This window comes from Eleutherodactylus coqui, chromosome 2 (genome assembly GCF_035609145.1).
Source record: "Eleutherodactylus coqui strain aEleCoq1 chromosome 2, aEleCoq1.hap1, whole genome shotgun sequence".
Taxonomy (NCBI): Eukaryota; Metazoa; Chordata; class Amphibia; order Anura; family Eleutherodactylidae; genus Eleutherodactylus; species Eleutherodactylus coqui.
Genome location: NC_089838.1, coordinates 241,030,276 through 241,093,276, shown reverse-complemented (window position 1 = coordinate 241,093,276; position 63,001 = coordinate 241,030,276). Strand labels below are relative to the sequence as shown.

The window sequence follows — 63,001 nt, the reverse complement described above, 5'->3', positions numbered from 1 at the left end:
AAAAACTAGGCGCAGAGAATCCTAGGCAAATTAATAGCTGCTGATCTGAATAATTTATCATATCTTTGTACTATATGAACCAAATTCAATATAAGTCAACTACTCAGTACAGTTATCTCTCACTGAGTGCGTGTGGCTCTCTTTGGTTCTAGGTTCATAAGAGGCATTGTTATTGTTTGCACTCCGACAGAAACCTGGCAGTCAATGGAGTACATCATTTAAGCACTCACTGAACCTCTTGAACTCCTTGTCAGGGCTGCTGACAGTGATTAGGTTACCCTATTGCTGCACGATGACCCCGGCCTCTGAGTCCGACTAATTTCTGTGTAGTGTTTGTTCGTCTAGGGAACCTGTATCCACACGGATGTATATTTCCACTCTTCACTAGAGGATTGTCCAGGCTCGCTCTATATCGTCTGTTTACAGGTTTGTGTGTTTCAGCCCTCAATTTTAGTAAAGTCTATACCGTGAAGGGCATAAACTCTGATAAAACTCAGACTGCTCCAGTGAAAAGTTTTTCTAGTGAAGCTGTTTTTTTGCAGGATCGGTTGTATTTTTCAACAGTACCAAATTATGTATTGAAAAACTTAAATTTTCAGAGTAAGGAAAAATGGAACAAAAAGGGAAAAAAAATGTAATGACACCATTTGGGGGAGATGTTTGTTTTTATGGCATCAACATGTCATTTTTACTGCATCGTGATCTTTATCCTGTGGCTCAGTAAGGTTATAGCAATACCAAATTTATACAGTTTGTCGCACTCATTAAATATATAAAAGTGCTTTGTCACCATCTTTTGACCCCTATGACTACTGTATTTTTCTGTCAACAGCCCTATGGGCTTGATTTCTGCAGGGCGACCTCATTTTATCGCTACTATTTTGGAATGCATACAACCTTTTGATCGCTTTGTATTCAGTTTTTCTTGGAGATAAGGTGACCAAAAAAACGCAGTTCTGACTTTTTTTTTTCCTGATGGCGTTCACCATGTGAAATTAATGTGACATTTTAATAAATCGAACCTCTACAGATAAAGCAATACTTTTTTTTATTCAAGAGCTTGGAAAGGGTTTTTTAAAGCTTTTTATTGCAATAAATAAAGTGTCTGAATTTTTTTAAAACTTTTTTTTCTTGTTTAGTTCTTATGGGGACTTTATCTTGGAATTGCTGGATCGCTTCTATAATATAATATTATGGTATTGCATTACATTGTATTTTAGCAGGCATCTTAAGTCATGCCACCGGCAGATCTTAATAGGCAAGCAGTCATGGCAGCGCTGGGAACCTCCAGGTTGCCATGACACGCAGACAGCACTCTTGCAATCTTAGAATGAGGAAAATTTGGTCTGAAATAATGGCAAAGTGTTGTGTTAGATTAAATGAAATCCGTGTCATGCAGTCATAAAATCCAAACGTTATCCAACCTTTTTACTAGATTGCCATGTAAACACAGTTTTCGGTTGCTGTTTACATTATAAAGTTATAAAATTCCAACATTTTAAAAAAACTAAAAAAGTTAAGATAAAATTAAAGGGATATTCCCATCTTTGTTTTCCATAGCAGAGATGGTAACCAGCCACTAAGCCAGAGCCTAAAAATTTTTTAAAAAATAAAAAAAAATCAGCACGCTTCAGCCCAACACCATTTTTATAGCCGTCACTTAAGTGAACAGGCGCTACAAAACCAGCGTTGGACTGCAGCACTCAACCATTTCCAATAGGTACTCTGAAACACAGGACTGGGTTTTCCCATCTCTGCCATGAAAAGCAGATATTGAAGTCACCTTTAATTGTAACCTTTGTATCAATTAGTATTTTAAAAACCACCTTTACAGCGCCTTCACAATGGCAAGCACGTGATTCACGGTCCAATATTACACTTGCCACCATGTGAAAGCCCCGTGGATGCAAGGGGTTTTCATGTGAAAACAGCCTTGCATTCCTTCAGGGATTGAGGGAATCCCCGCTGTGGCTGTCACAGCCTTTGCAGAGGATCGCAGAGTTCCTCCATTGCTTTTAATGGGGCCAGCACTGTTGCCACCAGCCGATTAAAAGCAATGGGAGATCTCACAGCTAAATAGGACAAGCTGCTGTATGTTCCCAGTGCCATGCAGGAAAACATCGCTAATGTGAATGAACAAGTTCAAGAGAATGGGGTTCATATTTGTGCATCTTGCAACGCACAAGTCTCGCGCAAATTTCATGCCAGCGTAAATCAGCGAGATGCCATAGCGGTGGCATTTCCTAGTGCTTGCTTTATGCAGTCTCTCCTCTGAGATGTTGGGTTATCTAAAGATAGCTGTTGAACAGTCTCTACTAGGTGGTGTCAAGTCAGGCTCAGCTTTCCAATGCAGGAACAGGCGCTAAACAATGTTTAGCAAAGACCTTGTGTAACTTTCTGTTCTACAGATTGGTGTGGACAGCCCCACCAATCTGGAATTCTGCAAAACCCTTTGATCTGACAAGGGAGGTAGAAACACACCATAATTTATTATATGACTATACAATAACAGTTATGTTAGAAGAGGCCTTCGGTCAGCCGTCCCATGAGCGTTTCTGAGGTTTCCATCACCACCTTGAACTTCAGATGTTTCTTGATGATTAATCACAAATGGATCCATATTGCGTTCATAATCAAAAACTGCAAGAAGGAAATGTTATTTAATTTACATACTATAGAAGGTATGGTTAGGATTCTACATGTGTAAACTAAATGTTCACAAGCCATATTAACACATTGGTGATGGTTTCAGTCATAACCACTAAATGTTGTACTACAGTAGAGCTTCATACACTTATACGGCCTGTTTGGTTTTACCATGTAAGTGTTGACCGTGACAAGGCCACACACAATGCCTCCTGCCACCATCCTTAATAAAACCACACATTTTAATAAATCTACATGTGTAAAATTTATAATCATGTATATATATCAATGCGTTAATATTGTACATACACCAATTTAAATTCCCATCACACCTTGACTCAACCAGTGTATACAAATCTTCAGACTATTTCAGTGACCCCATTTGCAATGTCTGTCGGTATAATAGACAGAGACAGAGGCCAAAAACCCTTTCATTGGCCAGTATAGGTCAGGGTTGACATTTTGCTGTATGAAGTTGTGCATAGGTTAGGACCTTTGAAACACACAGATCCTCTGTTAGGAATTACATTTCATAATTCATAACATGTAATGAAGAGGAGTCTCACAAAGAGAAGTACAGGCAATATGCCATAAAAGAAAGCATGCCGACATGTTATTTCCAGCTCGGCCAGGCCAGACTGACGGGTCTGTATTGGTGTATAGGGAGAGACCTGTAACAGGAACTACAGCAAGACCTAATAAAGTATCAACTCTTCAAAACAATAGTAGGACTTGGGGGAAATCTTTCTGTTGAACAGTACTATAAAGGCATGATCTTTAGAGTAGGAACGCCTCTTTAATGAGACTCAAAATTCTGGAATCTTCTATTTACGCTACATTAAAACCCAAGTTAACCCTAGAGCTGACTTTGGCTGCCTGTCCATGGGCGATGGGAGCAGGAGCCAGCTGACGGATCTCTGCGGTGAGCCTATCTGACAGATAGGCTCAGTGCGGAGAATCGCAGCAATTCGCAGCATGCTGCGATTTGCCACCCGCGAGCAGAGAATCGCTATGATTCTCCACTCGTGGACAGGGGGGGGGGGGGCTGCGCTTTCCATAGCAAGGCCTGATTAATGCCATGGGTAACCCAATGCAAAAAACCCCCATGGACAGGCAGCCTTCCTCTGAGAGGTGATCAGATGTGTTGCAGTCACCCCTCTGTCTTGTTTTAAAACACACATGTGGATCATTTATTAAAGGGCCACTCCAGTGAATTTTTTTTTTATTCTTCAGCTATCCCCCAAATAAATATAAATAAATATATATATATGCTAGTGTTGCCTTGGTTAGTTATTCCTTTCTATATGAAACTCCCAGCCTCTCTTCTCTCATAAGGTTATAGGATCTCAATTGTGACCAGCTTAGATCTACTTGGTGTTATGCTATCTGAAACTAGTCAGTTTCTTAGTCTGTATTATGCTGTTTACATACCCCCCTCCTGCAGAAACTACCCAGAGCAGCATAGAGACACTCCTGTCACATGTACTGACAGTGAGCACACCGCTCGTCACACAGTTATAGGAGGAGAGCACAGCTCATCCTCCTGACTTATGGTCTGTAGCCATTACCTCCTATATTCACCTAAATAGGATAAATTGTTCCCTCAGCAGGCAGAAATTGTACAACTTGTAGCTAATGCTGATGCATCATGGGATTGATTTGAAAAAGGAAAAAAAAAAATAAAATCACCATCAAGATGTGCATCAGCCAGGGGGCTACACTGCAGGGAACCAATTGCAATACACAGAAAAGACCTCTAGAGTGCAACAGGCTAGGAGGTGAGCGGACAGGGATGGTAAATTCTGTTTCCGCTGGAGTGGCACTTTAAAGAGGGGGAAAAAAAAAAAGAAATTTTTTCATAAAGCTTAGTCTTTTCTTACCTGCCCAATGTGCCTCCAGCTTGTGTATAATATTTATTATAATCTAATCGCAAGAGCAGCTGTGCCAGGTCAGGATTGATCTGATGGTTTCGGACACTTGAAAGGATTTTGAAGAGTAGGGAGGATTGGCAACTAAATCCCTACAACACAAGATGAATATACTTACAGAAGACAGTAATTTTAAAACCAGTTGTGAGACAACCCCTTGTATGTCATGCAGACACCCCAGGCCATGGTTTGTCCTGAAGTGTATGGCTACGCATGTGCACCACCACTCCATTCACTTAATTAGGAGCACTGGAGATACCCGAATGGGCCATCTCCTACAGTCCCACTGAAGTAAATTAAGCGGTAACGCGCATGTGCAGCCAGCCGCAGCCATACACTTCATGACAAACTGCCACCTGGGGTGTCTGCTTGACAGGCAAAACCTGTTGTGAGCAATCACAACTCACATATTTGTGGCATATCCATAGTATATACCATAAATGTGTGATTGGTACGGTTCTGCGCCCATGTGGACCCTTTACCCATCCCAGCCTTTTCCATAACTCCCGAGAAACGCCATACACATTGCTTGGCCTTCTCTCCATTTGTATTTTGCCTAGCCACCTCATCCTGTTCGCCACAAATACAGGCCTCACCTCTGGATACATTATAAAGGTGTGCGTCCATTTAACATTAAATTACATCACTTACTTTAACTAAGATATCCAGCTGCCCAGCGCCACGTTCATCCAGAGGTCCCAGGTTTTGGCTGACTAGAGAGCAGAAGCTATGACACAAATCTAAGATTTCATTTAGACAATGGAAAACCTGCAAGATTGATGAGGTTTTCAATAAATACTGGGAACAATAAGACTTTGTTATTAGCTGTCGAATCAGATGATGTACTTACAGGCTTTAATAAGATGAAGGACTGGGCCAGGAGATTGCTAAGGAAGTGGTCGTGAGCCAGGCGGATACTCTCAAAGTCCCGCGTAGAATTGATCTGTTCTAAGAGCTGTGAGAACTGGGATTCCAACACATCTACCTAAATTATAAAAAGCATGCCTTACAGGGGTTTATAGACGCCTTGTAGGAGGCAGTGACTAGCCAACAAAGAAAACTTTAAAAAGAATTGGTAAAACTAAAAGGGACCAAAAAAAAAAAAGAAATATGGCTAAAACGTTAAGGGTGCGTTCACACGTTGTGGAAATGCTGCCACTGTACCTCCAACCTAAGCATTTCCTCAAAGTGTAAATTCGCCCTTTGGAGTTTTTTTTTTTTTTTTTTTTTTTAAACTTTCCCCACTTTCTCACCTGCAAGTAATACTGAAGATTGTCCACGAGAAACGCCATGTGATTCCGGAACCGCCACTTAATGGCATCCGTTTTATTAGATTCCAAATGTTTCCTTTGCATCTGTAGAGCCCAACAGTGCTGAAGCTCTGACTGCACACGGCGGACACTCAGCAAGTACTTGAAGACGACATTGTACCTAGCAAGGGAAGGTATCAGTAATCCATTTAACGTGCTCTAGAACTAAATTAAGCTATTTAAAGAGGAATTTTTTGTTCCTGTTTTTACAAACTGTGGCAATTAGGTTACAATGTACTATTAAGGCCAGTTTCACACGGGTGACAAAAATCAAGCAATTTTCTCAGATGCAACGGTGCGACAAAATCGCATGTATGTGAAGCCCATGCTTTCCAATGGGTTCCTACTAGGGATGAGCGAGTATACTCGCTAAGGCACTACTCGCTCAAGTAATGTGCCTTAGCCGAGTATCTCCCCGCTCGTCCCGAAAGATTCGGGTGCCGCCGCGGGGTGGGGAGCTGCGGGGGAGAGCTGGGAGGAACGGAGGGGAGATCTCTCTCCCTCTCTCCTGCCCGCTCTGCTCCCCGCCGCAACTCACCTGTCAGCTGCGGCGACCCCCGAATCTTTATGGACGAGCGGGGAGATACTCGGCTAAGGCACATTACTCGAGCGAGTAGTGCCTTAGCAAGTATACTCGCTCATCTCTAGTTCCTACACATTAGCCATGTTTTGTAGGCTGCTACATTGTGAGAAAAAAAAAACAAACGCAGGTAGCTAAATACTGCCGTGATTTGTAGCCCATGTTTCCCTAAGGAGCAGTCTTTTTCTGTTTCATCACATGAAAACAAGGGGTTTTTTTGCAGTATGATGCAACTTTTACAATAGAAAATTCAACTGTTTGTCCCCAAACCAAGACCTATCTACATAAAAAAAAAAAAATTAAAACACAATATGTCACCTAACAGCCGCTGTCAGCTCTGCCTCACTTCTCCTCGCAGGTGGCTGTGATTGGTTGTGGAGTGCCGCAGCTCAGCCAATCAGAGCCAGTGCTTGATGAACCAAATCATAGCCATTGCATTGAATGGCTGTGAATGGTTCATCGAGCGCTGCAGTGATTGGCTGAGCCGTGGCGCTCAAGAACCCATCACAGCCACCGCTTCCTGGAGGTGGGGTTTTTGAACCTCCAATCCAGGAAGTGCTGACAGAAGACTTCAAACAAGTGTCAGGGACCTGCTAGGAGAAGTGCAGCGGAGTGGACTGTGTTTTTTTTAATGCAGATAGGGCTTATTTTTTAAGCCACCCCCCAAAAAATCCAAGCAAAAAAAAGCGCAAAAAAGTTGTGTAACTTTGTAGCGAGACAATCACTATATCACCATGAGAAAACGCAGTGATATCGCACTGAACACAAATGCGATATCACTGCGATTTTCTCCCGGCGGTTTTGCTGTCTCCTATGTGACAGAAGTCTAAGGGACACACAGTATATCTACAAGACCCACTATTAGAAGTCAACCACACTGACAAACGTTGAAGAATTGAAACTTGTTCTCTCCATTACCAAGCAGAGGTGGTATTGTGCATGCTCTCCCCATATTACAGTACATTTACCCTCCACCCTGAGCTTTCTTATTTCTGCCATAGTCAGAATGTTGTAGAGTTTTGTGACAACAGAAGTAAAATTATATATATATTTTGTTATAACTCGGGGGGACTTAAGTCACAGGATCACCATTTCTTAGGAAAGATGGTACTCCAATGCAGGGTTTTAGTAACTGACCTTAGAGTAAGGCCCATGTCACAAGAATGTATTTGTGCAGCATTTTGTCCACACAATAGCCGTAAAAAAGGCCCATTGATTTCAATGGGTTAGTTCACATAAGCATACTTCGCAAAAAAAAAAAAATGCAGCATGCTCCATTTACCTGCACAAAATAGCACTTATTGAATGAATTGCCCATTTCAATGAATGGGAGAATGGTTGCGTGTAAGAATGCACTAGATTTGTGCGCAAAGAGTACAGTAAAACACGCAGATGCGTGCGTAAACAGACAATGCCCATTAAAACGTAAATGTGCTTACACCGTGTGCCACTGGCATTAAAGTGTACTGTATCTATTTTTTTAGACAACTTCTGCTCATCTAATAAACTGTGTGCCTCCATTTTCCAATATACTTTTATTAATTTTATTTTTGGGGGATTTCATCACTAAATCAAAGCTGAAGTGCAGCTCTTCTTCTGCACGTGCACTGCTCTCAGACCTGCAGTCAGTGTGTACAAAATCTTGCCAGTTTGCTGTGGGCAAAGCTGCATAACTATTCAATTGATTTTATTAGCTGCATATTAACATTATGCTGGGAAACTGTCATTTTCAATTGCTAACTCATACTTAAAGCAATATCAAGGTTGAAGTCTACTTCTGGACCGAACCCCAGAACCCTCTACTCACTTTTCTAACACAGCTGGAGTGAAGAGAATGTGCAATGGCCACTGCACCTTATAAGACAATCCAAGAGCTGCCCAGCCGGATGTAGGAGCCTCCCTTGGAGATGTGTCACGTGATGGACCTTCGCGTGGCTGAGATAAGTCTATAAAAAATAAAAATCACAAAAACACAAATAGCAATATTTGGCCCTTTATAGGAATATTTTTGATGACTGTCTGAAATGGACATATTGTGACATAGGACACAACTTCTAATTGGGTTGTACACGTACAGGTACCGTACACTGAGCCAACAGCGTCTGCAGTCCTTGTTTCTAAAATGTGAACAATGCTTTTGCTGCCTCCACCATTTCTGCCAACTTCTTTCATCACCAGCGAATGTACATCAAATAAAGTCTAAGAAGACTAGGGGAGCTGCATACCTTTCTGGTCCTTCCCATGGTAATCAATGGTTAAATTGAGCAGAGGAAGAAGGTTGTCATCATCAAGTAAAACTTTATGTGCTGAGAGTTGGAAGGCCACATTGACATCTAGAGGGGAAAAGAAAAAGTATATTGGGTATAGACACCGCTCTGTGTTCCACAAGGCCGAGGCACAGTATACAGGGATACAACATACATGGTTTTGTATCATGAGATTCATTCGGTTAAAGGTCTCAATGTGATCTGCAACCAAGTGTAAACTGCTGGGCCATAACTATGTGCGTATGGCACCAAAATATAAGGGAAAAGCAGAAGTGAATTAGATGAGTAAATTAAAAATTAGCTTTACATCAAAAGACCTATATAAAAAGGTGCAGAGTGTTAGAGGACCTGCCATGTTGTAAAGGCAGCAGGGCTAGCTGCATAGCTCTGTAACCACGGCCCTGCTGACCATTACCACTTCTCTATTCTTCATACAAACGCTTAGGCCGGCTTCACACGGGCCAGAAAATTGTGGGGAGATTTGTGCGTTGCAAGACACACAAATATGAACCCCATTCTTTTGAATAGAGTCATACACGAGTGATGTTTTCACGGATGGCACTGCGATGCAGGAAACAAATCATGGCATGTTCTACCTTTCTGCGTTCTCTCATATCGCAGCGCCCATTGTTTTCCGTGGGGCAGACAGCAGCATAGCACCACATGCTAGGTCTCCTATTAAAAACAATGGGGGAAACTCCACGATCCTCCGCCGGGGCAGAGGATTGCTTCTTCCCTGAAGTGATGCAGGGCTCTTTTGACATGAAAACTCCTGCATCCACAGGGAATTCACATGATGAAGAGCTCGATATAGGGGCGGGATTTACACCCCCATATCGCGCTTGCCAGTGTGAAGTTAGGCTTAGATCAGATTCCTGATGCTGTGAAGATGTCAGGTAGGTACTCTCCACCACTCACTGTATAGTGACAACAGACTGACAAGTCTGACATCACCCACTGACAATAAGGCGGTGGGGACTGCCCATTTGACAGATTTACAGCATGCAGAGTCAGTCAGCTCTAAGAGAAAAGTCACTATGAGCAAACGAGAGTATTAGGGAAAAAAAAAAAAATCAATCAACTAAAAACAGAGTCTGAGAGATCACAAGTCAAGAGCTTTAGGCCTCATGTCCACTAGTAAAATTGAATTGCGGATTTACGCTGTGGAATCTGCATTCAATTTTGCCCATAGGGAATCATTGGCCATCTGCGGTCAATTAAATTGAAATTTGCACCCGCGGATGGCATTTTAATGGAGTTGCGTTTTCTCACGTGCGGGAGAAAAAAAAAACACTGCATGCTCCATTTTCTGCAGGTCTCCCACGCGGGCGGCTCCCACAGGCTTCCATAGAAGCCTATGGAAGCCGTCCGGTCCCGTGGTACACCCGCAGCTGAATTTCTGCTCTCCGGCGCGGGAGAGCAGGAGTTAAAAAAAAAAAAAAAAAGTGCATGGCGCATGTACGCGGTACGCTGCTGGCATGCCAAGCGCATCTGCCGGGCAGAGGGAAAGAAGACCCTGCCACGACGGACGGGAACCCGCAGCGTCTGGACAGGTGAGTTAAATCTTTTTTCAGGCCTCATGTCCGCGGGAAAGGAGGGTCCTGCTTCGGGATTCTGCATGGAGAATCCGCGCGGGCCCGAATTTCCTAGTGGACATGAGGCCTTAAAGTCAAACCTGCTTACGAGAGAAGAGGAGGGGTGGCGGGAATCGGGTTAGAAATTTAAGTTTATGCTTGGAAATAAAATGATAAAATTCTCAATAAATTATTGACTTTAAAACCCTGCTGACTTTACAACGTGACGGGTCCCCTTTAAAACCACAGTTCAAAAGCGCCTTCTGAAAAGGACATATAGGCAACGCTTTGAGGAGGCCCGTGTCATTTGGTGGTTCTACTCCAATCAGTGTGGCCACAATACTGAAGTGCCATACCCAAACTGTTTCCAGAAGGGCTGTAGAAGTGGTGTGCAGGACCCCGGCACCGGGTATAGTGTGCCATTTAATAGAATATTCTACATGCCGCTTGTGTCTTCTGTCCATTACTCACCGTGTTCTGTGACGGCAGTAGGTGGTGTTTTCAGCATGTGTTGGGCTATGTCTATGAAGGCCTGAAACAATTCACCTCTTCCTAGCAGGTAGAAATCTTTTATAATCTGAAAGGGCAAGTACAAAAAAGTTGAATGAATGAGATTTGGTGACATCACCCAGCGTCTTATTAAATAGCAAACCATTCAATACACTACTCATATTAAAGACTATTATTATGTAAGAATGCCTACCATATATTCAATCTCCAACACACAAGAGTGGCAGCAGAACATAAATGCATGCACTTTATTTCATGAGCCATTATTCAGCATCAGTAGCCTCTAGGTGGCCATACTATCAAGATAGTTAGCCATTTATAATCCATTAACAAAGTCTGCTAAGAACAGGTCATAAAATGGAATTTAGCAATGAATGATATTTAACCCGTTAGTGACGGCCAATACGCCTTTTTAATGACCTCACTAATGGGTTTTTAATTTGCACGTACATCCTTTTAAAGTGGCCCTTGGTTGCCTTCTAACAGCCAGACTCCTGCTCGAGCAGCCAGTAGCAGAAAATCATCAGATCCTGGCAGTTTAACCTCTTATATGCCACGATCAATAACAGCTGCAGCAGCATGTAAGCAGATGACAGGGGGCGGGGCTCTATGAGCCATCTCTACCCCACAGCGTGATCACAAAGGTACCAATGGGTTCCCATGGCAGCCAGAAACCTGACAAAGGCCTCGATGTATGCCATGTAACACAACCCATTAGACCCCACCTATGGCAGAGTCTAGTAGGCTGCTGTCATAGGTTTTGTAGAATGCACTGCGTAAGTAATGCATTGTACTATTGTAGCAATTGAACTATCGCATCTTCAAGTCCCTCGAGGAACTAAATATTAGTGTAAAAAAAAAGTTTAAAGTAAAAAAAAATAAAAATACATATTTTTTCCCCCACGGAAACCCTTTTAAAAGGTATAGAATACCAAAAAAGTTTTAAAAAAAGAAAGAAAGGAACACATAATAGGTATTACTGCGTTCATAATGACCCACACAGGCAATGGAAATACTTTGTTACTTATCGCACATGGTGAACACTGTAAAAAAAAAAATGCTTTTAAAGCTAAACGCCTTCCAAAAAACACAATAGAAAGCAACCCAAACGTCATATGTACCTGAAACCGGTACCAATATAAACTACAACTCTTGCATATAAACAAGACCTTACATGGCTCAGTTGCCGGAAAAGTAAAAATGTTATTGATCTTCAAATGCGGCAATGCAGATTAAAAATTGTTTTTCTTTAAAGAGGTGTTTTTATTTGCAGTAGTAAAGACATTAAACAAAAAGAATATATATATATATATATATATATATATATATATATATATATATATATATATATATATATATATATATATATATATATTCATATAAACTTGGCATCACAGTAACTATGTAGATCCAGGTAAGAGGCATACTGTATATACTCAAGTATAAGCCGACTTTCAGCTGAAAAAGCCCCCTCCCCTACCCCCCAGCTTATAATCGAGTCCTGAAAAAGTAAAAAAAGAAATCTATACTTACCTCTTAAAATCCCCATCTGCTGAAAGGGCTGTGTGATTGGCTGAGGGCTCAGGCAATGACAGGCAGTGCTCAACCATTCATTGAATAACATCTAGGGATCATTTTTAGGGAAGGGCTCATATTTAAAGCCCTTTCCCGAAAAATCACCGAGAGTGCTGGCTTATACTTGAGGTACCTACGTTTTCCCATTTTTTTGTGGTAAACTTAGGTGCCCCGGCTTATATTTGGGTCATAGCATAAAGCATCTCCAAAAGGAAAACAGAGCCGGTAGTTCTCTAAAAAGGATATGCTTTTCTTTATTAAATAAACTCTGCTATTACATATCCCACTTAAAAAGAAAAAGCTAGAGGACGCGTTTCAACTCGTAACGCCGAGTTGAAACGCGTCCTCCAGCATAACTTGCTGTATATATTCGGGTCGGCTTATACTCCAGTATATGCGGTATGCTAGCTTTACCGATTGGTGAACGCCATAAAGACAAAAGCCAGAAACAATGGTAGAATTTGAGAGGTTTTTCCACCTCCTTCCCAAAAAAATTTTAAATAAAAAAAAAAAAAAAAAAAAAAAGGTTATACAGCGAAGTATATGTACCCCAGATTGGTGCCATTAAAAAGTAAACTTTTTTTTTTTGGTACAAAACACAAGAAGCCCTCATACAGCTATGTCAATGAGTTATGGTTCTTGCAATGCCACGGTGGCAATCACTTGGTCCTAAAACAAAAAAATAGGCTGTCACTAAGGGGTTAAAGAAGTTCCACAAAGCACTGGTTCCATTCTAAAACTGCTTGCATAATTCAAATCTGTTTCTATTAAGAGCGGGTCTGGATCTGCACTATAATTTACACAATTTTTGCTGTTGATTATAGCTAGTTTCTCAGTCAGTGGAGACCAGGCCCACCTAAGCCCCATCTGTTTTTCAAGTGGCGAGACAGGTGGAAAATTTTAAATTGCAAATGTTGCATATGCAACAATTTTCCACTTTACACCAGAAAACTATTGGTCAGCGGCTTCATTAAAATGCCCAAGAGAAAGTTTTCAGCCTTACCTTTAATTGCCCTATCAAATCAGACTCCTCCACCATGAGTTTCCACAAATGCTGGAAGGAAGATAATAAGAAAGTGTAAGAAGAATCTTTATACAGAAGAACTTTCGAGCTTCTCTGAAAGTCACCTTTAACCCCTTCCCGCTCCAGGGCGTAAGTTTACGTCCTGGCAGCAGGATACTTCCCGCAACAGGGCGTAAACTTACGTCCTGGGGACAGTGCAAGATCACTTATGATCCTGCGCTATCCCACAGCGGGAGCTGGCTCTCAGTCACAGACGGCCTCCCGCTGCAACAGCGGGGGGCATCAAAGATGCGTCCCCCGCTGTTAACACCTTCCCTGCCGCGATCTATGTAGATCGCAGCATGGGAAGGGTTCAGAGAGAGAGCGCGCTCCCTCTGTGACGTCACCGGGCTCTGGCGATATAATCGCAGAGAGCCCGGCCTGTTGTCATAGCCTATGATCGCTGTATAAGCGATAAGGCATGGCAGGGCAGTAGCCTTATCACAGCGATCATCAGTGCTGTGCTGTATGTCCCTAAGAGGGACTTAAATTGTGTAAAAAAAAAAAATGAATAAAAAAGAAAAATGTAAAAAAAAAAAAAAGTTAAAAAAACCTTTATGCTTTCTCATATTAGCATTAAAAAAAAGGTAAAAAAAATAAATAAATAAATAAATAAAACCCCACATATTTGGTATTGTCGTGTCCGTAACAACGCGTACAATAAGTTGCACATGCTTTTGACTGTGCACAGAAAAAAAGCGTTAAAAAACGCTAACAATTGAGGCAAAATGCTAATTTTTAGCATTTTGCCTCCTTAAAAACGAATAAAAGTGATCAAAAAAGCCGTATGTACCCCAAAATAGTACCAATAAAAACTACAGCTCGTCTCGCAAAAAATAAGCCCTCATAGAGCTCCGTACATCACAAAATAAAAAAGTTACAGGACTTTGAATGCAGCGATTTAGTAAAAAAAATTCCAAAAAAGGGTTTTTATTGCAGAAAAGTGGAAAAACCTAAAAAAAAGTAAGAATTTTGGTATCGTTGTAACCGTACCGGTCCGCAGAAAAAACGGTTTGTGTCATTTATGCTGCATGATTAACACTGTAAAAAAAAAAAATAATAATAATCTATAGCAGAATTGATGCATTTTATTTCCCTGCTATCATAAAAAAATAAAAGTTTTACAATATAGTCTATGTACCCAAAAGTGGCACAGATAAAAACTTCAGTTCGCCACGCAAAAAACAAGCCCTTATACGGCCGCGTCGACGGAAAAATAAAGTTATGACTTTTGAAAAATGGAGAAGAAAACCGCCAAAAATCATTGCGTCCTTAAGCCCAAAATAGGCCATGTCATGAAGGGGTTAATACCAAACCCATTAAGAACATTTTTTTCCTCCATTTTTTACGACAGATGTTTTTGTTCAAGTTCGCCAAAGTCTTGTGGGGTTTATTAATTTCTGTTTTTGCAGCGCTTATTATGTGATATGAAAAAAATGTTAAAATAAAATGGACTTTGGTTTTTTTATTCTATATTTCTCTAGCCTTACACTATGCACCTCTTTCTACACAGGAGCACAACACAGAGCAAGTATTCAAATACAGCCAATCACTGGCGTTCTCTAGGATGGGAAGGAGAAAGAATTAAGGCAAGATCATGTCCTCAATAATGTGGAATGGTGACAACCTTTGGTAAGAAGGAGGGGACTGGAAGCAGAACCACCTTGTCCTAGTGGATAACTGAATGCAGGAGGTCTGCCTCCTACAGACACTAGGCAAAAACTGATTAGCTTGGTGGCTGCAAGAGGGATATAGCTGGTAGGAGGACCTAACGTCTTTCGCTTAGTCTGTTCACCTCCTAGTGGAAGTAGCTATACCCAAGGCCTTTGCTGTGTCCCTCAATTATACGGACAAGAAAAACATCATCACAAACCATCTTTATATTAAGTTAATTGTACCAGCACTGCTAATGGGAATGCGTCACACATTTACACTTGAACCTAGAAATTTTAGGATATCCCTTGATCCCTAATCCTAAAACAAACCGCACTTCTAAAACTTGTATTATTGATTTTCTTATTCTATGGCAAACAATGGAGCCAAACACTTATTTATCTAATTGCTGAAGACTAGGGATGAGCGAGTATACTCGCTAAGGCACTACTCGCTCGAGTAATGTGCCTTAGCCGAGTATCTCCCCGCTCGTCCCGAAAGATTCGGGTGCCGCCGCGGGGCGGGGAGCTGCGGGGGAGAGCGGGCAGGAACGGAGGGGAGATCTCTCTCTCCCTCTCTCCCGCCCGCTCTGCCCCGCTCCCCGCCGCAACTCACCTGTCAGCTGCGGCGGCCCCCGAATCTTTCGGGACGAGCGGGGAGATACTCGGCTAAGGCACATTACTCGAGCGTGTAGTGCCTTAGCGAGTATACTCGCTCATCCCTACTGAAGACATTATACCATTAGAGAGATTCATAAGACTGCTTACCTCTGCTACTGTGCTTCTGATCCTGTCAAGGACGGACTCAAAATCTACCAGGCTAAACAGAGGCTGCTGTTTCAACCTATGCAGCTCGGCAGCAAAAATATCTTCCTGGTTTTTCAATATAGAACCTGCTCAAGAAACAGATAAGACGACAGTAACAATGTAAAATAGAATTCCCTTAGTAAGTAGGACATAGTAGGATTACAATGTAACATTATACCGTGTTTCCCCGAAAATAAGACAGTCTTATAATAATTTTTGCTCCAAAAGAGGGCATAAATCGCCTCCAGCAAGCAAGTGCTTTGATTGGATCACAAGTGCCGATGGCTCAGCCAATCAGAGCCAGTGATGTCATTCACTGAATGGCTGTGAATTATCGAGCACCGGCTCTGATTGGCTGGCGCTTGATCCAAGGGTGAGTATTGCTGTTTTTTTTTCTTCTTTCATGTAGTGTAGCTAGGGCTTTTTTTGGGAGGGGGTGGGATACTTATATTTACTGCTCAGAACAGAAGGGCCTGGTGTGGGGTTTTCTTTCCATGACCCTCAGGTTAGCTCCACCCCTTCCTTGCTAACAATGCAGCTTTTCGGGAGAGAAGAGTCCTGCACATGTTCTCGTCATCCAGTAGGATGAAACAACTGGGGGTTGAGACCTTATTTCAGGACCCTTGGCCTGTCTCAGTGGTATTGAAGGAGTATTAAACTGCAAATGAAATACAAATTCTATTGGTCTTCAGTACATTTGACCTTTTGAAGAGAACTAAAAATGCATTATTTTGATTTATGGTTTGCAACATTTCTCTTGTTAGTTACAGTACAATTTTCTTCAAGTACTAGAAATATTCAAACACAATTCTTGTACAACTGCACAATCGAAGACCCCTTTAGAGGGTTTTAAAGATGCTTTTACACAGAATGATCGTTTGAAAAAAAAAAAAAAGAAAATGGATTGTTCGAATGTGAACAATTGTTCAGTGTAAACATGGCCAACAATTGAATGATAATTCGCTTACCGTTCACTTTATGCAAGCATAAATCATTGTTGGCTTGATTGCTAATCATAGTGAACTGAACGAACCTGTTTGATATTGATAAATAATCTATTAGATTTATCTTTGTGTTTAAGCTTTTACGCTGACTACCCGAGCACATGGTCACTTGCTCGGGCTAGCGATTTTTTTGCTACGTGTAGAAGTACCCTAAACTGATGTCTTGTTGTTGTTAGATGAATAACGAACCCACACAAAGAAAGCTCTGCAAAGTAGAGATCAGTCTGAAGGCACAATTAAAACCAGGCTCCAATAAAGACACAGTGCCTGACGAAGTTATACACAAAAATGCCCATTTTTATTAGTTTATCCAAAATGACAGTTAAGTCTGTACAAAGACCAAACATGTTTGGGTGAACAGGATGACGAAACCAAAATGACTCATGATTACAAATACAAATAAAATTGTTAATGATTAGGAGATGAGCGAGTATACTCGCTAAAGGCAATTGCTCGAGCAAGCATTTGCCTTTAGCGAGTACCTGCCCGCTCGAGACTGCAGGTTCGGGTGCCGGCGCGGGGGAGCGGTGAGTAGCGGCTGTCAGCAGGAGGGAGTGGGGGGGGGGAGGGGGGGAAGAGACCTACTATCATATACACCAATCAGCCATAACACTAAAACCAAGTATGATCTCATAAAGGAGGATCTGTAGGATTCTCCTCTTAGTTTACCTGCTCATTCTCTGTGGATCTCCTCCTCTCTGCAATGGTTGAAGTGACAGCTGCCACATTAGAGCAGGTTTAAGTGAGAGCTGCATGCGCTCTCTCTACCTAGGAAGGGGCTAGAACATCATTTTTGTCCTTGTGTAAAAGCAAAGATACTTATGCTTTAAATCTAGCGCCATTCTAGTCAGAGATAGCCTTTAGAATAGCAACCCCTCCCCCCAACCTAAACAGTGCTTGAGCTAAACTGTTAGATCGTTAGGGTATATTCACATGGGTGGTGGAATCCACATTGGATTTTTCAGTGTGAATTCTACCTCAAAGACAGGGGCAGAAATCTAAGGTTGAACCACGAATTTCGATCTAGCTATGTACCAGTATGCCTGCAGATCTGAACGCAGATTTAGCTCTTTTCAATGGGCAAATCCACATGCAGAATTCCAAATGTAGATTCCATGTCAAGAAGTCACATGTCCCTGCACTATAGTGCATATTAACATGGGGCACTACAGGGATGTGGCGTCCAAGGAAAATCTGCAGCAAATTCAGCCACGTGAACACTCATTGAGTGGCTCTTTTTTAACTCAATGACAATATCTTTGAATATGTAGCTATGATGAATCATCTGTAGAGACTGAAATGCAGGAATTGGATAGAATTTCTTTATGGATAAAAGTGTAAATTATACCCTCCTCTTAGTGTACAGCAGCATCACAGTAGAACACAATGATGGTGCTACATGTATTCATTGCATAATACAGGATCAGGGTTGTGATGTTTCCTACCTGTTCTTGTCATATTTACATTTTGGTTTTCAAACATCTGGACTGATTCTCCGACAAACAAGACCTTCTCAGCAACTCTTACAGGGATGTAAGACGGCAGCATTTCAACTCGCAGAGAAAACTGCTTGAGGGACGGGGCCAGCATGTTCTCTTCTTCAATAAGCCGCTGTTATATCACAAAATACTCACGGTTAAAGGTGCTATTCCACGAAACATATGTATTAGCTCTCCACGTGAGGGGTGATAAGTGTGCAATTGCTGGGGCTTAGGCCTCATGTCCTCGGGTGGTTTGGTTTGTGGAACCCGCACGGGACATCTGCGCAGGAGATCCGCAAATTAAGCCGCCCGCAAAATAATGTAAGCATGCGGATTTGTTTTGCGGACCTTTTGGTCCGGAATACAAATCACAGCATGCTCCATTTTTCCGCGGATCCCGTGCTGACAGCTTCCATTGAAGTCAATGGAAGGTGTCTGATCCACGGCACACCCACAGCTGACACTGCAGCTTTGACGCGGATCCCGCGGGAAACCAGGAGATCTAAATAAATCTCCACTTCACATGTGCGACAGCCGGCAGGCCCGTCTACATGCGAGCGTGCACGCTCACATCCACAAAGGAGAAGACAGAAGATCCGCACAGCTACGCAGAGAATCCGGAGTGGGATTCTGCGGCGGGCTCCCGCCCATGGAATCCAACCTGCCTGTGGACATGAGGCCTTAGACTTTGGAGGCCCTCAGGAATCATGAAAACTTTGAGTCACCCTACTGAATGGAGCAGCAATGTACATGGTTTCAAGCAACGTTCTCCATTCTCTTCTATGGAACTGAAGGGGTAACTGGGGGGGGGGGGGGGGGGGGGGGGGGGGGGGATGTTCTCTGAGGGCCCAGTGGTCGGACATATTATAAAACTGTATATCCTGTCTTTTCAAAAAGCAGAACTCCTTAGAAGGAGAGAGGACAAGCTCCAATTCAAGTGTGTAGAGTCAGATGTTCAGAGGGCAAAAGATAAATCATCTAATCTAGCTTTACGCTGACATAAATGGAATTATTAATTGAAGGAAGTAAAGGAACAGAATGGTTCATAGAAGCAGTCCTCCTCCAGCACTTCTTTATTAGCCAGAGGGGTTGTAGATACAAACAAATGCCTCACTTTAAAGGACCCTGCATGTCCATATTGTATATGAATAGCCTGCTGATTTTAAAGGGGTTGTCTCGCGAAATCAAGTGGGTCTATACACTTCTGTATGGCCATATTAATGCACTTTGTAATATACATCGTGCATTAAATATGAGCCATACAGAAGTTATTCACTTACCTGCTCCGTTGCTAGCGTCCCCGTCGCCATGGTTCCGTCTCATTTTGGTGTCTTCTTGCCTTTTTAGACGCGCTTGCGCAGATCCGTCTTCTCCCTTCTTCTCCCTTCGGCTCCGCTCGGCAGCATCGGCATTTTGGCTCCGCCCCCTTGTACGCATCATCGCGTAGCTCCGCCCCATGATGTGTGCCGGTTCCAGCCTCCTGATTGGCTGAAATCGGCACGTGACGGGGGCGGAGCTACGCGATGATGCGTACAAGGGGGCGGAGCCAAAATGCCGATGCTGCCGAGCGGAGCCGAAGGGAGAAGAAGGGAGAAGACGGATCTGCGCAAGCGCGTCTAAAAAGGCGAGAAGACACCAAAATTAGACGGAACCATGGCGACGGGGACGCTAGCAACGGAGCAGGTAAGTGAATAACTTCTGTATGGCTCATATTTAATGCACGATGTATATTACAAAGTGCATTAATATGGCCATACAGAAGTGTATAGACCCACTTGCTGCCGCGAGACAACCCCTTTAATGGAAACCATGTAATGCTTAGCTTTTCCTGTGGAGGCGCTGCAGATGAACTGAACACTTGCAGCCAGATTACCCCACAGATTATACGTCCCTTCACGACAATCTGAAGCTCCTGATAACCGTATATTTAAGAAAAAGGGTCATTTACAGTCAACATAACTAATGTTGCATCCACACAAGATTTCCAGCAATCGCACCACAAATCCTCAGCAAAATGACAGATTTTGCCATGAATTCTACCTGAATTTCACCAGTGCTAGTGGTGAAAATCCAAAACAGTCAGTGATATGCTGCAGGTTTGAAAGCTGCACCATGCTTGATTTTCTGCTTGGAAGATATCTACAGCATGTGGAGATTTGTAAAATTTCACCCACTTGCCTTGTGCTGCAATCGACTGTGGATTTCACCTGCACTAATCCACCACATTCATTTCGGCTATAATATTCTGTGATGTTTCTTACCAAGTCTTGTAATTCCCGTAGTTGTTTCCCAGTGAGCCCACCAATCCCCAAATCATCATCATCATCTTCAGATTGGGCAGAAGCACTGCCAGAAGATGGTCCTTGTCTGATGAAGAACTCTTCATACTGGTCCAAGAGAAGACCATGAAGCATCCAAGCTGAAAGCTGCTTGTACATGACTCCATGACACACAGCTAGGATCCTGTGGAGATACAAGGGAAATATATAATCCTATCATACAAACACTGTAAAAGTGTTAAAGAAACATGCAGAATGTGCAATAAAACATAAAATCACTATTACTTTTCATAAATTAACAGTACAGGCGAACATAAGAAACTTCTTTCTATACTCGCGAGTCACTTATTCTCCTTCCCACCCCTCCTTAACAGTTTACGAACTCTTAATTCACTGATAAAGTCAGTCTCCAGAGAGCCAACAGGAGATTACTGTAGCTACCATATGGTCACCCATATAAATGGACACAGTCAAGAGCAGCAGCAGCATGGAGGACATTATACAGCAGTAATGAGCAGTGTAAGTGTGAATCCAGCTCTGGGGTGAATTAAAATACTTACTAGAGCCTTCAGCAGCATCTGTGCATTTCTCTGCAGCTGCTTCTTCATCTCCCTCCCATCTCCATACACTGCAATCTAAACTCTGTTAAAAGGCACCTAAATAGATTTTCATTGTATATAGAGTGAGGAAACCATTAAGGCGTGTACTATTAATTTATGTTTTATAATTGGAAGTGCACTTTAAAAATTATATTAATGAGAATTATGACATCTCCCATTATTAGAACAGACTTGGTACTTAAACTGTGCTCTAGACCCGGTTGTTTTTTATTGTGACTTTTTGGGTTTAAGCCCCTCAAGAGCCAAGCAGATTTTTTTCTAAAACTTTTACAAGGGGCGACTATTGGCCGAGAGATAGATTTCCAGCAATAGTTGTCCCATGAAAAAGCGGCGCTCGACAAGGTACTGAGTGAGAAGTTACTCATTAGTCACTCTGTTTCAGCTGACTGCCTGTTCACAGGTAATGGAGGTGAGCTGCCGGAAGAAATTTCCAGTGTGCTTCGCCTCAATTCACTGAATGACTATTGCTCCTGCGTAAGAGCGATAGTCATGATATCTAAAAGCACCCTTAGGTACAAATATTTATAACCCTTTCTATCATTTATTTAATAGTGCTTATGATATGTCCCAACATAAAGCATTCCTCTAGAATATACTGATGCTCAATCATAAAGAAAACCCATGGCTGATGACCCCATCAGGTTAGCTTCTGCAGTAATTGTTAGCTGTGAAAGAATATACACCTGATCATCAGAGCAGGCTGCTCACCTGAATGCATAGCCCTACGTGAGGGGAGAATAATATGGGGGAAGGGTCTGCTATATTTATCAAACCTTTCTTTGTATTATGGTGTCCTTACAAAAGGCAGCATATAGGGGACACAGTTCCATGTTACAGTGGGAGTGTATTTTCTAACAATATAGCATGATTAATAAGTGAATAGTTTCCTTACTTTTCAAGGGCACTCCGGACCGGAGGAAGACCCCCACAGCTGTGTTTGTAAACAGTTTCCAAAAGTTGGCAGCCATGTATCTAATAAAACAAAATGTAGCAGGTTGTACAAGACTGGTGTACTGTAACTACTTAGATGACAGATGTCCTCTGCTTCACTTACTTCTATCTAGACTATGTGGTATACAGTTATCATTCTGCTGATTGAAAGTTCAGGAATTATAAGCTCTTGCGGCCCTCACTCCTCTGGTTTGAATAGCTGATTAGCTTGTTTCCCTGTAATATCTGATTCTATCATGTACCCTCTTAACCCCTTCAGTGGCAGGTTTATTATTACCATGTCATGCCTCACAGTGCAGATTTTTTAAATGATCAAGCAATGCAATTTAATCTCGCAAATGGACCCAGTCAGGCCTCATTCAGACGAGCATGTTTTTGTGCATACATACGTGCACACAAAACTGAGTATCTATTAGAACCATTGGTTCCCTATGCTGTGCTCACACGTCCGTGTTTTACAGGGGGTGCAGGCGTGAATTCAATGAATGGCTGAGCACTGCCTGTGATTGGCTGAGCGCTCAGCCAATCAGACACAGCCCTTTCAGCAGACGGGGATTTTAAATTCCCACTTGCTGCAAGAACTTCATTACAGTGCCAGAGACCAAGCGGCTAGACACGCCTGAGCCCCGGCAGCGAGTAAAGTATATACATTTTTTACTACAGCTAGGAATGATTTTTAGGGAAGGGCTTATATCTAAAGCCCTTTCCCCAAAGTCACTGCAGGGGTTGCTGGCATCCTATTGCTTTCAACGGGGCCGTCGTCAGCAGTGGCGGCTCCATTGACGGCAGTAGGCATGCAGCCTCGTTCATGTGTGTTTTGGCATATGCGTGGATGCGCAGGTTTGTGCGCACACACACGTACATGCAAAACAACGCTCGGGTGAACGAGGCCTCACTGTACAACTTTGACAGTTGGTATTATGGCAGGGAAATCTCCAGGGCTCGCTGTGCTGAGTATGCAGTAAAACCTCCGGAAGATTTCAGACGACAGCTCAGTGATCTGCACATTTCAGCACTAAAGTTATCCACGGAAATCTTCCGGGGTTTAACTGCATGGTCAGTGCAGCAAGCCCCGGAGATTTTCCGGTCGTACCACTAAAGGGGTTAATGGTAAAGTGCTGTGGAATATCTTGGTGCAATAGACATAAACCCTCCTCATACCTTCTGGCTCTTGATCTGTTCCACCACAATCATCACTGATGGAAAAAGGAGGTGAAACTGAAAAACAAAAAACCTCTGTTTAATTCATGAAATTTAAATTTTACATAACAACTGACCACCAGAGCAAAGTTCTCACTTAGGCTGTGATCACACAAGTGGGTCGGATTCCGCATGGAGGAGGCCCACAGAAGATTCCTGTTGTGAGCCCGGCCGGTGATCCTGCAAACCTCCATTAGCTGTACTGTGGATGATCACAGAGGCTCGCCGTCGGTCATGCACAGTACAGTTTTTGTTTATTTGTATGTCCAGCGCCATTGCTTAGCGATGACGTGGGAACCTGCAGCCCATACACAATGTTAAATGACATCCTGCTGTTCTTTTTCTTCTGTTCACAGAATACGCAGTTCATGTCTGCAAATGAACGAAAAATCGAAAATGCATGCCTTTCAATACCTGCATTTTAACGCATATTGTTCACACGGATGGCAATAGTGGAATCTGCAATACAAATCTGCCCCACCTTACAAATATATTGCCATTTCTCTACTTTATTGCAGTGGTGCAATAACGACACCAGGAAATCCAGATATGAATGATGATCTCTGCTGTAGTGAATGGCAAAACAGTTACGTTGTTATAGACAGAACATGTCCACAATGCAAAGTTAACTTTGTATGTAGTTGCATTATGCAGTTCTGTAATGCAGTTCTGTTATCACCCATGGTTGTTCACATGAATGGATGGCTGCATAAACGTGCATTTACACCACAAAGATGATCGCTCAAAAGAGGACTTTTGGGCAATCATTTTGCATCAACTACTACTTGGTACTAATGCCTATTAGTACAAATTAGTAGAGTGAGCCGCTGGGAGCTGTATTCAGGGAACAGACCACCCGCTATAAATTCCCTTTGTTCTGCTGCAGGGCTGACAGCTGAGACCATGTAATCTTCTGTAATCAGCACTCCAGGGGCAGAACACAGCGTGCGGTCCTGCTTCACAGCCGTTCTGCCGAACGATGGATTTCACGCAGAAAAGTGAAAGATGGGCACATTTACACGCAACGATTATCGCTCAAAAGATCGCTTTTGAGCAATAATCATTGTGTCTAAATGAGCTTTAAGACATGATCATGCCAAAACCTCAGGAGCAGAAGAGGTACGTTCAGCAGTTCTTGCTAATAAAGGATGATACTATGAGGTTTATATGCCATAAAATAAATAAATAGACAGCACCTCAAGAGTGAAATATGTAGTTTTATGTTACTTTGACTGCAATGCAAACAGAAAACACGAGACAACGCAAACTACAGGGCCAAAGAAAAATGCCAATGTTAATTATACGAATTTAGAACTACACTTCTGCTTAGATTTACTATGTATATAAAATGTGAGGTTCTTAGCACACCTTTTGATCAAATTGAGAGAGGCCATCAAAGTTAGCATATTTCGTGGTGCTTGTAACATGCATATGGTATAACAAGCCATACAGGAAGAGGTTTAGCTATACGACCCTTTTCAATACTCTTTAGAAGTAATTCAGCTTTTATCTCTCCAGCACCAACTTCTGTAGAAAGCTATTGTATATTGAGGAACATCCCTGTCTATTATTGCCCATGGTGATCTTGAGGACAGACTATTAAGTGCTCCCATTCCATAAGCATTTGTGGACTACTGCTTTACTGTGAATTAACAGCCTAGACATACCAATACTTTGATATGACAAGCAAGCTATACTAGGTAAGTAAAGTGAACCAGATGAGATCCCATGACCGTGCCATTCTGAAAGTTCAACCCATTCTACTGCTCGTCCATCAAGAATACTTGGATGTACAATTCATTCTTTGCATGAGTTTGTAAAGGATTTGTCCAAGGCTGTGCTCACGTGTTGGATTTTGGTGTGGATATTCCGCAGTGGAAAGCTGAAGGGTTGACATCTGCTGTGAAACCATACCGATCATATCCATAGCAAATGGTGCAGATTTTCTTCTGCTGCAGAAAATCTGCTATATGTGAACATACCCTAAAATGGCCAAAATGTGCTAGTTATAAAAAGTAGGGTTGAGGAGTCAGGGTAGGTAGAAATGTACAGACTCCAACTCCAGTATCAAAATAAAAATATTATATATTAAGCCCAATGTTAGAAAGACCTTGGTGTAAACTATGACAAAACAGTAGGTGGCGTAAAGCTAGACTAGATTAGGCAAAAGATGTGCCAGCAGAGCCACTGTGATAAATGTGGTGGAGCTTTAGACTGCTTGGTCCAAGTTCTCACTGTCTAACCATTAGACCGGATTAGTAAGTCTGCTCCAATGTGTCACTTTGTACATAATGTAATGTTAATGTCAGTTCAACAAAACTGCACTGGTCAATGTGTCCTTTGATACTTGCACTCACCTGATCAAGGGAGTAGTTAATGTGGGATATTGATAGATGCGGATCGGCCAAGAACTGTATTAGAAAGAAAAGGCAACAATAAGGATTCTTGTTTCAAAGTTTAATGCCCCAAGAATCATTCCAAATCCCCTTCAAAACTAAAGGTAATTTAAAACAGAAGGAGTTAACGGAATTGTCACACCCAAAAAAAAAATAATATATATTGATTATAGTTAAATCCAACCCATAATTCCAAGCTTTTTTTGGGTTTTCACTTAAGAAAAAACATTCTATCCCAGATATTGCAGGAGTAATGTTAGAATAGCGCCACCTGCTGTTTCTATTGTTTCCACCTCAGCAAATGTCCAGGGTGAACACACCTACCCAGGCTTGCCTCTGTGCAATGGAGCAGAGAGAAAGGTAGAACTGAGCAGGTGGAACAATTACTGAGGTGGACACAATAGACACAGAGACACAGCAGGTGGCGCTATTGTAACACAAGTCCTGCAATATCTAGTGAGAGGGATAAAAAAAAAAATAAAAAAAAATTTATATATTATATATATATATATATATATATATATATATATATATATATATATATATATATATATATATATATATATAATATTTTTTTTTTATTATTTTTTTTAAGTGTAGATTAAAAAAAAAAATCATAATTATGGGCTGGGTGTAACTAGAAAAAATATTTTTAAGGGCCACTCCAGACAGTAGTTTACCACCTATTTACAGAGTATATTGTTTGGGGTCCAACCTCAAGGACTCAGGTCTGACCACAGGATTTCATAGATCTTCCCCAAATCATTTTCTTGATGCATGTTTACACGTACACACATATCTAATTAACCTAAGAGTAGGTTTTTGTGTTTGTGGGAGGAAACTTATACAACCACCTGATCAGACCCTGGATTCCTAGCGATGCAATCTGCTGAACCTCCATCTTTCTCTGTCACATAACATGCCACCTGTAAGGTTTAACCCGGGGTACTTAAATATATAGATTTTCGGGGGGCATATATAAGCGTCTTATTACCTCTTGTTCCAAGTCTAGTAAAGCTTGTCTGTATGGCTGAAGAATGGATTCCAATCCTCTGCAAAAGGCCCTCAGATAAATTCCATGCAGACCAACGTGCCCTGGCTGAGATGGGTGGTGATCCTGAAAGATAAAAACAATTAATTTGTACACATTAAAAGGCACTTATCACATATGTAAGGTCATATAACCATATATTAGACTCCCTTGCGAAAGATACAGTAGATAGGCTTCATGCACAAAGCCCAAAATAAACCTCTGGCTAGAGCGCTCCTAATTAGTTAGCTCTTCTCTGCCCTCAGCTTTTGCTCTTCTGAAATTCTGCATTATACAGAAAATCTGATAATCCCACATTTTGTCAGATAGTAGATTTAAGGCATTTTTGCTCCGACCTACCAAGGAGACTACAGAAACAGACAACCTCTGTGCCCAGAGCCAAACCCACAAAAACTCTTTTATTCTTAACTGGTGGGGTCTAGACAAAGCTGTATTTATGAATCTGATGTTAACCAATAGAAAACTGCAATCATATCCCCGCAGACAGAAAGCCAACAGCATGTTAACACCTAGCAGCCCGACTCCACTGTCTTAGACCTCTCTAAAGTCAGCTGCGAGTTAGCACATGAATCCAAACTACTAAAACTCAGACACTATACCAACAAAAAAAAAAAAGCCCACAATGCAAACCCACCCGAGATGCAAAGACAGGCAACAATATTTGAGCGGGATCTCAGAAAAGAAAGTACACCCCACAGACATTGTTAGCTATAATGTTCAGGGTGAGGCCAGACCCCACCAAAAAACATTTGCGGAGTCCAGAGGGGAGAGGAGGCCCCAACTACCCGTCCTCACAGTCAGACCGTGCCTCTTCAACATGGTGCAGCATGTATCCAGTTAAAGCAAATACTAGAGATGAGCGAGCACCCAAATGCTCGGGTGCTCGTTATTCGAGTTGAGCTTTTCATAATACTCGAGAGCTCTATTCGAGTAACGAACCCCATTGAAGTCAATGGGGGACTCGAGCATGTTTGTATTGGACCCGCCGGGTGCCGAGTGTGTGTGTTTGTTTCTTCTCTCTCAGCCAGCCACATACTGCTGTGAACATGCGCATGCTGGCACGTCACAGCAGGAAGTGGTAATGCGGGGAGGGGTCTAAATGGGGAGGGGGGGGGGTTGAACTCTGCGTGGTACTTGCTCAAGTAACGAGCACCATCGAGTATGCTAATACTCGGACGAGCATGTTCGCTCAAATCTAGCAAACAACCATCTGATACTAGTCGGCGATACTCCTTAGCTACAGGAAAAGTCACCGTATAAGGACGTAGCCATCGTCACTCATACTGAACATCTAACAATGTATCAATCCTCTGGATTTATATATGTAGCTTCAATCCCCTCATGTAATGATTGGGGAGCCAATCAGATGCCACAACTGTCTGAGGTAGGGCTGCTTACTCACATACTATGGGCTGGTTTACATGGGCATATGCGGGTTTTGGTTGCATAAATATGTTGTGTATTTATACAAGGGGGGAAAAATTGCAGTTGCCTGTGTTTTCTGGTCATTCCTGTGGTGGAAGAACACATTGATTTGCTGTGCAAATACATAGTCCTGTGTATTTCACTGCATAATTTGCACCACACGAAAAAATACGCACATGTGAACGAACCCATTGAAATCAATAGGTTCTATTCACTGCGTATTATGCTTGTCCGAATGAGTAAGTGTGACCATCACTGCTTCATGACTATTAAGAATGTGACGGATGTTTCGGCATTGTATCATACTAGTGCAATATTGTTAAAAATGTAAGTTTTCTGCAGGGACTGTCTTTTAGTGCCACGTACATGACGTTCCCAACGACTCATTTATATATATAGATTGTATTATTCTCATTTGGTAGTTAATTTTAAAATGTCAGGAACAAAAAAACTAAACTAAAACATCACCACATGTCACTCCTCACTCTAAAAACAATACTTGTCATGATCTTAAAAATAGGTTTCTGAAATTAGCTGCTGAGATAGCTTTCATCTTCTGATACAACCCAGGGAGCAAGTATTTTACCAGTTCTGATGACCAGACTGCAGTCTAAGTAGTAGACCTGTGTGCATGGCACTTGTTGGCGCCACCGGGCATGATGTGCGCCGCTACCCCCCAAATTTACATCCAGTGCCAGAATAAGCCTGCAAGGACCTTCATCAGTACTAAAACAATCATGTACCGTCACCCCTTACTCTGAACATGCCTTCTAATTAAGAAAAACAATATATCTATAGCCCATTAGGGAATTCTATGCCAATAGAGTAAGTAGTTGCCCAGAGCTAGTTTTTCTTTACACCAGTTTTGATGCATCTCCCAATATATGGCCGTATTCAAACAGTAGAATTTGTTGCAGAATCTACGCCAAATAAGCACCCCAATAATTGCAACTGAAATCCACACCATAGGCTACATAAGATACACGAGACAGAGCCCATTGTGCTCTGTGGTGCATATACACGCCAATACGACGCGGGAAACCAAAATTTAGAAAACACCCACAGGTGTACTGTGCATGATAGCGTGCACACAGTCATGTGTAGTACAATGCCCCCACCATACGCAGCAGTACGCAGGGTAACAGCTAGCTTCAGAGCTGTAAATACGATTACACGCTTCAGGGTTCCCCCGCAGCGTTTTACGCTTATGGCCGTGTGAGCCTGGCCTTAGGCTGTGTTCAGGTATGTTGTGGGAGAAAGCTTCCAGCATACACACCAAACAAGCCCACAAACCTCTATGGATCAGACGGATGTCCAACGAGCATCCTCTATGACATCCAGTGGGCAGGTGCACGGTTCTCCTCTGTACAGAATACGGCAGCCTGGCCACGGTTTACCTTTTTTGGAATGCTGACCTTGGCTTGAACACATGGAAGGTATTGTACACCGTTGCATACATCGGCCCGAGATTTTGCTGGTGTATGCACCAAATGTAAAGCCAAGACAAGACAAGAAGAGAACTCCATTAAACTAGTGCAAGAAGAGCACTACCTGTTGCTGAACATGGCCAGTATACTGTTCAATGAACTCTGTGAACCGAATGTAGTCCGTCCCCAGCTTACAGAGACGGTTCAGGACACTGGTTTCACCGGGATGAAGAAACGGCAAATCTTGGGATACCTGCAAAACAATAACACAGTTATATCATTCTTCTGATCAGAATGCACTATAATATACACCATAAAGGGGTTTTCTGGGACTTCACAAATGATGACCTATTCTCAGGTAGGTGCTTGGCAGGGATCCACCACTCAGATCCCCGATCAGCTGAGATCGAGCCAGCCGTCTGTAAGCAGAGAGTCTGTAGTGCAGCAGCCCAGGTGGTTATTGCAGGTGCAGCTCCAATGTAATGCAGTGCCGGCAACACTACGCCCTCTAATGGTTTGATGGGTTCAGACGTAGATCAGGTACAACAACACAACTGGCATTTTGTAGATTTTCTATTTCACAATTCATAAATAGCCTTTTGTAAAAGGCCCCCATAAGATTGTGAGTGGTAGAAGGGGCAGACAAACCTCTTACTGATGGCAGACACTAAACCCACCTGCTATGTAGAGCCAAACATTAGAATCAAATAAGAGAGCCCAAGTTACTACTTTGAGGAACACGAGTACCCCGTTTCCCTGAAAATAAGACAGGGTCTTATATTAAATTTTTGCTCCAAAAGATTTTACATGTATAGCTGCCTGGACACTATTTACATTGACTTTTTTTTAAATTAACTGTAACTAGGGCTTACTTTTTTAGTAGGGCTTATAGTTCAAGAATCCTCAAAAATCCTGAAAAATCATTCTGCATCCTCAACAATTCTGGAAAATTCATGCAACAACTTATTTTTGGGGTAGGTCTTTTCAGGGAAACAGGTTATCAGCGCATCAATGGCTTAATGACACCTTTGGATGGATGACAGATTTAGATGGAATATATATTAGGGTTGTTTCATATCAGCGTCAGAAGCTTCGTCCGGAGACTCCGTCACATAAGCGGCTGCATATACCGAAAGATAAAGCGCTACATGCAGTGCTTTTTCTTCCGTCCAAAACCGGGCAGCTGGGCGTCAATGGGGTCTGCCTGGTTCCATCCAGAGACAGAATTGTTTAGCCAAGTGGATTCCCCTTTCCTGCTCCCCGAACGGACCAGGAAAGCAGATTCCCCAACGCAGGTGTGAAAGCAGCTGCAAACATTTGCTCCTAATTTTTTAATTTACTTTTGGCATTTTCACGTTTTGTCCTGGTGTATCCTCCAAAGTGTCAAAAGGAAGTGCCGCCGTATTTGTTCCAACCTATGAATCAACTCTCAGAAACTAACATGAAAACAGTTAGGCCTCTCACACAGGGCGTTTGCAAAACTGCTGCGTTTTTTTAACACTGTGTTTTGAGCAGTGCTGAAACCGCTGCCCATTCATTTCAATGGGAGACACAGCTGAAAAACGCCCAAGAATAGAACATGCAACACTTTCAAAACGCAGCGTTTTCAGCCTTGTGTGAGCAGCCCCATTGAAATAAATGGGAGCCTTGTACAGCGTTTAGCACAGCGCTAAACTCTGTACAGAAACGCCTGCGTGAGAGAGGGTGGTCTCACACCTGCACTGGGGATTCCACTTTCCTGTTCTATTCGAGGAGCAGATAAGGGGAATCCCTGTTGCTGAACAGTTCTATCTCAGGATGGTACCGAATTGTGCCAGATGGAGCCACTGACTATAATGTGGTTCGCCCGCTTTCCACTCAGCTGCCCAGCTTTTGGACAGAAGAAAAAGAGCTGCATGCCATGCTTTTTCTCCCAGTATTTTGAGCTGGGCCTGCGACGCAACCTCCAGCCGGAGCTTCCAGCACAGACATGAAACTGGCCTTATTCTATCAAAAATAGTGATGCTAATAAGTTGGTTATAATAGAATTCAAAAGGAGACAACCAATATGGCTGCACTTCATGTAGTCACTAATCAGAAATGGGCACCGCAAGAATGGCAAGAGTTCTAGAAGTAAAAAATTATCAAAAGTTGCTGCTCTGACTATTTACCAATAGATGGCCAACTTTACATCGTGCGTGGAAACACCCTTTAAAAAGAGGTTAATTCCCGAAGACCATCCCTGTCCCTAGGTCTTGGATATGAATGTTACAAAGGGGGTTCCAGCATTCGGGAGCCCATCCCATGAGCCGGGGCAGAGAGTTCCTGTATTACATGGTCAGCGATGTATCTGGCCACCATATACTACTACTGTATCTCCCCTGCTGCCGATGTCAGGGTGAGCAGAGAACAGCTCCTACTTTTAGGGTGCGTTCACACGGGGCCGATTTGCTACAGATTTTGTTGTGGATTTTGCTGCAGATGGGTGACAGATTTCACCCCTTCCATATAAATTCAATTGAAAGGGTGAAATCTGCTGCAGATCTGCCCAGAATCTGCTACGTGTGAACGCACCCGAAGGCCTCAGCTACAAAACTCATGTATGTGAAGCCCGTGGTTTCCAACGGGTTCTTTCAGGCTACAAAACATAATGATTTTGTAGCCCGTGTGAACGAGGCCTAAAGGGGTCCTCTGTAATCAGCGCCTTACTGAAACGCCTACATCCATCTTTTTTTGCCAGTAGAAAAGTGTGAATAGTCACATGGAAGACCACCAAAGCGATACATTTACTGGGGTCTTCTCAGGCCAGTGACTGTAGTGGGCAGTCGGGAACATCACCGCAGCAGTGCTGGAAACAACCATCCACGGGGAGCATTGGAATAATGATGGAATCCACAGGCGAGCTAGGGTGGTTCAGAGAGCAGGAAAAGGGAATCCCCGCAGCTAAATGGTTCCGTCCAGAAACAGAACAGTGCCGAATATATGCCATTGACTAGAATGGGGTCCGCCCGCTTTTTGCTTAGCTGCCTGGGTTTTGGACTGAAGAAAAAGTGCTGCATACAGCACTTTTTCTTCTGGTGTTTTTAGCTGGATTTGTGATGGAATTTCTGTCTGGAGGTTCCAACGCAGATGTGAAACCGGCCTAACGCCCAACTCACACAAGCGGCTTGGATTCCGCGAGCGGATAATGGCAAAGGAAAACCTGTGTATGACCGCTGAAGCAGATTGGTCGTGTATGCATGTGGTTTTCCACACGGATGTTCGTGTATGGACAGTGTAGCGTCTGCGTGGAAGAAAGATCGCAAGCAGAGATTGACATCAGAAAGTTGCCTAACTCCCTAGAAACACCTTCTATATCGGTCAGGCGACATTCTCTTGCGCTGCTCTGAGAGCCTCCAGGACGGGACACTTATCTCCAGGCTTGGCTGGTTTTATACTACGGATTTTGGAAGAAGAAACAACAACCACCACCGCTGCCCACTCTTGCAGACTCTAATGCAAACATTTATTCTTCCAGAGGAAAAGTGAAGGCTGCAGAGAGTCTGGATGGTTTGTTCGGCATCATCTGCCCACAAATTCTTGTTTTGTTTATCACCCTTGTTATCTTGTCTCCTAGCAACACAAATCCGCACCCATACGCAATGTTAAATACGTATGCACTGTGGATGAAAACCATACAGAGTAGAAAAACGGAATCCCCCAATGCTGACGTAAAGCACCTTAAGGCGCTTCCACATCAGCGCTGCAGATTCGGCTTTCTTGGGCCATTTGGGGAGCAGGAAAGGTGAATCCTGCCGGCCGGACAGCGCCGGACGGAGTCTATTGACTATAATGAAGCTTTCCATACAGCTGCCCGGCATTTGTGAAGATGAAAGTGGCGCACGCAGCGCCTGTCTCTTCCGGATCTGTGATGGAACCTCCGTCCGGTTGTCCTGGCGCAGATGTGAGACCGGAGAAAGCAGCGGTCATCTCCAACGGGGACCAACACATCAGGCGATGCAATGCGATGCGCCGGTTCTCCCTTTCCCAGCATCATCTGTCAGTGGACATTCGGGAGCCCCCGTATGAGCGTGTGAATCGTCCGATGAAGTTGTCAGGTTCGGGCGACCGCAGTGTAATGTGTGCGGGGAAGATTTTCACGACACCAAACAAAAACATTTTTTTAAATCACCGCTAATAGGCCTGGTGCAAAAGAATGACAGGTTAACCCTTCAGACACCAGGCCAGTGTATAGCATGCACCATGTTGTGTTGTCATGGCAACCTCAGAGTGTATGAGCAGCATGAAGCTTACACATACCTACATGGCGATAACACACCAACATATCCCATAATATATACTAGTTTACACAAGTGAGCACACAAGGGCAGGGGGAGACTGCATTCACTGTAGTGAGCCATACGCCACCTGCAGGCCCGTCCTCTTGTTCCAGGTGAAGATGCTGCCGGGATAGCCGCTCAGCGCCAGCAGAAGCTCGTGAATCATCTCCGCAGCGGCAGCGCGACCCCACGGTACAATTGTTACATCTGTGCCTGCCGCCGCCACAGCCCGCCAGCTTCAAAACACAACGGACTACACTTCCCGGCATGCTTCGCGAAGCCTCCTCCGCCGCTGATTGGCTGAATCAGTCTTCCCGGCATGCTTTGCTTAGCGTCTAGCATTGCGAATGACATTACCGTAGTTCTTCGCGCAGCTACCGTATTTATGTGAGCGTTCCACTTCTTGGCTCACCTCTCCTCTATCCTCCAACTGTCACGATTCTGGTGTCATGTCATATCGTGGATGACGGCTTAGTGGGCCTTAATTATCATTATGTAAGGTGCATACAATACAGAAGCCATGCTGAGGGTTGTGGTAGGCCTGTGGCCACTAATACGTGCGATGGCGTGTTCAATATGAATATCCGAATTATACCAAACCTCTGTAAGGGCGCCTTCACACGGGCGGATGCGAGTTTTTTTTGCGTGCATTTGACTGCAGTTTTTGCATCCATAGGGCAGTATTTTTTGCGCACGGGACACAAACACGCCTTGAATTAAATGGCTATTTAGCATAAATAGTTCCAGATGTGTTCTTTTTCCAGCGGAATTGCGCAGTGTTTCATGCATCCTCTTTCGTATTGCCCCCATGAACTTCTATGAGGACCTTTGGAGCACAAATATACAGCACGCTGCGCAAAATACAAAAATGTCAACATACGGAATTTAAACCAATGAGTTCAATTCAAATTGTATTTTGCAAAAACGCACGCAAATACACCTGTGTGGGCGCCTGCACACTCCAGAGAAAATCGTGCCATTTTCTCAGGCTGCGAGAGTGAGTGAGAACGCATGATTATGAAACCAATGATTTTCAATGGTTTCCTTCACATTTGCGATGTTGCAAGAGAAAAAAAAAAACGCAGCACGTCCCATCTTTCTGTGTTTTGCCTTTTTTAAATCTCCCATGTTTCACTATGGAGTCTCCTTTTTATTGCATCGCAAAGCATAAACGTGTGATTTTCGCACAATGGGATGCGGTCTTAATATTAGAAAGTCCTATTGCTTTCGCGTTAAAAAAATCGTGTGAAAAACCGCGTGAAAAAATCGCAGGTGGCAGTGATGTGTTTGCAAGAAAAAGCATCGCTGATGCTCAAACATCTCATGAACAAAATAGCAATTTTGCTGTGATTTTCTTGCAGTAATATCGCGATCGCCAGTGTGCAGGAGCGCTTAGAGTATGATCACACATCACGCTATAAATCCGCAGCGAAATCTATTTGAAGAGGATTTTCACCACGGAAATGACAGCGTTGCAACTAATGAAAATCTACATTGCATGCTGCGGATTTGAAAATCCACGGAATAAGACTACCTACATATGGGCGAGCACGATATTAGGCCGAGAAAGTTGGCCCGACATTTTGCTCGCAAGCGTGCACTTTCACACCAATGCGAGTCGTTTTTCTGTCTAGACCGCCTCCCATCACTTTAGTAAAGTAGCGATTTTAAATCCCCGCCTCCTGAAAGCTCTTTATAGCAGTGCAGGGGAAATGCTGGCTGGACGTGGCTGAGCCCCGGCAGCTGCAGAGAGGTGAGTATAGATTTTTTTTATTTTTTACACATTTTTGGGATGCTTCTCAGGGAAGGGCTTATACTTTAAGCCCTTCCCTGAAAATCACTGCAGCGCTTGCCGGCAGCCCATTGCTTTCAATGGAGCCGGCTGTATTAACAAACAAAAAACACCGGCTGCCGCAGTTACCTGCATTTCATGAACCGCTGTTCTATAATTTTTTTCGCCCCAGACATTATTTCGCATGTAAAATTTGCACATGTGACCTCTGCCATTGAAAAGCATTGGTTCTATCTAGTGCAATTTTTTTTATGCACAGAAAAACGCATGTTGAAAATGCCCGTGTGACTGAGCCCTCAGGATGCAAGCTAAGAGTACGGCCCCCTGCACATGGGCGGAAATTCCGCAGCAGGATTTCCTGCAGAATTTCTGCCCGTGGAAGCTGCCATAGGATTGTGTTAGAAAACGCAATCCTAGGCAGACGGCCGCGATTTGTCTGCGCGAAAACAAATTGCGGCATGCTCTATTTCTGTGCAGGGCTCACAGAGCCCCGCATAGAAATGTCACTCCCCGGGCGCCTGCTCCGCTCTGCGCATGTGCTGGCTGGGCGGCAGCCGGCACATCACAGAGCTGGAGCCGCGGGAGCAGGGGAGTCCTGCGCTGGTCCCTGCAGGGGCTCGGGTCAGGTCCCGATGTGAGAATTCTCGCAGTGGGATCCTATCTGGCCATGTGCAGGCGGCCTACCTCAGGGAGAAAATCTCCAAGCGGACTTTGATATAAATTTTGGTGCGGATCTTCACAGCGGAATTCACTGATTGTATTGAAAAGTTTTTTGGTAAAAATCTACTGCATTTTAGAGCCTTTTTCAATGCCTAATTTCTGCCGCAGTTTTTTATCTGCTTTAGGGCTTATTCACACGGGCATATTTCGGCCGGGTTTTCACGCCCGGCCAATATACGCTGTCCCTCTCTGCAAGGAGAGGAGGTGGGACTGGCAATAGGAGGGACAGAGCGGAGCTAAGTTCCGCCTGTCCTGTCCCTCCCATTGCAAACAGGGGCGGGGAGAGGGTGAAGAGGGGGCGGGAGCTCAGTGCTCTAGCTCCCAGCCAGACCCGCCTCCTCCTCTTGCAGAGAGGGACAGCATATATCAGCCAGGCGTGAAAACCCGGCCGATATACGCCTGTCTGAATAAGCCCGTCTAGTAATGGAGTTTGGCTATGACTTAGGGCTAATCACGCCACGTGTATGTGCTATCCATGGTTGCAAACTGTTTTCTTTTGCGGGAGATCTGCGGGTCAGATCCAGTGTATCCTGGTAGGACGTGACAGGCACAGCATGCTGCAATGACACTGAGAAGCTAGTGTCTTTTTTTTTTTTTTTTTTTTTAATCCGGCCTCATCCTTACCCCTTAATAGCCGTCCATCACACAGCTTTTTCCTCATCACCCATAACAGCACTGTCATAAGGATGAGGAAATGTAATTACCGGTAAATGTACAACTGTCATAGGCATGTGATTAGATGTTAATAGCTTTTTCACATGGCCGACGTTTAAACGACTGCACGAGTGCTGACATCACCGATAAGGTCGTTAGCGCTTGTGCAGAGCATTTACACTGAAAGATTTATTGCTGGGTCGCAGGTTTCTCATCCGCTCCTCACTCAGCACTTCACCATCTATGTGAAGCGCTGAGCGGGAAATATTTACACGTAATGGGGAGCCAGCGATGATTGTTATGCTAACTGAAAGTCAGCTATAACAAAGGCTGAACGAATAGCGAGCGATTTTTTTTTTTTTTTCTCCCATTTTCGCCTCTGCTGCTTCAATCTCATCCAGCTTGGCTGCTTGGAAGGTGGGATGAGAGTTAGGTGGCTACAAAAGAACGAAGCAGCAGAATGTTATAACATAGTGTAAGGAAGACACTATCCATCTTACAAAATGATAACCTTCCCAACTCTAGAGCACAATCAGATTGAACAAAATAAATGAACCCTTCTGTTTCATTCTGCACTGAGAATGCAAGCATGATAGAAAAATAATTTCCAGAAACAGTCTTATACCATTGAGCCTGGAAGAAGAAACACCAGCAGCTGTTTATAGGCTCCATAGAAACAAGGCCAAGTTCTGTTTTGTGGAATTCCTATATATATAACTTTTTTAAAATTTTATTTTAGCAGTCAGATTGAGTGGCGTCTATACTGAGAAGAGATATTCAGAAAAGTTTAATACTTTTTTATTTCGTACATTTTTAGGTATTACTTTTATAGGTTGCCTTTAACGGGAGGAGACTTATTCCATTAAAGGCAACCTATAAAATTCCATGTCCATTACCGTGTGGTTTTTAGCCACTATGTGGGACCATACTGTACATATTGTTATTTATACCACATGTAATGCCGGACTGACCACCACCAGAAAATGGACAGCGCCTATCTTTCTGTGAAAACAATGGATTCTATTCTCTTCCATGTGAATACCGCCTCAGCAGATTTTTGCCATGATTTTTGGTGTGGATCCGACATGGAAAATCGCACTTCTGCATCATGAAGTAACTTGTCACTTCTTGATGTGGAAACATGATTTTTCATGTCAGAATTCTACATGTGGATTTCACCCAATAAGGGCGCCCACTCACTGGCGTTTGCGATTTCCGTGCGTGAAAAACGCAACGTTTTCCGCGCGTTTTTCACGGCATTTTCGCGGCTTTTTCGCGCCTTTTCCGTTACTTTCCATTGACATTCATGGGTGCATTAAGAGAAAAATAAGGACACATATGCAACTGACAGTTCCTATGTTAAAAATTGCAACGGACCGAAAAAAAAAAACGCCAGTGGACAGGAACACATTCAATACTAATTGCTCTTGAGAAAAAACGCAAAACGCAAAGGAAAAAAAATCTCCAGTGGGTGGGCGCCCTAACAGTGCAAATTCTGCGTGCAGTTCTGAGACAAAAACCGTGGCAAAAAGCTGCAGATTTTGACGTGGTCTTTGAATTGGAATTCGCAGCAGAAAATTCTTAGAGAGTATTCAGATATGGTGGATTTTATTTGCAATATAATCAAAGTAGATTTTTAATGTACTTTTTGCGCACGTAGGGCATGTTTTTTTTATGCACGAGACATAACTACTTGCTGATTTAAATGGTTAGTTACCTAATAAGATCCAGAAGTGTTTTTTTCATGGAATTGTGCAGCATGTAGCGCATTTGCGTGCACACCCCCATAGACTTGCATGGGAACGTTTGGTGTGCTAATGCGCAGAAAGATAGAGCAGGTTTTATTTTCTTGCGCACACGTGTGCAAATAAAGGAAATGTGAGTGAATCCACTGGGTTCTATTCTCTGCCTATTGCACGTGTAATTTTAGCGTGCGCAAATACAGCCGTGTGAAGCCACCTCAAATCTGTTGTGGAGGATTCTTGCGCTCCATAAAATCCTCAGCAAATCCGCCCTAAACTACACTCTTATTAGGGCTGTCTAAAAGAAAATCTGTTTCTGTTGCCCATAGCAGCCAATCACAGCGCAGCTTTCATATACCTCAGTGGTATAAGAAATGAAAGCTACGCTGTGATTGGTTGCTATGGGCAACAAAGGTTTTCTTTTAGACAGATTTCATGAGTGTGGTTCGGGTTAATCCAGAACATTACATGTACCCCAAAACTATGCCAAGGGAAAATATAACTTGTCTCACATAAAGCAAGCCTTCTGTAGCTTTGTCAACTGAAAAATCAATGTTATGGCTTTTGAAATGCCAACAATGTCCCTTCATTATACACCAACCTAGGAAGTTTTGAGTTATCTATTCATGAACAAAACCTTCACAGACATGGGGACATTTCTTTAGGAAAGTGCTTTGTGTAAACTTTGTGTTGATCATGATTCACAATACAATCCGTCCTAAGCGGCTGCTGCCAACAGTTTACATGTCATTGGCTTCATATCTGCAAACGTCACCCTGCAGCTTATGTAATGTCAGGAATATATCATTATGAATTGGGAAGAGAAGAAACCTCTCCTCACTCTATAATGGTAAATTGATCCTATTGCATCTATCATCATCCACTCTAGTATAAGAAGACGTTCACATGTAGCACAAATGGGGAGGATTTTCTGCAATGTTGTCCCTATCTTCAAAAGAGGGAAGAAGGTGGATCCTGGAAACTACAGGCCTGTGAGGCTGACCGGGAAAGATCTTTCAACAAATTATTAAACAGTGTGTATGCAAGTACTTAGATAAAAATAGAGTAATTAACCAGAGCTAGCATGGGTTTGTAACAAACAAGTCATGCCAGACAAATCTAATTTCCTTCTATGACAGAATCACTGACTGCGTTGATCAGGGAAATGCGGTGGATAATAATAATATAATATATTGACTTTAGTAAAGCATTTGACAAAGTCATAAATGGCTGCACATCCAAGTGGAAGAATGTATCAAGTAGGGTACCACAAGGCTCTGTCCTAGGCCCAGTGTTGTTTAACATTTTTATAAATGATCTGGAGGAGGAAAGTGATGGGGAAACTAATCAAATTTGCTGATGACACAAAGCTAGGATGGATAGCTAACACTAGGGAAGAGAGAGATAGTATTCAAAAAGATCTAGAAAAGCTTGAACAGTAGGCAGCGACTAACAGAATGGTATTTAGCAAGGAGAAATGCAAAGTCCTACATCTGGGCAAGAAAAATGAAAAAAAAAACACATACAGAATGAGAGGAATTGGGATAAGCAGCAGCACATGTGAAAAAGACTTGGGTATACTAATAGATCATAGACTGAACATGTGTCAACAATGTGATGCAGCAGCCAAAAAGGCAAACATAATTCTGGGATGTATTAAAAGAAGCATAGAGTCTAGATCTAGAGGTAATTGTCCCCCTCTACTCTTCCTTAGTCAGACCTCAAATTGAATACTGTGTCCAGTTCTAGGCACCCCACTTTAAAAAGACATAGACAACCTGGAGCAAGTTCAGAGAAGAGTTACCAAGATGGTGAGTGGTCTGCAAACCATGTCCTATGAGGAATGGTTAAAGGATCTGGGAATGTTTAGCTTGCAAAAAAGAAGGCTGAGAGGAGACTTAATAGCTGTCTACACATATCTGAAGGGCTGTCACAGTGCAGAGGGATCAGCCCTATTCTCATTTGCACAAGGAAAGACTAGAAACAATCGGATGAAACTGGAATGGAGGAGACACAGATTAGATATTAGAAAAACAATATTTGACAGTGAGGGTGATCAATGAGTGGAACAGGTTGCCACGGGAGGTGGTGAGTTCTCCTTCAATGAAAGTGTTCAAACAAACAAAGGCTGGACAAAAATCTGTCTGGGATGATTTAGTGAATCTTGCATTGAGCAGGAGGTTGGACCCGATGACCCTGGAGGTCCCTTCTAACGCTACCATTTTATGATTCTATGATCCGCACCAATATCCATGTCAGAAACTGCATCAAGATCTGCACCATTGATATATATTTCGTTGTGGATCCACAGCTGATTTCACTCTTTCTATAGAAGGAGTGAGGTCTTCTGTGGATCCGCAATACAATTTGCATGCATGGTATAGATTTTGATGCAGATTTTTCCACTGTGGAAAATTCACAGCATTTCAGCTACATGTGAGCATATCCTGAAAATGTTTTTAGTAATTTTAGATTATATCAGGTAAATTTGAAATAATAACTTTTATCCCTAGATTAAATGTGGAGATATAAAGCATCTGCAGAGTACAGTTCTTTACAATAAGCAGATATATGTCTTCTACCTGAGCCTCTCTGGTCATCAGGCTCAGATTTTTTCTTCTGGCGCTTGGTTTCCATCAATGTTTTTTACCATCATCTAAACAGTTCTAGTTGGTTCTTCTGTTCTTTAATCTTTTCCCCTGGGGAATGACATCCTGTTCATCCACCGCTGGGGTGGCAGACGTCTTCGGTCCTGGAATTGGATTACTCCTCTTCCTTGTCGTCTTTCTCCTCTTTTTAGTCTTTGTCTTTCAAGACATCTCCTCAGCTGATGAGGTCAAGATGTGTCTTCCCTTATCCACTCCTTACAACCTCCTCTTTCTCCATAAAAACACTTTTTTCACTGTCCGTAGTTAACTCTCCTTCACCATCACCAGTAACCTCCAACTGTCACTTTTTCACTGTGCCAACTGCCTTATATATAAAGCATCACAATACACCTGTATAGCACTCATCATGTGATCAGTAACTGACCAATAAGATTCAATTTCATGTGTTCTAGCCCAAGTTTTTGAAAATTTCAGCTTAATATATGGGTTATAATAAAAATCCTTATCTTCTTGAATACTTTATGTGTATTGTTTATTATTTCAAGTCTGTTGGTAAATACTATTATAAGAATAATACAATCAAGAGATTGTTATTTAACCTTATGTAGTTTCTACATGGCTTTTCCAGACTTTCATTTTCCATGAACTGTAATTTTTGGAGATTAGGCTGATTTATGAAACTGTCTATGTTACCATGCAGGGCGGCGCAGAGTCCTGCGGTCAGTGTGCGCCATCCCGGCGTCGGCTCTGGCGTCCTGAAGCCCTGACGTCGGGGCTCTCCCGGCGACTTGGAGCGGCTGGTGTGCGGCGGCGTGGGCGTGTCCGCCCGTAGGGCGCTGCCTGCACTCATCCACTTTTCTTATGCAGCAGTGGGAGAGCTGGCTCCTCCCACTCTCCACCCCTGAGGCAGAGTCTTTCGTTTATAAGGCTGGCAGTGACCTGAGCTCACTGCCAGTTATTGGTTCTGCTTGCATCTAGTCAGCCTGTCTCAGTCTATGCTACTTGCTAGTAAGTCTCCTTCTAGTTGCCTGTCAGTTTCCACCTCCAGCCTTGCTTTGCCTTGTAGTCCTGTTGGTCTTTTCCATCTGCCTCTCTGTTGGCACTCTGTCCCCCCATCAGTTAGTTTCTTCTTGTTGCCAGGTCGCCAGGTCCCTAGCCAGCGCAGGGACCGCCGTCCAGTTGTCCACCTGGGGTTAGCCAGGGCCGAGGCAAGTAGGCAGGGACAGTGGGGTGCGGGAAGATCAGGGCACCCCACCTGGCGCTCGGGGGGTCAGAGTGCCATAACATAATAACTGGCCCTGTTTTTTTTCCATGGAGGCGATCAGCTCCCTCACAACCCAGCTGCAAGCCCTTGTGCCTGTGATCCAGGATTTATCAGCTCACATGGTGGCCCAGGAGCAGTGGGCGTTGTCACAGGGGCGGGACGCCTCAACCAGCCCCGAACCCAAGTGCCCTCTTCCCGAGGTGTTCTCTGGGGAGAGGAACAAGTTTTTTGTTTCTCAAGAGGCGTGTCGGTTGTTTTTTCGGATGCGTCCACGTTCTTCCGGGTCGGAGGCCCAGAGGGTCGGGCTTATAATGTCCCTGCTGTGGGGCTCTGCCCAGACCTGGGCTTTTTCCATTCCCGAGGGTTCCCCCTGCCTGCAGTTGGTGGACTCCTTTTTCCAGGAACTCGGGGGTATCTTCGATGAACCGGACCGTGTGGGGTTGGCGGTCTCTCAGGTGTTGGCGTTGCATCAGGGGTCGCTTTGTGTGGAGGATTATTGCTCCAATTTGAGATGCTATGCTGGTGACACTGCATGGAACGATAGCGCTCTGAAAGACGTTTTTCTGCAGGGCCTCTCAGACGCGGTTAAAGAACTATTGATTTCCCATCCCGTTCCCGGGTCCTTAAAGGAGACTATGGAGCTAGCGGTGAAGGCAGATAAAACCCTCATTTTCCAGGGTTTAAGGTTAACCCTGCCCCTTTTATGGCATCCATGACCGCCTCTACCTTTCCAAGGTGACTCTCCCAATCGGTACTATAGACTACGACATCGTCTAGGTACACGGCAGAATAGTTACCTCAAAATCCGATCCATTAACCTTTCAAAGGTAGCAGGTGCGCCATGTAGTCCAAACGGCATGTTTCTGTACTGAAACAAGCCCTCTGGGGTTGAGAAGGCCGTTTTCTCCTTGGCCTTGTCAGTCAGAGGTATTTGCCAGTACCATTTGGTAAGGTCAACTGTGGTGATATATCTGGCATTACCCAGTCTCTCAATTAATTCATCAACCCTGGGCATGGGATATGCATCAAATTTGGAGATTTCGTTTAACTTCCTGAAATCATTGCAAAACCTCCAAGTACCGTCTGGTTTGGGAACTAACATAGTGGGGCTTGACCACTCGCTTTTTGATTCCTCTATCACCCCTAATTCCAGCATGTGCTTAACCTCGACCAAACCGCCTTCCCTACGTGCTTCTGGAATCCTATACAGTTTTAAGTTTACCTTCATTCCGGGTTCAGTTATGATATCATGTGTTATGACATGTGTAAGACCTGGCAGGTCAGAGAATTTGTCTCTGTTTCTTTGCAGGAACTCTTTTGCCTCCTGCCGTTGGCACACTGAGAGGGCCTCACCTACTCTAACATCGGGCAGGGGGGGCTGTGGCCCACCCTTCCTAATGCTCGAGGTAGCCAATGCTTTTCTGTACTTCTAGAGTTTTATTAAATTAACATGGTACACCTGATACGGCATCCTTTTTCCCGGCTGGTGCACTCTATAGTTTACGTCGCCTACCTTCTCAACAATTTCGTAGGGACCCTGCCATCAAGCGAGGAATTTACTCTCTACCGTAGGTACCAAGATGAGAACTCGGTAACCGGGACTAAAAGTTCTCACCCTGGCAGAAGGATTGTACACTCTACTTTGGGCCTCCTGTGCCCTCTGCAAGTGTTCCCTGACAATGGACATTACAGTATTAATGCGGTCCTGCATCTGGGCCACATGCTCTATGACGCTCCTATAGGGAGTAGGCTCAGTCTCCCAGGTTTCTCTGGCTATATCCAACAAACCTCTGGGGTGCTGACTATATAGCAACTCAAATGGCGAGAAGCCTGTGGAAGCCTGTGGTACCTCCCATATGGAGAACATGAGATAAGGTAACAGACGGTCCCAGTCCCGACCATCTTTCTCTACTACTTGAGCATTTGCTTCAGGGTCTTATTGAACTTCTCCACCAACCCATCCGTCTGAGGGTGGTATCCCGAGGTTCTTATGTGATCAATTTTAAAGAGTTGGCATTTCATTACTTAGGACATGAACGGGGTCCCTTGGTCCGTGATGCCCTCTAGCCGACTTGACTATGGGACCCACTAAATCTATTTCAACTCTCTCAAAAGGAACCTCTATAATTGGGAGAGGCACTAAGGGACTGCGGAAGTGCGACACAGAAGTGGTGATTTGACAGGTGGGGCACGACTCATAGTACTCCTATATGTCCTTGTATACCCCTGGCCAGAAGAACCTTTGAAGAATTCTATCCTGCGTTTTATCAGTTCCTAAATGTCCTCCTAATACATGATTATGTGCTAAGTCTAGCACCTTGCGCCTGTACGACTTTGGCACTACTAACTGTTCCACCACTTTCCTGCTTATTTTTGTTACTCTATACAACAAGTTATCATTCATGGCAAAATGGGGGAACCATTGGTCACAACTTGGTTCCTGTAATACACCATTTATCACGACAACATTTTCTTTTGCATTGACAAGTGTGGGGTCCCTTAACTGGGCTGTCCCAAAGTTCCCAGGTGCATTCTCCAGATCAGACACATCCTGAACCGAGGGGTAGACTTCCTCTTCCTGTACAATAATGGAATATTTTATGGATTAAGAACAGTTTTTATGTCACCACATTCTCAGAGTTGTACCTTTTTTTTTATTATTTTTCTCTCAATATGGTAATATAAGGGCTTGTTTTTAGTACAATGAGTCATTATTTTTAATAGAACTATTTTGAGATACAAATAAATTAACTAACTTTTATTTTATTTTTTTGGCAGAATGGAAAAGGCCTATTCCGTCAAAGGTTTGTGTGTATTGTTTTAGATTTTACATTGTGTGCTGTGCAATTTTAATAATGTGCTAACCTAATTCTAAGTGTCATGATATTTGCAGCAATACTATAGATATGAATTATGTTTTTTTTAAAGTTTTGCAACATAAAAACAATTCAATTAAAAAAATGGTTTTGTCGTTTTACTTTAGTGTTTTCATTCTGAAATGTTTTTAGAAGCTTAATTAAACTTTTTAACATTATTTTCTTAACCTCAGTAGGAAACTTCATGATATGATTGTTTGTTCACTTCTGTAATGTTTGGTATTCTCAGAATACCAAAGGATTATTACCTTTCAGTGATAAATTGGCAAGCGATCTATTAGCTTGTGTTGCAACACGGTTTATTAGGCCCTTAGCTTTCATGACAACCAACAGTACCTTGAGATTACTTTTGCCCAGAGTGGGTGATGATGGGTGACAGAGGGGGATGATGAAGTGGTAGTGCTGTACTCTTAGCATTGCTCTAGGGATGCTGTAGTGCCAACATTTGTCTAGTAACAGCAGCTGTATGGTAATAGCATGGACACGGGGATTTGCATTGCTGGCAGATCATTAAATAAGCTCTACACAGTGTACATATATTGTGGCTCATAGCATATTGCTGTGATATGTGTAGTCATGTGGTGGAAGGGAACTGGTTAAATAAATGGCACATTTTTTATAATAACCTGACATGTTATTATATCATATTATCCTGTAATAGGGCACCAGATTTTCATGATATATCCACTGAACTCCATATTCAACAGCATGTATCATTTGTATTTGTTTTCTCCACTATGAAAACGACCCTCGGCTCCAGGACAAACCAAGATGGTCACATTGCTTCTATCCCTAACTGATCGACACAGCGCACTGGTGGAAGTCTAAGACACTACATGCTGCTAGATTGGTCAGTGCTGATTATATGAGCAGCATTGGACAATAGGAGCAACATGTAGTGTCTTGCGCACTGTGCATTGGTTTATCTATGACGAGAGCATCACTTTAAGGGCTCTTTCACGCGAGCCTAGGCCACAGCGTAACTGAAAATCATGTGAACAAGAGGCAGCCGTGACCAATTCATCTCCCATTTGTGTGCCCGTTCAGACGGCCCGGGTCCAGCGAGTATATGCCGGGACACCGTTGGGGCGGGGGGGGGGGGGAGACAGTTCGGCTCTGCTAAACTGCCTCCCCCTTTTCACCCCCTCGCCAGCTCTCAGCTAGTTTGCTTAGCAACTAGCTCCTGCTCCATCCTGGCCCCCCTACCCATTGCAAACAGCCGACAAGGGGCGGAGAGGAGGAGGGAAGGGGAGTGGGAGTTTAGAAGACATGCTGCTAAACTCTCTCCCACCTCTCTTCTCCGGCAGCTACCATAGGCTCCCATAGAAGTGAATCAGAGCCGCCGTATTCCGGCCAAAAGACAGTTCTTAAATAGAGATGAGCGAGCACCAAAATGCTCGGGTGCTCGTTACTCGGGACGAAATTATCGCGATGCTCGAGGGCTCGTTTCGAGTAACGAACCCCATTGAAGTCAATGGGCGACTAGAGCATTTTTGTATTTCGCCGATGCTCGCTAAGGTTTTCATGTGTGAAAATCTGGGCAATTCAAGAAAGTGATGGGAACGACACAGCAACGGATAGGGCAGGCGAGGGGCTACATGTTGGGCTGCATCTCAAGTTCACAGGTCCCACTATTAAGCCACAATACCGGCAAGAGTGGGCCCCCCCCCCCTCCCAACAACTTTTACTTCTGAAAAGCCCTCATTAGCAATGCATACCTTAGCTAAGCACCACACTACCTCCAACAAAGCACAATCACTGCCTGCATGACACTCCGCTGCCACTTCTCCTGGGTTACATGCTGCCCAACCCCCCCGCACGACCCAGTGTCCACAGCGCACACAAAAGTGTCCCTGCGCAGCCTTCAGCTGCCCTCATGCCACACCACCCTCATGTCTATTTATAAGTGCGTCTGCCATGACGAGGAACCGCAGGCACACACTGCAGAGGGTTGGCACGGCTAGGCAGCGACCCTCTGTAAAAGGGGCGGGGCGATAGCCCACAATGCTGTACAGAAGCAATGAGAAATATAATCCTGTGCCACCGCCATCAGGAGCTGCACACGTGGGCATAGCAATGGGGAACCTATGTGCCACACACTATTCATTCTGTCAAGGTGTCTGCATGCCCCAGTCAGACCGCGGTTTTTAATTCATAGACACAGGCAGGTACAACTCCCTATTGTGAAGTCCCTGTGGACCGACAGCATGGGTGGCTCCCTGGAACCCACCGGCGGTACATAAAAATATCCCATTGCATTGCCCAACACAGCTGAGGTAGTAATGTTGTACTTAATGCAGGTGGGCTTCGGCCCACACTGCATGCCCCAGTCAGACTGGGGTTCTTTAGAAGTGGAAACAGATGCATTTATAATTCTCTGTGGACCCACAGCATGGGTGGGTGCCAGGAAGCCACCGGCGGTACATAAAAATATCCCATTGCATTACCCAACACAGCTGAGGTAGTAATGTCGTGCTTAATACAGGTGGGCTTCGGCCCACACTGCATGCCCCAGTCTGACTGGTAATATATACCTTAACAGTAACCTCGTTGGTGGTAATGTGGTGGTGACTGCGGACCTGGTAGCGCAGTTTTATGTAGTTGGTTTTCGGAATGTTGGCAGGATTAAGTGGGCCGTGGCGGGGGGATGGTGGTGGTGCTCTCTTGTTGTGTCGTTAAAGGTGAAATTCTTGGACTGCCACCAGACGGACCAATGCAAAGGTATTTGCCAAGAATGTTTTCATTGTTGGAGGAGGAGGGGGATGTTTTGGAGGCACTATGTGTCCTCTACACGTGTCCGTGGTTATATGCACCTTAACAGTAACAGCGTTGGTGGGAAATGGCCTCGCCGCCATCATGCCTTTGTGAAGCCTCTGTTTCCACACCCCAGTGACATACCATTAGCAGCGGTATAGGCAGAGCCCACAATTATTAACATTTCAGCGGTAGCATTAGGGACAGGCCCCACTAACATATCACTAGCAGCAGTATAGGGGGAGCGCAGTCTTAGTTCCATTTCAGTAATAGTAGCACTCAAGACAGGCCCCAGTAACATTCCCATTGCAGCAGTTTAGGGAGATAACAGTCTCTTTCACATTACAGTAGCTGCAGTATAGACATTTATGTAGCTAAAGTGTAGGCCAACCCCACACACCTTTCTGTACCATGAGTGCAGGCGAAGAACATAGAAATTACTATGATTACACTGTAGGTGAGGGCCCAAAAAAATTGGTGTACCAACAGTACTAATGTACCTCAGAAAAAATTGGCCATGCCCAACCAAGATGGCAGGTGAAACCCATTAATCGCTTTGGTTAATATGGCTTAAGTGGTAACTAGGCCTGGAGGCAGCCCAGTTGAACGAAAAATTGGTTCAAGTTAAAGTTTCAACGCTTTTAAGAGCATTGAAACGTATACAAATTGTTTAGAAAAATTATATGAGTGAGCCTTGTGGCCCTAAGAAAAATTGCCCGTTCAGCGTGATTACGTGAGGTTTCAGGAGGAGGAGCAGGAGGAGGAGGAGGAATATTATACACAGATTGATGAAGCAGAAATGTCCCCGTTTTGGATGGTGAGAGAGAACGATGCTTCCATCCGCGGGTGCAGCCTACGTATTGCTTAGGTATCGCTGCTGTCCACTGGTGGAGAAGAGAAGTCTGGGGAAATCCAGGCTTTGTTCATCTTGATGAGTGTAAGCCTGTCGGCACTGTCGGTTGACAGGTGGGTACGCTTATCCGTGATGATTCCCCCAGCCACACTAAACACACTCTCTGACAAGACGCAGGACAAGCAAGCACCTCCAGGGCATACAGCGCGAGTTCAGGCCACGTGTCCAGCTTCAACACCCAGTAGTTGTAGGGGGCAGAGGCGTCACCGAGGACGGTGCTGCAATCGGCTACATACTCCCTCACCATCCTTTTACAGTGCTCCCGCCAACTCAACCTTGACTGGGGACCGGTGACACAGTCTTGCTGGGGAGCCATAAAGCTGGCAAAGGCCTTGGAGAATGTTCCCCTGCCTGCGCTGTACATACTGCCTGATTTTTGGGCCTCCCCTGTTACCTGGCCCTCGGAACTGCGCCTTCTGCCACTAGCGCTGTCGGATGGGAGGTTTACCATCAGTTTGTCCACCAGCGCCCTGTGGTATAGCATCATTCTCGAACCCCTTTCCTCTTCGGGAATGAGAGTGCAAAGGCTCTCCTTATACCGTGGATCGAGCAGTGTGTACACCCAGTAATCCGTAGTGGCCAGAATGCGTGTAACGCGAGGGTCACGAGAAAGGCATCCTAACATGAAGTCAGCCATGTGTGCCAGGGTACCTGTACGCAACACATGGCTGTCCTCACTCGGAAGATCACTTTCAGGATCCTCCTCCTCCTCCTCCTCCTCCTCCTCTGGCCATACACGCTGAAAGGATGACAGGCAAGCAGCATCTGTCCCCTCAGCAGTGGGCAAAGCTGTCTCTTCCCCCTCCTCCTCATGCTCCTCCCCCTCCTCCTCAACGCGCTGAGATATAGACATGAGGTTGCTCTGACTATCCAGCGACATACTGTCTTCCCCCGCCTCCGTTTCTGATTCCAAAGCGTCTGCCTTTATGCTTTGCAGGGAACTTCTCAAGAGGCATAGCAGAGGAATGGTGACGCTAATGATTGCAGCATCCCCGCTCACCATCTGGGTAGACTCCTCAAATTTTCCAAGGACCTGGCAGATGGCTGCCAACCAGGCCCACTCTTCTGTAAATAATTGAGGAGGCTGACTCCCACTGCGCCGCGCAAGTTGGAGTTGGTATTCCACTATAGCTCTATGCTGCTCATAGAGCCTGGCCAACATGTGGAGCGTAGAGTTCCACTGTGTGGGCACGTCGCACAGCAGTCGGTGCACTGGCAGATTAAACCGATGTTGCAGGGTCCGCAGGGTGGCAGCGTGCGTGTGGGATTTGCGGAAATGTGCGCAGAGCTGGCGCACCTTTCCGAGCAGGTATGACAAGTGGGGGTAGCTTTTCAGAAAGCGCTGAACCACCAAATTAAACACATGGGCCAGGCATGGCACGTGCGTGAGGCTGCCGAGCTGCAGAGCCGCCACCAGGTTACGGCCGTTGTCACACATGACCATGCCCGGTTGGAGGCTCAGCGGCGCAAGCCAGCGGTCGGTCTGCTCTGTCAGACCCTGCAGCAGTTCGTGGGCCGTGTGCCTCTTATCTCCTAAGCTGAGTAGTTTCAGCACGGCCTGCTGACGCTTGCCCACCGCTGTGCTGCCACGCCGCGTGACACCGACTGCTGGCGACGTGCTGCTGCTGCTGACACATCTTGATTGCGAGACAGAGGTTGCGTAGGAGGAGGAGGAGGAGGAGGGTGGTTTAGTGGAGGAAGCATACACCCCCGCAGATACCACCACCGAGCTGGGGCACGCAATTGGGGGTGTGGGTAGGACGTGAGCGGTCCCAGGCTCTGACTCTGTCCCAGCCTCCACTAAATTCACCCAATGTGCCGTCAGGGAGATATAGTGGCCCTGCCCGCCTGTGCTTGTCCACGTGTCTGTTGTTAAGTGGACTTTGGCAGTAACCGCGTTGGTGAGGGCGCGTACAATGTTGCGGGAGACGTGGTCGTGCAGGCCTGGGACGGCACATCGGGAAAAGTAGTGGCGACTGGGAACCGAGTAGCGCGGGGCCGCCGCCGCCATCATGCTTTTGAAAGCCTCCGTTTCCACAAGCCTATACGGCAGCATCTGTAGGCTGATCAATTTTGCAATGTGCACGTTTAACGCTTGAGCGTGCGGGTGCGTGGCGTCGTACTTGCGCTTGCGCTCAAACTGTGGCGCTAGCGACGTCTGGACGCTACGCTGAGAGACATTGCTGGATGGGGCCGAGGACAGCGGAGGTGAGGGTGTGGGTGCAGGCCAGGAGACGGTAGTGCCTGTGTCCTCAGAGGGGGGTTGGATCTCAGTGGCAGGTTGGGGCACAGGGGGAGAGGCAGTGGTGCAAACCGGAGGCGGTGAACAGGCATCGTCCCACCTTGTGGGGTGCTTGGCCATCATATGCCTGCGCATGCTGTTGGTGGTGCCTCCCCAGCTGATCTTGGCGCGACAAAGGTTGCACACCACTGTTCGTCGGTCGTCAGGCGTCTCTGTGAAAAACTGCCACACCGTAGAGCACCTTGACCTCTGCAGGGTGGCATGGCGCGAAGGGGCGCTTTGGGAACCAGTTGGTGGATTATTCGGTCTGGCCCTGCCTCTACCCCTGGCCACCGCACTGGCTCGGCCTGTGCCCACACCCTGACTTGGGCCTCCGCGTCCTCGCCCGCGTCCACGTCCTATAGGCCTACCCCTACCCCTCAGCATGGTGTATTACCAGTGATTTGATTTCCCAGGCAGGAAAGAAATTGGCGCAAGCCTGCTGTTAAACGTAGCTGGCTGCGTATGATTTCTGTTTACGTTCTGCACCCACCACACACGTACCCAGAACGCTGAGGACTGTCAGAGACAGGCCAAATAGAATGTTTCCCTTTTTTTGGTAAAGAAAAGGCCCACTGCGTATATTCAATCAATAATATATGTCTTCTGGCCCTGCAAATGTGTCACAGAACTGCAGGGTTGCAGAGTTATTAACTACAGCAGAGCGGTGATTTTTCCCAGGCAGGAAAGAAATTGGCGCAAGCCTGCTGTTAAATGTAGCTGCCTGCGTATGATTTCTGTTTACGTTCTGCACCCACCACACACGTACCCAGAACGCTGAGGACTGTCAGAGGCAGGCCAAATAGAATGTTTCCCTTTTTTTGGTAAAGAAAAGGCCCACTGCGTATATTCAATCAATAATATATGTCTTCTGGCCCTGCAAATGTGTCACAGAACTGCAGGGTTGCAGAGTTATTAACTACAGCAGAGCGGTGATTTTTCCCAGGCAGGAAAGAAATTGGCGCAAGCCTGCTGTTAAACGTAGCTGGCTGCGTATGATTTCTGTTTACGTTCTGCACCCACCACACACGTACCCAGAACGCTGAGGACTGTCAGAGGCAGGCCAAATAGAATGTTTCCCTTTTTTGGTTAAAGAAAAGGCCCACTGACTATATTCAATCAATAATATATGTCTTCTGGCCCTGCCTACACAATTCTGTCCCTGTAGTATTACTGCAGGGCGCAATGCTCTGCACAGCCGATTTTAAAAAAAATAAAAAAATGCAACACTGCTAACAGCAGCCTGCACAGTTCTGCACACGGTTAAATGTGGCCCTAAGAAGGACCGTTGGGGTTCTTGAAGCCTACACTCACTCCTAACACTCTCCCTGCCTAACCACCACTTCTGTCCCTGGACTATTACTGCAGGGCGCAATGCTCTGCAGACAGCCGATTTTGAAAAAAAAAAAAATTGTGCAACACTGCTAACAGCACCCTCCACAGTACTGCACACGGATAGATGTGGCCCTGAGAAGGACCGTTGGAGTTCTTGAAGCCTACACTCACTCCTAACACTCTCCCTACAGCAGCACCAGCAGCAGCACTTTCCCTCAGCTAACTCACAAGGCATCTGAGGCGAGCCGCGGGAGGGGCCGACTTTTATACTCGGGTGACATCTGATCTCCCCAGCCACTCACAGCAGGGGGGTGGTATAGGGCTTGAACGTCACAGGGGGAAGTTGTAATGCCTTCCCTGTCTTTCAATTGGCCAGAAAAGCGCGCTAACGTCTCAGAGAGGAAACTGAAAGTAACCCGAACATCGCGTGGTGCTCGTTAAGAGTAACGAGCATCCCGAACACCCTAATATTCGCACGAATATCAAGCTCGGACGAGTACGTTCGCTCATCTCTATTCTTAAACCATCCTTTCCGGCCGGCGTAAAAGCTCCCAACTGGAATGCGTTCTGTATGGGCTATCTTTGCTGGCCAGACATTTTTACGCCACGGGAATATGCCCATCTGAACTGATGCATTGTAAACCAATGCATCAGATGGGCAGCGTATATCATCCGTCCGTGAAAACGTGGCTGATATACGTTTGTGTGAATGAGCCCTAAGGGTGGTTTCATATGGACGATAAAATCACACGATTATTGCGTGATTTGAGAGTTATGAAAAATGCAGAATAAGGAAACCAAACATTTTCAATGGTTTCCTTAACATTAGTGATGTTTTCACTCATGTGATGTAGAGTGAAAAAAAATTGCAGCATGCTCTATCTTTCTGCATTTTGTTTTCTTTTTATAATCTCCCATGTTTCCCTATAGAGCCTCCTTTCTATTGCATTGCAAAGCATGAACTTGCAAATGTGATGCCTTTTTAACGTTAGAAAATCCTATTGATTTTCGCACTAAAAAAACATGGAAAATCGTGTGAGAAAAACAAAAGGGGTAGTGATGTTTTAGTGAGAAAAATGAGCGCTGATGCTCAAAAGTAGTGGGAAAAAAGATTTTGCCACAATTTTCTCGCAGAAAAATCGCGATCGCCCATGTGAAACTATCCATAGGCCTGACTCACACAATTGTATTTATGTGGCTAATTTAGCCGTGTTAAAAAAAATCACGACTATCTGAAGCATTGGGTTCTAATGTATTTATTCAGGTGAGCAATTTTCGGCCATGTAATTATAGAATAATAGAACATTGGCAACCGAAAACAGCAACCAATTTTATACACAGCCGGAAAAGATAGGTCTTGCCATATCTTTTGGCTGAGATACCCTGGATGCCCCCATAGGCTTCTATGGAGAGGAAGAGAGTTTAGCAGCATCCACTGCTGGGAGAAGATTACAGCTGGCTCTAGTTAAAGGGGTTGTCCCGCGGCAGCAAGTGGGTCTATACACTTCTGTATGGCCATATTAATGCACTTTGTAATATACATTGTGCATTAATTATGAGCCATACAGAAGTTATAAAAAGTTTTTTACTTACCTGCTCCGTTGCTGGCGTCCTCGTTCCCATGGAGCCGACTAATTTTCGCCCTCCGATGGCCAAATTAGCCGCGCTTGCGCAGTCCTGGTCTTCTGCTCTCTTCAATGGAGCCGCTCGTGCAGAATGCAGGCTCCGTGTAGCTCCGCCCCGTCACGTGCCGATTCCAGCCAATCAGGAGGCTGGAATCGGCAATGGACCGCACAGAAGAGCTGCGGTCCACGGAGGAAGAGGATTCCGGCGGCCATCTTCACAGGTAAGTATAGAAGTCACCGGAGCGCGGGGATTAAGGTAAGCGCTCCGGTAAGCTTTCTGTACGTCCCTGCATCGGGGTTGTCTCGCGCCGAACGGGGGGGGGGGTTGAAAAAAAAAAACCCGTTTCGGCGCGGGACAACCCCTTTAACCCTTAGAAGTCATTCCGAAGAGTTATGCCAACCAAGGGATTTCCGCGCTGTGGCGTGTGAATAGACGAGAAAATGCAAATTTTGATTGCAGCTTTTTCCCTTTCAGCGGCGATGCAGACGAGTTTGATAAGGCGCCGCTCGTGTAAAGGAGTCTTAATTTACATAGCATGTCAATTAGAGAATTAAAGTAAGATTGTTGATTGTTATTATAGCAAAACCATAAATGTACTGCATGGTGGAAGAAACTCTTCAACAGTCTAAGGGCCTATTTTCACGGCTGGCATATATACACTTCCATCTTAGCAGTTCCCCCCTTCCCTCCCCCTCACCGGCTCTCTGCCTCTCTCCTCCACTCTGGCGTTTGCAATGAGAGGCGAAGGTTGGGGCAGAGCTAAGCTCCACTCTGTCCTGGCCTCTTCTATTGCTGGCTGCGGACACGGGTCGGGAGCTTAGCTCCGCCCCATCCTGCCCACTACCATTAACCCTTTCCAATCCACTGTCTGACATCTTCCAACATTTTGATTGAAGCCTGTACAGCTCCGATGTCAGAAGACATCTGGCAGGGTATTATTATTGTATATTACTGGCCGCTTTGTTCTCAGGGGCCTCTCCAGCATGTCATAGTTGCAGTACTGGCTCTAGCCAGCAGATGGCGCCATTGTAAAATGGCAGAAAGAGAAAGCCCCCTAGGAAACCTGAATTCAAAATTGGATTGCAAAGGGTTAAAAGCAGCTGGAGGGGGAGGGGAGAGGCAGAGAGCAAGGGAAGGGGAGACTGGTCAGATAAAATCGTATATCGGCGGGCAGTGAAAACACCGGCTGATATACACTTGTACAAATAAGCCCTTACACTGCTGAAGAGTTTCTTCCACCATGACTCAATGCTTTAATAAAGCCATATGACTGGTTCATTAGTAAAACTCAGTTTAATGAGGTGAATAACCTTCCACATAGCATGTCCTTACCTGGAGTACAAGGATTAATAAGAAAGAACATATTCATTTTGTCTGGAAGTGTGAAAGCAGCTTTGATACCTTCGATTAATTTTCATTTGCTCATGTTGGACCAGACACAAATTGCTGCAACAATTTCACTGTATTTCTATACAAAAATGTAAGAGATCATTTGTATTTCATTGAACAGCAGAACTGCTAATTATACATGTTGTGTCCTCGTAGGCATACAAGAAGTGATTGCACATTCTATAATATTTTACTACCAGTATGTACTCAGCATCTCTTACACGTACACTGAATGACCAGTTTATTAGAGAAGTCCATCTAGTAACATGTTGGACCTGTTTTGGCTTTAAGAGTCGCAGCAATTCATCGTGGCATGTATGCTGCTAGGTCAGGCCTGTACAACATACAGCTCATGGGCCACAAGTTGCCCGGCAAATGATTTCTGGCGGCCTGCGGACTGTGACATGACTATGATGTCAAGAGGCTAACTGCTAGACTCTTGACATCATAGTCATGTCACAATCCATGACATAGTCATGTCACACTAGTGGCTAGTATGACTAGCCTAAGGGACCTTCCCTGAATCACATTCATGTGAGTGGCCGCTCAGCAATTGAGGGGATCAGCTGAGTGACTTGAACCTTGCGTTGAAATGCAGCTAATGCCCACTATCCCCTCCTTCGCTGCATGACCAGTCACAGGAGTGTGATGTCAGGGAAGGTCTTTTAGGCCCCGGGAGCAGTGGTATAACCAACAGCGATCGCAGAGTGGAAAGTGTTGTGGTACAGGCGATGCAGAAAGTTTCTTCTGGGAATCCAACAGCAGTGCAGGGACAGTGAGCACTTTTTTGGAGAGTAAAAATGTTTGGGGCGATGTAAAATGAGTGATAAAAAGAAACAGAAGATCGACTCAGAACATAGGGCATTTAATCCAGAGTGGATCAATGCAGTAGATACATGTTTACTTATACGAAAGAAAATACTGTGCCTTGTTTGCCAAGAAGTTATAGCCCTTCCAAAAGAATACAATCTTTGGCACCACTTTGAAGCCACTAACAACCTATCTATACCCAAGAGGTTTGGCTATTTAAATTTTGACCCCTATCTACCGCCAAGCTGTATAAGTCTGCACTAGGTGTTGAAATTGTTCTGCAGGAATATTGACCATGTGGACATGATAGATTCTCTTAATTGCTGCAAATTAGATGGAAGCACTAACATTAGAGATGAGCGAGCATACTCGCTAAGGACAATTGCTCAAGCGAGTATTGTCCTTAGCGAGTACCTGCCCGCTCGGAAGAAAAGATTCGGGTGCCGGCGCGGGTAAGCAGTGATTTGCGGGAGTGAGCAGGGGGGAGCCCCCACCGGCACCTGAATCTTTTCTTCCGAGTGGGCAGGTACTCGCCAAGGACAATGCTCGCTCGAGTAATTGTCCTTGGCGAGTATGCTCGCTCATCTCTAGCTAACATGCTCAGAACATGTGGGTGTACAAAATTCTAAGAGTCCATGCATGCAGCCAACATTGATATGCTATATAATGCTAAATTTGAAATGAGTATTGGCCATTTGTGTTCATACTATATCTGAAACATTTCAGCTAGACGATAGGTATGTATCTATGAGTCGGCTTTGCTTCTAATTTAAAAGGAGTTGCCTCATCAACTTTTTTTAATTGAAGCAGGCCTTATGATTAGAATATTCCCTTGAGTCCAGCTTCTGATTTTCACAGTGGATAGCTGATATCGCTGGGGGGAGCTACAGCTGGACATACATGTTCCAACAGTGGCCATTGCATGGGAAAAGTAGTATTTCATGTGACCATGTAAAGGGGTTTTCCCATTTCGGTCAGATATGGTTGAGATTGAAGCACCGCTGAATATGAAGTGGCTGGGTAGTTGTGATTATGGAAACAGCCAAGCTCAGCTGAGCTACGCTGTTTCCCTTCCTCCCATAGAAGTCAATGTTAAGCAAACAGCACATGGAGTTATGCTATTTCCACAGCTCTAGAGTTATGAAAACAGCGTAGCTTGCTGTGCTATGCTGTTTGCGTAACTCTCGTTGTCTTCTATGTGAGTTACAGAAAAAGTGTAGTACAGGGCACTTGGCTATTTCTGTTAACCACCCCCAACCACCTTATTTAGGGTGGATGGGGAAGGTGGGGACCAGAACACAAGATAGGTGTAGGACACAGAGGTGGTATCCTCACCTATCAGACTGATAGGGCATATAAAAAGGCATTGTCATGAGGCATCGGCTGTTAAGATTATCTATTTAGGAGTCTACTCCCTGGACCCACACTAATCCCCAGAAAAAGGGCAATGCTTATTAATTTTCCAGAATCTGAGCTCCGGAATTTCCAACAAATCACTTCTTCGGCAGCATCCCACAGCGACCATAAACTATACCAGCATTACTTACCAACATATGTTTTAAGAGTTGATGCATGAATTTTCACTGATGTTACTTTTTAATATCATCACTACTTCAGGAATTACTCTTTAATAAAAATTGTGGCAAAAAGTGAACTACATGTTGTGCACCAAATTAAATATGTATTGCAGACACTTTTGCTCTCTTCTCAACAATTTTGGAAAGAGTCTTGAAAAAAGGCATGACCAAAAAGACCCATAAAGTGCACGTTCAGAATATCTGTGTTAAGCATGTCAGCCATAAGGAGGTTTAAAGCAGAGGAAACTGTCTAAATTGTCTTGTGAGTTGTGGCAATGTTATTACTTTGATGTTGATAAATTTACTTTTTTTTTTAAGAATCTGCACCACTGTGCTATTGCAGTTCAGCCCAAGAGCATGAATCAGGATTAGCTGTAATACCAGACACCCCCTATGAGCAAGGGTGGTGCTATTTCTAACAAAAAGACCCTCCTTTTTTAATCAGGACAAAACCTTTAAATTGTGACCTAACTATTCTATATTATCTCAGGATAACCTATTTGCAAAGCCCAATGTATTATGAATGCATGTGCCCCATATTGGCAGTTGGTCATTTCACATGCCCATCCACTATCAAATATCCTCTTTTTAATTATATCTATGAAGGTAAATATGTCATTAATAAAAGTTAAAAAAGACGAATCAAGACTGAAGTAAAGGTAAACATCCCTACATGTACTCATTGGTGTCCTTGTATACTGTGTTACCCCAGTCAATACCTAGCTGCCTGTGTGGTATGTAACTTCCTTAGAGCATTTTCATAGTATCTGAATTACTTGCATTTATTTGCCATAGCTTCTGGAAGACTCTTCATGAAAGAAGACTTTACAAAACAGAGCATGTCTTTATTTTTTATATTCACAGGTGTGCAAACAGAGAGGCTAACAGAACAGAACAAAATGCAGAGCAGATGCTGTACATCATTTTACAATGGTAAAAATCACGGTCACCCACAGTCTGCCTTTCCGGATGTTGTGTTGGTGCTCAGCTTCTTCACTTCTGCACATTGTCTCTGGATTTTTTTCTATAAACACTTTAAAAGGAAGAAGTTGCAGGCAGAACCTCTAGGGCAGTTACATAATTTCCCAATTCTGGAAGCCTTCCTGACTGCACATTGCTCCCCTACATCACACTGAAAAACAAGGAAACAAGAAAAAAACATGAAAAAACAAAGAACATCTCACTGCTGTATTTCAGAAAGCAATTATAATCGACCTTTTCAGATTTGCATCTGTGGCTATATAGGATGAAGGCATTTTCTATATGCAATATGCCCTGAAAGACCACAATATCCTTAGTGTTATCATATATGACATTTCTCCTTTTGATATGTATATCCCATTCATTTACCTTTAGATTTACAATGTAAAATATGGTTTATACATGTAAAAGACAAGTGGTGTTCTATACAATATAATGCAATAATGTGTGGAGTTGTTACATACTGTATACGATCATTAGTCAGAAGTACAAGGCACTGTAAGATTTCCATGCTCTTTCTACTATGCCCCTTTAAATAAATGGTGCAACTAAAAGACAAGGGGCAACTTAAATATCTAAACCATGTATATTCCTACACATTGCCTTAAGATGAATGCAATTGTCTTACCACAGGGACCTGTCCAAATTTCTTTTCCCATGAAGGTACACGTTTACTCTGTAATTTCTCCAAGACTTCTTGCAGAGCTCCCAGCTACAAAATTCACATTAGTATTCAGTAAGCATCCACATACCAAAAGAAGCTACACATCTATCAGTAATAAAACAGAGAGATGAATCAGAGCTTACAAGCTTCCGTATATGAATGCAGTACATAACATATATAAAAAAGTTCATTGTCATACCTAGCATTGACTTGCACATGACAGTTGCTGAAGAACTATCATTGCCAGCTGAGAATTGTGACATATTTGCAATCAACTGCTACAAAAGTAATAGTAACAAGTGGATATGTAAACCCTGCAGCTGAAGCTTATATAACATATGGAATGCCAGACACTATAGTTATAGAACCTGCACACAGTATATAAGTATAAACCTTAGTGGAGCTTACACAACCTGTGGAGCTATCCTTACTAGTGAAGAGCCCAGCTCTGCTATAATAACTAATGCTCTGGGATTACAGGATGCAGCAAATCACTCACCAACTCTTTCTCACTAGCAGGAATGGCATCTTTGGGGTAGAAGTCTCGCAGTGCCCTGGTTTCCAGGTCTGAGCTGTCTTCCTGCCCACACACAGCACTGATGACAAGGAGCAGTAAGCAGCTGCCCAGGGTAAGAAGGCGCAGTCTGGAGCTGCTGTCCATGGTGCTGATCCCCAGTTCTAGCTTGTGCAGTGAGAATGGTGCTGGCACCCAGTGGTTGGGGGGCACTGACTTGGCTTTCCAATGACTGGAAAGCTCTCTATTTATCTCTTCCACAGGGATGTATGTTGTTATTTTATTTGATGAACTCCTCCCATTGTGACGCCAATGAGCAGTGAGGGGGTGAAGCAGTCAGCCCTTGACATGGGTGAGCCTTTGTTAAGACATCAATCAAAGCTCCCCGGGTTATGCTGACATGGCACAGAGGGCATGGAAGACATATGCTTCCTCTGTGCTACTTCAAACCAATTTAATATTATTGTGTGAACTTTGGCAAATGACAGTTTTCATTCATTCCTCTTTTTCAGCCTGCTTTTAGATCATATTTAAGTAAATGTTATGCCTTTAGGCACTTGGATATGAAGATGCCAATGTGGTTGTAAATAACTGTATTTAGTTATATTTAACATTTTCCCAATGATATCCTTGGGATGTTGTGATGTATTTTTATCTTACAAATGAATAGATTTTATCACAGGCAATGGGAAATGTGCATACAGCCTTCTTCCTTTTATACATATTCCTTATAAGTACTAAGCGTCTCAGCATGTCCTGTCAGGCAGAACAGTAAAGATGATCATAATACCTGTATGTACTTGTTTGCTGTTTAGTTCCCAAGTATTGATCTTGGGGACCAGAATTGCAGAACTATTGGGATTAATTGATTACATACCACTGGCTGTTATGTCTATACTATGTAATGCTCTCCAAGGATAGATTGCAAACATTTCATCCACATATTATACACTTGACCTAATTTCAACATCGTACATATATTAACAACAGGCTGAGGATTGTATGTGTTATATACTAATGTACCTATGTGAGGGTATATGTATATATTGCCATATGTTTTTTATGCTTTTATACCTGTATGCAAGTTCTATTCAAAGTTAAAATGAGAAAAACTTATATGTCGCCTTACATCAGATATTCCAAAAGTTTGCAAGGCTGAGAGAGATGTGTCCAGAAATTCAGAGATAATACAGAACCGAACACGAAGGCCGCGTGCTTGGCTGTTTTCCCAGAGGCGCCGTATGAAGATAACAACTGTTCAACTACGTATATAATCATCAGTGTCTCAGCCGGAAATCCGGACTTCCCATATATGGTTATGCGGTGAATTTGAGCCAATGAGACCATCACCCATTCCTAGTGATGAGACAAAAGGGTATAAGATCCCATGTAATCTGTAATAAAGTGCGCAGTTATGTCCCCGTGTGAGGAACTATACCAGACCTCCGTGTGTGGTGTCTCTTCTTTACTGCCGGCAGCAGGGCATTGGGGTGGGCCTGATTGGTGCTGTACACAGAAATTTCCCTGACACCTATACCTAGTTCACAGAATCTTCTGCAATTGAAAGTGAAATCCAACTTTATTCATACTTTTCCTATATATAATATAGCACCCTAATAACAAGATTTTGCTAATTAAGCACAAGCCTCACAATTATGCTTCTTTTACATTTGATAAATAAAAGAATTAACTGTTAAATCAACAGCATATACCATATATACTCGAGTATTTGCCGACCCGAGTATAAGCCGATAACTTTTACGACAAAAAACTGGTAAAACGTATTGACTCGAGTATAAGCCGAGTTATACTCGAGTTTTTACTAGGTAAAGAAAAAATACTCACCTCCCAGCTGCCATCTGTGCCCCTGGTGTGATGGTCTTCCCGGCGGTGCGACAAGCTGCTTGAGAATTCTTCCCGCTGTCATTTCCCTGCTCAGGTTTGAATTCCCCTGCCATCAGCGCTGTGTAAGTAAGTGCTGTGATTAGATCTAACGCCAGCCAATCACAGCCGGCGCTTGATAAACCAATCACAGCCATTCAGAGATGTCATCCACTGAATGGCTGTGAATGATCGAGCGCCGGCTGTGAATGGCTGGCGCTCGAGCCAATCACAGCGCTTATCTACACAGCGCTGACAACGGGGAAATTCAAAGCTGAGCAGGGAGATGACAGCGAGGAGAATTCTCAAGCAGCTTGCCGCACCACCAGGGAGACCATCACGCTGGAGACAAAGACACAAGCTGGGAGGTGAATATTGCAGGTTTTTTGTTGTTTTTTTTTTAACCTCACTCGAGTATAAGCTGAGGGGGCTTTTTCAGCATAAAAAAATGTGCTGAAAAACTAGGCTTATACTCGAGTATATATGGTAATTCAGATAGATTTTGTAATTTTCTTAGTTTGATCTTTTAGCTTTGTACAGTTGAATGGAACACCACGTAAAGTCATTATATCCTG

At 44.1% G+C, this 63,001-nt stretch overlaps 2 protein-coding genes across 2 annotated transcripts; both read right to left on the bottom strand.

Moving 5' to 3' along the window:
• Positions 1-2,469: 2,469 nt before the first annotated feature.
• Positions 2,470-34,309, bottom strand: TUBGCP4 (tubulin gamma complex component 4). The gene is made up of 18 exons (XM_066592694.1): positions 34,133-34,309; positions 29,871-29,999; positions 26,838-26,960; positions 25,805-25,858; positions 23,409-23,465; positions 22,189-22,268; positions 20,659-20,860; positions 18,362-18,527; positions 15,874-15,998; positions 13,394-13,444; positions 10,777-10,882; positions 8,690-8,797; positions 8,272-8,410; positions 5,828-6,005; positions 5,425-5,559; positions 5,226-5,342; positions 4,527-4,666; positions 2,470-2,640 (listed from the first exon to the last, which is right to left on the bottom strand). The coding sequence occupies exons 1-18, from the start codon at positions 34,208-34,210 to the stop codon at positions 2,634-2,636; spliced, it is 1,995 nt and encodes a 664-aa protein (XP_066448791.1). The 5' UTR covers positions 34,211-34,309; the 3' UTR covers positions 2,470-2,633.
• A 24,901-nt stretch (positions 34,310-59,210) lies between these two features.
• LOC136610767 (cocaine- and amphetamine-regulated transcript protein-like) lies at positions 59,211-60,978 on the bottom strand. Its single transcript, XM_066589978.1, has 3 exons — positions 60,531-60,978; positions 59,996-60,079; positions 59,211-59,518 (listed from the first exon to the last, which is right to left on the bottom strand). The coding sequence occupies exons 1-3, from the start codon at positions 60,690-60,692 to the stop codon at positions 59,411-59,413; spliced, it is 354 nt and encodes a 117-aa protein (XP_066446075.1). The 5' UTR covers positions 60,693-60,978; the 3' UTR covers positions 59,211-59,410.
• Positions 60,979-63,001: the final 2,023 nt, after the last annotated feature.

Excerpts from the sequence above, each read along its gene's own strand:
- LOC136610767 (XM_066589978.1), bottom strand. The coding sequence starts at position 60,692 with ATGGACAGCAGCTCCAGACTGCGCCTTCTTACCCTGGGCAGCTGCTTA. Across the intron at positions 60,080-60,530 it reads CTGCTAGTGAGAAAGAGTTG|CTGGGAGCTCTGCAAGAAGT; the intron begins GTGAGTGATTTG and ends TGAATTTTGTAG. Across the intron at positions 59,519-59,995 it reads AATTTGGACAGGTCCCTGTG|TGTGATGTAGGGGAGCAATG; the intron begins GTAAGACAATTG and ends CTTGTTTTTCAG.
- TUBGCP4 (XM_066592694.1), bottom strand. The coding sequence starts at position 34,210 with ATGATTCACGAGCTTCTGCTGGCGCTGAGCGGCTATCCCGGCAGCATC. Across the intron at positions 23,466-25,804 it reads TTAACTACTCCCTTGATCAG|TTTCACCTCCTTTTTCCATC; the intron begins GTGAGTGCAAGT and ends TTTGTTTTTCAG. Across the intron at positions 10,883-13,393 it reads ATTTGATAGGGCAATTAAAG|ATTATAAAAGATTTCTACCT; the intron begins GTAAGGCTGAAA and ends TTGCCCTTTCAG.